The sequence below is a fragment of the Hyla sarda genome, chromosome 4 (assembly GCF_029499605.1).
Source record: "Hyla sarda isolate aHylSar1 chromosome 4, aHylSar1.hap1, whole genome shotgun sequence".
In the NCBI taxonomy this organism is placed as follows: domain Eukaryota; kingdom Metazoa; phylum Chordata; class Amphibia; order Anura; family Hylidae; genus Hyla; species Hyla sarda.
The window spans coordinates 258,794,045-258,866,133 of record NC_079192.1 but is presented as its reverse complement, the minus strand read 5'-3'; the positions used below and the strand labels follow the sequence as shown (position 1 = coordinate 258,866,133).

General features: G+C 41.3%; 1 protein-coding gene across 1 annotated transcript; it reads left to right on the top strand.

The window, feature by feature from the left end:
* Positions 1 to 21,333: 21,333 nt before the first annotated feature.
* Positions 21,334 to 57,125, top strand: LRIG3 (leucine rich repeats and immunoglobulin like domains 3). Its single transcript, XM_056574025.1, has 19 exons — positions 21,334 to 21,687; positions 39,195 to 39,266; positions 39,403 to 39,477; positions 43,838 to 43,972; positions 44,152 to 44,295; positions 44,608 to 44,751; positions 45,299 to 45,442; positions 45,703 to 45,846; positions 48,391 to 48,471; positions 49,093 to 49,164; positions 49,270 to 49,341; positions 49,517 to 49,680; positions 50,443 to 50,763; positions 50,870 to 51,151; positions 51,552 to 52,004; positions 52,362 to 52,517; positions 52,952 to 53,095; positions 53,184 to 53,411; positions 55,830 to 57,125. The coding sequence occupies exons 1-19, from the start codon at positions 21,512 to 21,514 to the stop codon at positions 56,057 to 56,059; spliced, it is 3,237 nt and encodes a 1,078-aa protein (XP_056430000.1). The 5' UTR covers positions 21,334 to 21,511; the 3' UTR covers positions 56,060 to 57,125.
* The last annotated feature ends 14,964 nt before the right edge of the window (positions 57,126 to 72,089 follow it).

The following is a 72,089-nucleotide window of genomic DNA, read 5'->3' as shown; positions in this document are numbered from 1 at the left end:
AAAACAACAACTCAACTTCAGAAGCTGATAATTATTGAAAGGATTAAGATTTTTTTATAGAAGTAATTTACAAATCTGTTTAACTTTCTGGAGCCAGTTGATATAAAAAAAAAATTTTTTTCCTGGAATGTCCCTTTAACTTCTTGGGGACGAAGGGTGTATGCATACGCCCTCGCGTCCCGTCACTTAAGGAAGGAGGGCGTATCCATACACCCTTGACATTTCCGATCACTGCAGCTCGCCGGGCGGTGATCGGACCGGGATGACTGCTGATATCTATCAGCAGGCATCCCGTGGCAATGCCTAGGGGGGTCATGAGACCCCCCATATCGGCGATCACAGCAAATCGCAGGTCAATTCAGACCTGCGATTTGCCGCGATCCGGGCAATCGGGTCACTGGTGACCCAATCTCCCGGAAAATAAGACTGATCGGAGCTGTCAGAGACAGCTCCGACCAGCCTAAATTATAGGAGCGAGGTGGCAGTGTTGCCACCCCCTCCTATCCCCTGCCATTGGTCAGTCAGGCGGACCACCAATGGCAGGAGGGGGGTGGGGGGTTTAGAGTTAATTTCCCCCGCTCTGGCCACCGATCGGAAGTCAGTTCAGAGCGGGGGAACACGGGCGGAGAGGGGGGGGCATGGCCCGGCTTACCCGGACCTTCGGAGGCAGCGGAGGAGGCATCAGGAACTAGCGGCGCAAGCAGGAAGAGCGACGGCCGGATAGTGCAGCTGAGAAGGCTGCAGTGAAGATTGCGATAAGTGATCTTCACTGTGGCCTTCTAAAAGCTGCAAAACTACAACTCCTAGCATGCCCACACAGCCAAAGGCTGTCTGGGCATGCTGGGAGTTGTAGTTTTGCAACATCTGGAAGGTCACAGTTTGGAGACCACTGTGTAGTGGTCTCTAAACTGTGGTCCTCCAGATGTTGCAAAACTACAATTTTCAGCATGCACTGACTGTCTGGGCATACTGGGAGTTGTAGTTTTGCAACATCTGAAGTGGCACAGTTTGGAGACCACTATAAGGTAGTCTCCAAACTGTAGCCCTCCAGATGTTGCAAAACTACAACTCTCAGCATGCCCAGACAGTCAGGGATGCTTGGTGTGTAGTTCTGCAATATCTGGCCCTTCAGATGTTGCAGAACTACAACTCCCAGCATGCCCAGACAGTCAGTGCATGCTGAAAGTTGTAGTTTTGCAACATCTGGAGGACCACAGTTTAGAGACCACTACACAGTGGTCTCCAAACTGTGACCCTCCAGATGTTGCAAAACTACAACTCCCAGCATGCCTGGAAAGTCTGGGCATGCTTGGAGTTGTAGTTTTGCAACATCTGGAGGGCTACAGTTTGGAGGCCACTGTTCTTCCCCAGTTGTTGCATAACTACAACTCCTAGCATGCCCAGACTGTCCAGGCATGCTGGGAGTTGTAGTTCTGCAACATCTGAAGGGCCAGATATTGCAGAACTACACGCCCAGCATCCCTGACTGTCTGGCCGTGCTGGGAATTGTAGTTTTGCAACAGCTGTAGGCACACTGGTTGGGAAACACTGAGCTAGAGTCTGTTTCCTAACTCAGTTATTCCAACCCGTGTGCCTCCAGCTGTTGCAGAACTACAACTCCCAGAGTGCACTGACAGACTGTACATGCCGGGAGTTGTAGTCTTGCAACAGCTGGAGGCACATGGGTTGGAATCACTGAGCTAGAGTCTGTTTTCTAACTCAGTGGTTCCCCACCAGTGTGCCTACAGCTGTTGTAAAACTACAACTCCCAGCATGTACGGTCCGTCAGTGCATTCTGGGAGTTGTCATTTTGCCACAGCTGAAGGTTTGGGGCGCCCCCCCCATGTGAATGTACAGGGTACATTCACACGGGCGGGTTTACAGTGGGTTTCCTTCAAGGAAACTTACTGTGAACCCCTGCCTGTGTGAATGTACCCTAAAAACACTACACTAACAAATAATAAAAAGTAAAACACTACACATGCACCTCCTTACAAGTCACCCCCCCCCCCCCCCGCAAATAAAAATGAAAAACGGCATACGGCAGTGTTTCCGAAACGGCGCCTCCAGCTGTTCCAAAACCACAAATCCCAGTGTTGCCGGACAGCCATAGACTGTCCTGGCAGGCTGGGAGTCTTGCAACAGCTGGAGGCACCCTGTTTGAGAAACACTGGTGTAGGGTTTTGGTGGAGACAAGCCCCATCCTTGTAACCGGGTCCACCCCTATTGCAAATTCCTTATTCAGGCCTCAAATGCGCATGGCGCTCTCTTACTTCAGAGCCCTGTCGTATTTCAAGGCAACAGTTTAGGGCCACATATGGGGTATCTCCGTATTCGGGAGAAATTGCGTTACAAATTTTGGGGGGATTTTTCTCCCATTACCCTTTGTAGAAATGGTAAATTTGGGGGGGGAAAACTGCACTTTAGTGAAAAAATTTTTTTTTTCATTTACACATCCGAATTTAACGAAAAGTCGTCAAACACCTGTGGGGTGTTAAGGCTCACTGGCCCCCTTCTTACGTGCCTTAAGGCATGTAGTTTCCAAAATAGTATGCCAGGTGTTTTTTTTTTTTTTGCTGTTCTGGCACCATAGGGGCTTCCTAAATGTGACATGCCCCCAAAAAACATTTAAGCAAAATTCACTCTCCAAAATCCCATTGTCGCTCCTTCCTTTCTGAGCCCTCTACTGCGCCTGCCGAACACTAGACATACACATATGACGTATTTCCATACTCGAGAGAAATTGGGTTACAAATTTTTGGGGGCTTTTTCTCCCATTACCCCTTGTAAAATTTCAAAAACTGGGTCTACAAGAACATGAGAGTGTAAAAAATTAAGATTTTGAATTTTCTCCTTCACTTTGCTGCTATTCCTGTGAAACACCTAAAGGGTTAACAAACTACTGAATGTAATTTTGAATACTTTGAGGGGTGCAGTTTTTATAATGGGGTAATTTATGGGGTATTTCTAATATGAAGGCCCTTCAAATCCACTTCAAAACTGAACTGGCCCCTGAAAAATTCAATTTTGTGAAAAATTGGAAAATTGCTTCTGAACTTTGAAGCCCTCTAATGTTTTCCAAAAGTAAAAACATGTCAACTTTATGATGCAAACATAAAGTAGACATATTGTATATGTGAATCAATATATCATTTATTTAGAATGTTTATTTTCCTTACAAGCAGAGAGCTTCAAAGTTAGAAAAATGCAAAATTTTAAATTTTTTCAGCAAATTTTGGAATTTTTCAGCAAGAAATTATGCAATTATCGACCAAAATTTACCACTATCATAAAGTAGAATATGTCACGAAAAAACTATCTCGGAATCAGAATGAAAAGTAAAAGCATTCCAGAGTTATTAATGCTTAAAGTGACAGTGGTCAGAATTGCAAAAAATGCTCTTGTCCTTACGGTTATAATGGGCTCCGTCCCCAAGGAGTTAATATAGCATACTCTCTTACTGTCAAAGTAATATGATTTCTAAATATTCAAGTCATCTGCCTATACCTGTTTTGTCACTATTCACCATACCTAAATACAGCAAAAAAACAAACGTACAAATGGCTGTGTTATTACTTTAATGAACTAAAATACCTTACCCTAATAGGAAAGACACTCTAACATCATATATCCCTAACTTTTTTTGGAATTATAACTACATGTTGAGTATCTTTTCTTTTAAAGTTTATCAGTATAATAAGTGGGATGTTCATCACTAGGACCTTCATCAATTAGGGGAACATAAGGACAGCAATGCTTACCTGAAGTACCTGATGTAGCCCTGTCTATACAAGCATCACTATGCTTTGTTTTTTAAAAACAGCTATGTACATTTAAATGTGGCAGTACCAGGGACTCACATGGACACAGATAAGCCAGCAAATACCACTGTCCATCGTTCTACATGGGCCCTGGGGGTGGAATCTACAAGGATATCGGTTGGCCAAACAAGCAACAGCCATACGATCACTATACCATAACAGCCACAGGACCCCCTTTGACATAAACAGTAGTGGAACCCTCAAATATAGTAACATCCACAGGATCTCAAGTATTAGAACATTTATAGGCTTCCCTAACAGTAACAGCTCAAAGCGAAAAAAATTGACATGAGCATATATATTACTATAATGGTAAATGCACACAATGTCCATAAATTTGTATGGCAAATTCAAAGCAGATTACAATAACAGACAAATAGATATGATTTTTTTAAATCTCTACACCTACACGCAGTAGAAAACATCTAGACTGAAACTGACCTGTGTTGTGGATTTTGAAATTTATGTTGCAGATTTGAACCATTTAAATCGACCAGAAAGGTAAAATGTGCATCAAATCTGCAGCATTTTAATAAGTGCCAATCTATGACTGCTCCTCTTACTTTTGATTTACTTATATATGTCCAATAGTTTTTTTTAACTTGTCTTATGTTTATTTCTTTTTTCATTTAACCTTATTTTTAATTTTTTTGCATAAATCCTCATTACATTTTCATGTAGAATTACAATCCCCTTTTTTCAAACCCTATTCCACTTACATACTTTGGCAAAAGAGAGAGAGAGAAAAAAAACCTTATATTTTAACTAATTAGATACAGTCATGGCCGTAAATGTTGGCACCCTTGACATTTTTCAAGAAAATGAAGTATTTCTCACAGAAAAGGATTGCAGTAACACATATTTTGCTATACACACGTTTATTCCCTTTGTGTGTATTGGAACTAAACCAAAAAAGGGAGGGGAAAAAAGCAAATTGGACATAATGTCCCCAAACTCCAAAAATGGGCTGGACAAAATTATTGGCACCCTTAACTTAATTTTTGGTTGCACAACCTTTGGAAAAAATAACTGAAATCAGTTGCTTCCTATAACCATCAATAAGCTTCTTACACCTCTCAGCCGGAATGTTGTACCACTCTTCCTTTGCAAACTGCTCCAGGTCTCTTATTGGAAGGCGCCTTTTCCCAACAGCAATTGTAAGATCTCTCCACAGATGTTCAATGGGATTTAGATCTGGACTCATTGCTGGCCACTTCCGAACTCTCCAGCGCTTTGTTGCCATCCATTTCTGGGTGCTTTTTGACGTATGTTTGGGGTCATTGTCCTGCTGGAAGACCCAAAATCTCGGACGCAAACCCAGCTTTCTGACACTGGTCTGTACAGCGCGACCCAAAATCTGTTGGTAATCCTCAGATTTTTTTTTTAGGAGAACCAATTTCTAATAATTAATAATCTAGCATTGCATAGTAATCTAATAATTTCTCTTTTTTTTTACTTGTTTTTCTAAGCTGCACCTTATTTCCCAGTACAGTAACTTACAGTAACAGGTGAATATTTAACATGCACCTTCATTCTACTCTTCAACTCAAAATAAATTTCCCTCCAAACACTTGAATACTTACACACTCCCAAATCATATGTAACATCTGTTCGAATGTGTTTATAGAACACTTTATTAGGAGTAAAGCACACTATGACCCCTTACTTTGTCAAACCTATTGGGGCATTACTATCTGTAAGAAGGGTGCAATTGTATTGATATGTTAACTTCCAGTATGTTTCGCTGGAAGAGGAAAATGAACAATCTTGACTTGGATAACATGGGTATATAGCATGGACACAAGCCCCTTGTGATTTCAGATTACTAATCAATAGATCAATATGGGTGGTCTAGGTAGCAGATATTGACTAAGGAGAGCATGTCGCAGCAGCAGTTATCCAAAAAAAGCCTTTCTATGAATGTAATTTTTTTTTGAAAGTGCATAAAGGACGTCAACACATTGGGAGACATTTATCGTGGTCTGTGTACCATAGGACATTTTTGCAATGGTCATCGATTTATCATTTGTGACTTTTGCAAAAAGTTGTTAATTTATGCACAATGGACCATTTTGATGCATTAAGTCACCCTAAGTCTGACCACACAGTAAAAAGTGTCTATACCATGCAATATTTTCTGTCTTTATTATCACTGATGCTTCTGCACACAATTCATGAAAGGCTGTGAATTTTTTTTTAATAAATTAGCCCAGCCACGTAAAATACACTGCAAGGAAAATTGTGTAAAAAAATATGGTCATCACACATCATGAAAATTTCCCCCCGAATATTTTGTATATTTTCCAGTGTGTTTACCCCAGAGGCAATCCAAAATTGCAGGTATAAAAATTTAAAAGATGGGTAAGATTTGGGTTTTTACCAAAGGGGGAGGTCAGATTTAATATCATGAAAGGGGGAAACTTCTTGTGTCGCTTTGCACTGCTGAACAGCCATTTGTGCAATGGTAGAATACCTCTGTTGCCAGGAATTAGGGACAGGGATTGAGGCATGTCCTAAAACAAGCATTAAGGCAAAATTATAATTTCATTCATTAAAGAGGAGAGCAACCGCTAGGGGTAGGGATCCCCAGGTCCAAAATGTATCTATGATACAAGTCCAAGGAGGTTAACGTGAATACCCAAGTACTTGAATCTGGTAACCACTAAGAGGCTACAAAGGACAGAAGGCCTAGTCCCTGGTACGAGATGTATAACTGAAGATTAGGTCCAGTTGATCAACAATCCTAAAAAGTGGCCAAACTTGTCTATAAGCTGTATCACATGGGAGAGGATAGTTGGAGTCTTATCCTATCCTCCCTATCCCCAAGACACCTGCCACTGTAAAGTGGATCTTGTCTTATGAGAAAGATGAGAGGTTCCACTGCTGGTGAAGAACCCTGTCCCAAGAAAAATTGTAAAAAGTCAATCCTATTAACATTACCTGTGCTTTAGACATCCATCTAATAAAGGCCTGAAACTGAACCAACAACCTCAACAAGGTAAACCCACTCTGCAGAGTCAAAAGCGGCCAAGCGCATCAAATCCAAGCAAGGCCCAGTCCCCATCAAGCGCCGCACCAACCAAGAGCAGTCTCGGACTTGGATTACAACCTATACTCTGATGTTGTCGGATGTTGTAGGAGGTTGATGAATCCAGACTAATCATGAGGAATGATAGAGAGAATAACCCGATTAAGCCTGTTGGCCAGGACCGTTGCAAGTATTTCATAATGCAAATTCACTAGAGATATGGGCCTATAAGACCCACATTCTTAAGATGTGTCTGGGAGAGTTTCCTCTCTGAAGGCAGCAGAGTACATAGCCTAAAAAGGTGGTGTAAGTTCCTCTAAATAATTCTAGGTAGGCCATCTGGGCCAGGAGATTTACAACCGCAATTTTAAAATGTGAGTGATTTTTTTTATTTATTTACTATAAATTTCCTGTAAGCAGTCTGTGGTCTGTTAGACCATGAAACTATTGGTTATCCTTAGCCTCTTTTTGAAACTCTTGATATTTATAAACTATACATATTTAACTGTAAACACTTAGTGCTAAATAAAGAAAGTATGTTTTGTGTTTACAAAGCTCATATGTAAAATACTGTATTACCATACCATATCTGAACGGGTATATTACTCTGACTACAAATATTAAAAAGATTTTCCTACTTCCTCTGGGATCTGTCAGTAAGTGACTATAAAAGAGAAAGCACAATACACTCTTCATTTATTTGTAAATAAGCTTTCTTTCTCCTTATTCTACATCAGAAAGACAATCCTATCATGCTGGGAACCTTACAAGAATCCTTTAACTCCATGAGGTCCATGTCCTGTGGAGTCTAAGGCAATCCTCTTTGCAAGCAGTAGGAACTCTTGGACCACCTACAAGAGTAGTTATAGTCAATGTGAAAGCCAAAAGACTCTCTGCATACTTTTACCTTCAGATAATCCACTTTATTAATACAGTGGTCCCTCAAGTTACAATATTAATTGGTTCTGGGACGACCATTGTATGTTGAAACCATTGTATGTTGAGACTATAACTCTATGGAAACCTGGTAATTGGTTCTAAAGGCACCAAAATGTCATCCAAAAATAGGAAAAAGTGAGAATTAAAGAAAAATAAGTAGATAACTAATGTATATAAAGCAAATCCTTACATATAAAAGTAATAAAGATCTGCTGGGAGCTGTAAATCACTGTCTATGTTAGTGTTTTCCAAGCAGGGAGCTCCAGCTGTTGCAAAACTACAACTCCCAGCATGCCTGGACAGCCAAAGGCTGTCCGGGCATGCTGGGAATTGTAGTTTTGCAACATCTGGGGCCACCCTGCTTGGGAAACACTATCTATGTAGAGGACAGGAGCTTCTTCGGGGTACACACAATGTCCTAAAAAAGTAATGGAGTCGCCCTCACCTGGTGTCCAAAGGAGCAGCTAACCCTGGTACAGGTAAAGTATACAGAGCATGTAATCCCTCCCTGTACTGTAGGGGGCACTACCAGACATCAGTCAGTGCATGCACTTCAGTAATGCAGGGGTTTTACCAGTGAATGCCCATTCTGATTGATCTGTTCTTCCAGCCATTGACACAGATCTGGACTGTCTGTAGCATTGTATGTTGAGTCTGGTTTCAACTTACGATTGTCCAGAAAAGACCATTGTATGTTGAAACTATTGTATGTTGAGGCCATTGTAAGTTGAGGGATCACTGTAATAATATTTAACATGCTTTGGAACAATATTTTCTCAACTTCTAGTAAATCAATTTTGTATTACTACATAAACTAACGTTACCTGCAGAGTATCAGAATGCTTAAAAGTTTTGCATCAGTATCATCTATCCTGCATTACCTGCATAAGATAATTTAACCTAAAATTCTAAGTTTATAAAACTGACACATTGTAATATAACAATATAGCTGCTCTGGAAGTAAATAATTAAATCAGGTAGAAATTGTTGTACATTGCAATAATGCATTTGATCATGCAGTTTATTAGCTATATGAAGGCATCTAAACATGAAGGAGGCATAAAAAGTAGCAACTACATCTAGCAATTATATAATCTTACATCTCAAACAACATTGGTCACATAGCTCATTAGATGTGGTTTTACAAGACCCTGCCATAGCTGTCAAGACCCAACCACTAACCATCTATTTATAGACTGCAACTCTACTAACCTTTATACACTGCAATGCTTAAAGGGGTACTCCGCCCCTAGACATCTAATCCCCTATCCAAAGGATAGGGGATAAGATGTCATATCGCCGCGGTCCCGCTGCTGGGGACCCCTGGGATCCCCGCTGCAGCACCGCGCTATCATTACAGCACAGAGCGAGTTCGCTCTGCACGTAATGATGGGCAGTACAGGGGCCGGAGCATTGTTACGTCACGGCCCGCCCCTTTCAATACAAGTCTATGGGAGGGGGCGCGGCGGTCGTCACGGCCCCTCCCATAGACTTGCATTAAGGGGACGGGCCGTGATGTCACGAGGGGCGGCGCCATGACGTCACGCTGCTCCGTCCCCCGTATCGCCCGTCATTACGCACAGAGCGAACTCGCTCTGTGCTGTAATGATAGCGTGGTGCCGCAGCGGGGATCCCGGGGATCCCCAGCAGCGGGACCGCGGCGATCTGACATCATATCCCCTATCCTTTGGATAGGGGATAAGATGTCTAGGGGCGGAGTACCCCTTTAAGCCCATTATCTCAGCCTGTAAAGCCATCCTAGGGACATGTCAACAGTTTTTATTGGTTGAGGTCAGTATGCTGAGACCCTAACCAATCCATTGAACAAGCTCGGAGGAGGAAAGTAATAAGGGAAGCAAGAGAAGTCTGTGAGGAAGGGGGATAGAAGCATGAAGACAAATTAGAAAGGAAGCTCAGCAACAGCCTGTATGTGAGGGCCATGAGTATTTCCCTGTATAGAGAGCCAAGAGCAGCAGTTTATGGGGCAGACATGGGAGCTTTAAGCAGCAGTCTTAACTAAAGGGAGTATGTGGAGTAGTATATTAAGTTATGAAGTTTTGGCCAATTTGGGGTCTAAATTAATTTTGTGGTTTAGTTGGGGCTGATCATTTTCTTGTTTTTCCCCTGATGTCATCTCGATTCTCATTATTAACATGGAGTATGGTAATTGGGGTATTAAGCAGCACTGTAGTAATGGGGATGCAAATGTACAAAAGCAGAAGTGAATCCGGCACCACTATCTGTAATCCACATTAGGCTTGCGGGGAGTACCATTGGCAATCAGCATGCGTGTACCTGTACCTATGATCAGCGCGGGTGGTGTTCACATCTGAAACAGGCAGCTCTATATGAAATCCAATCAATAATGATGAAGCAGACACCTGATGGATACTGTAAAAACTTCAGGCTTTATTCCAAAATGTCATAAAATGTACAGACAGGTGCAGGAATGGGGGCCGCTCAGAGGGGCGACGACATGTTTTATGCTTCCGACAGGCCAGACGAAGTGCTGTAGAGCGTGAAACATGTTGCTGCCCCTCTGAGTATAAAAGTGCTTCATCATTATTTCTCTTATTGATTGGATTTTGTAGTAATGAGGACACCTGGGGCAGCAGCAGATCGGCAATTGTGTTGCTATAGTGGATGAAAATGGGCTGTAGAATTGAGGAGCTAAAGATATTTTATTACAGTCTGTGAGTCAATGAATAGTTCTGTGTTCATGACTGCATCTGAACAGTTTAACATGGAGGTGAAGGCAAATAATTGCGATGGGGCCCAGCCTTTTCTAGATAGACCCTTGATATGTTAAAAATCAGACGTGACTAAAATATGTTCCATATATCTCAATCATATGTATCATACAGAAACTTCTGCTAAAACTACACCACATATAAACATAGTTTTTAGAAACCAGATCCATTATGGAATAAAAACTAGGTATAATGCAAGAGAAGGAAGGAATGTGGAAAAGAAAAAAAGAGGTAGAGTAAAGAGAGTGTTGATGCATCTGCACAACTGCAAGCCAACATTTTTTTCTATGTGGTCAGCTGATTCTTAGCCAGAAACTGAAATAAAACGCAAACCTTAATATTAAACAAATAACTTTGTGAGATCAGCCCCAACAGCTCAAGTCATACAGGAACCAGTTCAGCGGCCACCCAGTTTGAGGAGTTCAGTTAATATTTGTGTAAGTATGAAAAACTATTTTGGCATCACATGAACTTAATATTTCCATAGAGCTAATACATGCCTAATCAGCTGAGATTTCCTGAAATGTTTATCTAAACTCACAAAAGGAAGGTAAGCCTGCTTCTAGTTCAAACACATAACTCTGGATAAGGTTTCCATCTTTGTGTAAATTAATATGACACCTGCACAAAAGAATCCCATTAAAGGTGTCTGTGCTTTCGTTTAATGGCAGGTATGAGATACTTTTCCAATGATTTATTCCTGTTATGCTTCATTTCAAGCCATTGTCACTTTAGGAAGTGACGTCCTGAACAATAGAGGGGGAAATGTCAATGATCTTTGTCATTATTTTTATAAATACTAATGGTCAAGTGTTTTCTGATTGCTAAAGACAATTTTGAACTGATACAAATGTTGAGTTTGGAGTAAATATTTTACAGAGTTTCTCTGTTTGTTGGTATACTGTATACAAGTGAGTACTGTGGGTAGTGAGTACAGGTATAGGTCTTGAACTGCAATAATGGGTTAATAATGGGTTGGGTATGGGTTTGTCAAATTAAATTGGCCAGACAATGATGGTTTATTGTGACTATGTTAAAGGGGTTTTCTCACTATTACAGGCAATGGTACAACACTAGGATCGGCCACTAGGCATTGGTCACTCGTAATCCGACTTCCAGGAATCCCACTGAACCTCAAGATGAGGAAGCTGAAGCGCTACATTAGTTCTGCATCTCCTTTAATGTTTTCTTATCATATCACAGCAGTGCTTTCTTGAATGGAGTACTGTTGTAGTTTCTTGCATAGTGTGTGGGCAGTAGCATCTCTATGCAGGAATACATTTTGGTAGTAGTGAATGTCCAAGAGTTTGGACCCACACCAATCATTGTGTTAGGCGATTTATAACTTGTTATTATTGTTACAATTGAAGAAATGAATTCCCCTCTGTAAATGCAAAAATGCCAATATATTTATCTTTAATCTGACTGAAATTACTTATTTGCATTTACCAGGCAGAATTTATGTTTAATGTTTATTCTTACTCTTTATCATATGCAGGGGCGCAGCTATAGGGAGTACCGGGTTGGAAGTTGACCTGTTAGTCACACAGAAGGATATCAGTATTAAAAAAAGGATAATGACCAACATGCAATCGAAAGTTTTCGCTCTTAAAGTAAAGTACAACATGGGCATAGTTAGAGAAATATACAGAACACTTTATAGTATAAATAATAATAATATAAAATGTCCTACTTAAAAACAGTGGGTCTTTCCTTTTTAGCGAACAAGCATTGTCTGTCTGTAGCTCTACTGCTGAATCCATTCCTTTCTATCCCCTCACCTGGGCACTGCTTCTATCTTTTGTTCCGATCTACTAAAACTAAATGGTATTCATTTAACATTTCAATAAACTGACCTTTCACAGCTCACCCTCTTATTCAATCAGCACCATTTAATGGAAGAAACTACTTATGAATGAATTCTTCTACAGGAACTCGTTTTGGGCAACATGCTGATCCACTCATTTGCTTTATAAAAGTTTTCAAGCCTTTCTAGAAGACATATTACAGATAAATGGATTCAAGCTTGACAAGAGAATGGAGGGGATTTGCTTGCCACATACTAGGAGTCTGGTTCACTGAAACTCCATGCTTGCATCTATAAATCAAAGTAGAAATTTAATCAACGCTGTTACTTTTGTCTCTTTAAAATAGGCTTCTTTAAAACAAAATTTGCTAGGTTTCTACCATGATAGTAAGTCTTTTAAGATCCAATGATTGGCTTTGTGCATGATTAAACAGGTTACATTCTGGATAGACATGAATAGAAGATCATTGATCTCCAACTACCGACACTTCTGCCGATCAACCCTTTTAAGGGTCCACCTCTTCAATGTTTGCTCAAAATTATCATACTTTTAGAAGTGGCGATATAAAGAACAACAGCATTTCCCATTCACATTTTCACACTTACACCCAAGAAACATTAACCAGATAATGTTATATTCATATAGTCCTTTACTGCCACTGAAATGAATGAATGACTTAATCAATCAATCAATCCATCAATCAATAACATATGAACATATGTAGAAATATATATCTGCTGTTTTTTCATCCATTATCACCCGAAATTGTCAACATAAATAGTTTAAAAAGTAATTTTATAAATATAAAGATAGATAGATAGATAGATATAGAATACGAAGCAGTAAGTATGGCATTCTTAGTAATATTGGTAACATGTCTCAGTTTCAGTTATAAATCAACTGGACTCATGGATCAGAAAGTCAGTCCTTTGTTTACCACCCTTCTCTTTTAAACTAAAATGTGCATTTAGCTGAGCCAAGCATGCCTGTCAATGAGGGAGTTGGAACTGATCCAACAGATTGGCATATCTGATCTCAATTGTTAAAGCGTAATTGTCAGATCCCACAATAAAATAAATAAATATGTTACCTTATCCTGACAATGTACATCTACTTTTTATGCCTCTATAACATATACATATTATAAAAATACATTTTTTCATTAGCTCACAGTGTTAAAAATCCTCTCAGGGAAAGAAAGTGTGTCCATGAGTCATCTCTTGTCCATGACTCATGGACAAACCTGATGCTGCTGCAGGACTGGTTAGTGTCCCAGTCGGTATGGGGACCTCTAGTGGTGGAATTTTCTGGAGCCGTTTTCCTATAAAATATTCAAAAAAAATTTACAACCATACTACAAAAGGTCTTTAATTTTCATCAGTGACAACCTATAAAAAGTTTTTTGATCTGACAGTGCCCATTTAAAGCTGAAGCTTCATCTCGTTAGACACTGGTGTAAGTATATTTTTTAGCAACTCACTTGATCATGACTTCCTGACCTTTCTAGTTAAATTTGTGTGAAATGTTATTGGCATAATGGTTACACTATACCCTACATAGCATGTCTGTGTGTAAAGATGTGGATTATCTGTGCTGTTGTGGGGCCCTTAACACCTGAATATATGAAAGGGAAGTGCTAATTGGGAAGGCAATGACTGGACAGTGATAATTAATAGCAACTGGACCATCCATTGTGTGTGAGTGTTTGCCCCAATCTAATTTACACCTGTGATTGAATCAGTAATGCTCAGTGTTTATCAAACAATTATTACTACATTAGGGTCTTTTATTACGATATTGTAACACACTCACCTTCTAGAATAGATATGTTCCTTTAATTAAAAATGTGTTTGTGGAAAAAAAAAATAGAAGAAATTCCTCAACAGAGATTGAGAATGAACATATGGATCAGGGAGTATAGAGAGAATATGGAAGCCTCTAAATACTTTAAGCAACATAAAAAGATAGAAAATAACTCAGCAAAGACCGGCTCACCACCATCAACCAGTTCCCCATGGTAGATTAGGGTCTGTATCTTAAAAGTAAGAGCAATGGAATATAGTTAAAATCATAGATGCATCTGTTTTTAAAGATGAAGAAATTAATGTCTCATTTTAACTATATTCTGGAGCCAGGGGAATATCCCACTTTTCAAGAAATAAACGTATTTATCTAACGCTTTCAGCCCACATATTATTGTCAAGAATCATGGAAACATAGAATGTCGTTTCAGATAAGAACTGTTCGGCCCACCTATTTTGTCTATTATTCTGAATATTATAAATAGTCCCTGGTCCCATCTTATATGAAGGATAGCCTTCTGCCCATCCCATGCATGCTTAAACTCCTTTAAAAAAAATTATTATAGAATGGGGTTATATTTTTAAAAACTTTTTTTGCCTTTTTTTTTTTTTTTTTGTATACTTTTTGTCCCCCTAGGGGCCTATTATAAGCAATAAGTAATTTCCCTATAATAGATCATTGTAATGCTTTTGCATTACATTGATCTTTTTTGATTGGCACTATTGCTACAGCCTGTCATAAGGCAAGATGTAACAACTACGGAAGAAGCCGAGTCCAAGATTAGGCCAAGGCCGAGTCCAAGATCGGGATGCTAAACACTAGGGGTGTACAACATTTACTGTTTAAATGCTGCAGTCTCAATTGATTGCAACATCTAAACAGTCATGTGACATTGGCATGATCGCAGGTGCCCACCATTAACGGCAGGTGTCAGCTGCTGATAGCAGCAGCCATCTGCCGGATATGATGTTGACCCGGTTCCCGAGTTTTCTATAAAGGGAACAGCCTAATATTTTAATAATACTGTACATCTATAAAATAAATGGCATATGCATGGCTAGTGACTGCCTCACTATGTAGGATGGGGGTTGGGGAGACTCCTGTTCTAGAGATAGGTGATGGTCCCATATCCTGTGGATATGTCATGAATGTCTGTAATGACAATAAACCTTAACATGATCTGTATTCAGTAAGAGTTTGTAAAACAGTGACCTGTTGGACAAGTTTCTAATCACCCCCCTATAGTCCCGGGCCTGTCTCATTATCAACCTGTTCTTTCATTAGTCTATAGAATTTTACAGCTCAGAGAGTCTATTGTTCAGTGTTTCAAACCTTCTCTTGTGCATCAGAATATACAACTGCCTGGACAATAGGGTCTTGTTCAGTACTTTAAGATGTGCTAATCTGCAATACTCAAAAAGCATCAATCTGTTGATGCCTCTGAATATATATGTGGATGTCCAAAGCCAGAGGTAGTTCCATTATTTGGATGTTCATACACATCCTGGTGAACACTTGTGTGGTCACCAGTGGTCACGCATCTGTGATTAAACCTCAAATCTAGGCCATTTAACCGTTAAAATACCAAAATCACCACTCATTTGTATGTTTACATTATTACATGAAAATCCAATAGAAGTCAATACACAATTTAACCTGTTATGTATTTATTCTTTTACTATTATTATTATTAATATTATTAATAGTATTAACAACTTTATCTTCATTTCTGCAATTCCCAGTTTTTTCCTCTTGTGAGAATTACCATCTCTAGGAAGATTATGATAGTCTAAACATTTTAATTGCCCCTAGGGAGTCACGCTCAGTCACTGGAACATATTGCTCACAGCTGTGCAGAAATAGCCATCCCTGAGCCTCACAGTCCCGTAATTCTACTTCAATTAAATTGTTTAAGATAATTTAATTATTATTTACATGTCAGGGAGGGACTATTTACATTCTCTAATTATCCTGATTAATTAGTCAGGCAGTAAATTGGAGTTTTACGCAAACATGTTAATTCAGTTTATATTCATATAATGGAAAATGCTATATAAGTATGTAATTTGGGGAAATAAAATTAATATGGCAACAAATTAGCATATCAAAAGATGATCTTGAACTTATCATAAGTTATTATTCCAAAACGTATCTACAATTATGAATATATGGGTTCATGTGGATAGATGTTCCCCTAGATGTTCATATTATGGACCCATTATTACTCCTTATGCTGCTGTATTGTGAAGAACTTTATCCTTCAAAGCAATGCTTTATGGGAGAATTCCTCCATAATATGGCTCTGATTCATGTGGAATCATGTGGAACCATCTGTGTAAAATGAAAGGCATACAGAGGTAAAATATGGGCCCAAAGAATTTTATGGGTGCCATATTATGGATCTATACCGTACTGATAAGTAACACAGTTTTGTGCGTGAGGCCTAAATCTAATATTGCTTAGCTCTATTGAGAAGTATAAAGCTACTACAAATATAGATAAACTACACACAATAGTGAAAAATAAGTGAAATATAAAATAATTAAATTATTTTAATTTTATTAAACAACTACATATTTTAATGCTATGCATAAAAACACCTTTTTACGTAAAACATTTTTACCCCACGTTTCACTTTATTGTTTAAAAAAAAAAAAAAACTATTTCATTTACACATTCTAAATTAAATCGAGTTTTGCAATTGTTTATTATGTACTTTTTGCAATATCTGCAGTATGCCTGATTTAGGTTGCCTAAGGATAAGTAAGATTATTTTTTTTAAAAAAGTCAAAAGACAACAAAAAAAAAATACTTTTTTCTTGGCTGAATTCTTTAAAAGTGAAATACTTCAAGCCCTAGGCAACGTCTCCCAAACTGTTCATATGGTTGTGTTTGTTGTAATCAGTGCACCGAAATTATGCATAATTTGCTCTCCATGATTCCGAGTCTAAGATCACATAGAGTCAAGAATAATTACTGCCAAGTTAAGGATGTGTACATGCACCTTGGGATACCCAACATGTAGTTATAACACAAGAAAAAAAGATCTAAAATTACTGGGAAATTACTTAACTACACTTTGTTTGCCTTGGAGGCATATAGATTAACAATGACTAATAGCAGGAACTCCTATAAAGAGAGTACAGAGGCTTTTGTTTGAAAGGCAAATGGTATTGCCTAAAATAAGTTCTTTAAGAAACAATTCACATAGTTAGTTGTTATTTTGTGGTATCAGCCATGTTTTGACATTGCCATAGTAAACGTAGAAGATAGAGACAATACGACCTCCAGTTCTCAATTTACTGTTAAATACCTAAAATTAAAGAGCGTACCTATTATAAGCTGGGCAAAAAGGAAAGGAAACAGAAGATGTTTTTTTAAAAGGATATGTGTCCTCACTTTGTACAACCTATTAAAAATACCTTTCCCTGTGAAGAGGAATCAAAAACAAGGGTTCGACAAGCCTAAGGTCTTATTCACTGATACACAAGGCCAGATGAGGACCCTATACAATCTCTGAGCTGTATTATGGCATCTATCTACTTCTATGTGGCTGAACTGAACTTCCCGGCCTGTCATACAGAGGCACATCGAATCTTTCTATCAGCTTCTGCATGAAATAATAGTTTTATGCTATATCTAATGTAGTATTGTGCTGCATGGTTTAAATATATACCTAGTTTGCCTCTGTTCCCAACTGACTAGTCTGCTTTGAGGTCCTCAGGCTGAGTCCATCTGGACCACCTGGACGGAAGATCGTGACATCACGACTCTGCCCCCGTGTGATGTCACACCCCGCCCCTCAATGCAAGTCTATGGGAGGGGGCGTGACAGTGTCACGCCCCCTCCCATAGACTTGCATTGAGGGGCGGGGTGTGACATTACACGGGCGGAGTCATGACGTCACGATCTTCCGTCCAGGTGGTCCAGATGGACTCAGCCTGAGGACCTCCAGCGGTTCCGGAAGCCGCTACAGGTGGGTGCTGCATGGTAGATCCCGGGGGTCAACAGCAGCGGGACCTTGGCGATCTGACATCTTATCCCCTATCCTTTGGATAGGGGATAAGATGTCTAGGGGCGGAATACCCCTTTAAGTCTCCTAGAAAATTGCTGTCTTTTCCCCAACTGTACTTTCACTGCATGCAGCGCTGCACATGGATAGCTGCAGTGTTAGTGTACTGAACATTTTTCTCACTTGACAAGATGTTGAGAGAGGCGGCTTATCTGCTCTGTGTTATCTCTAAGTCACTTGCTCTTGCCAACACTTCAGATAAGACAGGTTCACACAACTACAAATTACACTTCCAGCACAAGGTAGAAATTGAGCTTCATATCAGACCTCAAAAATGCAAACAACCCCTCTGGGTAACCCTTTCTTAGTATTTCCTTGTGCATATACTCTCTCTCTCTCTCTCTCTCTCTCTCTCTCTCTCTCTCTCTCTCTCTCTCTATATATATATATATATATACTAACTCACTTGATCATATATTGTGAAGATGTCCACTTTCACAACTATCAGCTATGATGGAGGCGACTACATTTACATAATTGTGTGATAAGATAAGGCTCTTTGGAGAGATGTCAGCCCAAGCCCTTCACACTGTTGCCCCCCCATCATTACTACTCATGTTATGGACATTTGGCTGGCCATAGTCATGAGACATTTGGTGGTGGAACCATTGATCTGAGATAATATTTATAAGGGCACAATCACACTACTTTCCCGGTCCCGTTAATCATATCCGTTGGCATCCAGCCACCATTCAATTCTATGGCTGAACAGTCACCTAGTGACTCCATTAAGGACTTTTGGTCTTTAAAAGCGCAACATTTACGGTCAGGAGTCCGCTTAAAATAGTTGATACGTCACAAATTGAGTCACTGGGGGTGACTCTGTTCTGCCATAGAAGTGAAAAGGGTCTGCTGCTTCCATTAACAGTATAGGTCGGCATCCCGTCAAAAAAGCCATGTCATTAGGGGTTACTGTTTTTGGCTATAGAACTGAATGTGGTCCGCTGCGCCGGTTAACAGTAAATGTCGGCATTCCGCTTTCAGTGAGATGTTGACAGATACGATTAATGGGACCAGGAACGTAGTTTGATCATACCAAAACAGTGATCTAAGCTTTAATCTGCAGTCAGAAGATAGGCTCCATTCACAACTTGTTTATAGGATCCAATGCAACTAAACACTGGAATACTATCAAAAAGGGGGTGAAACATAGTCTCCATGAGGGAGATTTATCAAAACCTGTGCAGAGGAAAAGTTGCCCAGTTGCCCATAGCAACCAATCAGCTCGCTTCTTTCATTTTTAGGAAGGCCTGTGAAAAATGAAACAAGCAATCTGATTGGTTGTTATGGGCAACTGGACAACTTTTCCTCTGCACAAGTTTTGATAAATCTCCCCCCATGTAACTACGTTTGGACTCATGTACAGCAGTATACATTTTGTTTGAGGGATAGAAAAGAATGGTAGTCTACGCTTTTCTATTGATTGAATAAAACGTATATTGGCGCAAAACAGACTAATCATAGTCATAAGTAGTTACGTCTCGTTTGCCATGGTATACGCCTGTTTGAGGGTGCATTCACACGCTATTGGTTTTTGCATATTTGAAAGTGGGCGGGCTCTTCTCGGCTGTCCGCAGCAGATTTTCCACTGAGGAATTTACGATGTGGAAAATCCGCCGCAAGCCCCATTGAAGTCAGTAGGGACTGCGGCAGATTTTCCGCAGCGTAAATTCTGCCGTGGAAAATCTGCTACGGACAGCCAAGAAGAACCCGCCCACTTTCAACTACGCAGGGGAAAAACCCCAAGAACAAATAGCGTGTGAACGCACCCGTATGGCATTCCAACCTGTTGCGGAGACCATAAATGCGATGTAAATAGGAACTTAAAGGATTTTTCCCATGGACAACACTTAATACCTATCCACAGGATAAATGATAGTGTCTGATTAATGGGGGTCCGACCGCTAGTTGGCCACAAAATAATCCTTGCAGGTGAAGCATTTTATATTTCTCTACTGCAGTATTCCCCAACCAGGGTGCCTCCAGTTTTTTAGTAAAACTACATTTCCCAGCATGTCCGGACATGCCATGGATCACCGTGGAAGGTTCCGCTACAGAACTTCCTAGTACACACGGTGCAGCACGATCCCATTGAGATCAATGGGATTTGACTGGAATTGTTGTGCATGGGCCCTCATCCTCATGTTGGCAACAGCCAAAATAGCAGATTTGTGTCCATTTCATTTACCCATCATCTATAAATGATGCACAATTGCAGACAACGGGTTTATGTCTGCCAGTTTATGTGATCTTCCAGTTATTGTGGGCGCGATCATCCCTATGAACAACCCGATAGGCCACATGTGGTGGATCCAAGTCCTGTGTGTATGGCAAAGCCTCATGGTGGTGACTTTGGTGGGATCACATGAAGATGACGATGCCTACTGCAGCGTTTCCCAACCGGTGTGCCTCCAGCTGTTGCAAAACTGCAACTCCCAGCATGCTGGTTGGGAAACACTGATCTTATGACTGGCAATGTAGTCGCTATGCGACATAAAGGTGACCTCCCAACGGAGTCTCGCGTGACTGTGACCTACTTTTAACTTTTCCATAATTTATTTATTTATTTTAACAGTAAGTCATAAAAAAAAATCACCCAAAATTTTGGTTGCTTGACTACACTGAGAATTGTTTTTTCTCACGATCCCTGCTGCCATGTAACCCCATCCCGGTGTTTTCCAAACAGGGTGCCTCCAGCTGTTGCAAAACTACAATTCCCAGCACGCCCGGACAGCCTTTGGCTGTCCGGGCATGCTGGGAGTTGTAGTTTTGCAAGAGGCACATTGCAAGAGGCACATTGCTTGGAAGAGGCACATTGTTTGGAAAACTCTACCCCAGCCTAATACTGTCTCTTAAAAGACAAAATCACTTCACATGACTTTTATTCCCCAACTTGTGTCTCTCTGTCTCATAACTACAACTCCCAGCGTGTGAAGGCATGCTGGGAGGTGTAGTTTTGCCCCAGCACTACAGGGTTGTGGGAGGATAGCCCCGGAGCTGTGTAATCTGTGAGTGAGAGGTGTGAAGTGCAGGGCTGTGATTTCCCCTCCCCCACACATAGGACTTGTTGTCATCACGTGACAGGGGCCGCGCTGACCAATAGGAGGCGAGCCCCGCACCCTTCCTGGCCCGGCAGGGGGGACGCTAAGGGGAAAACTTTCCTCTCATAGTTGGAGTTTTGGTGCGCGGTCCGAGGCTCTGCACTGCGGGCACCGTACGCGTTATGCCAGTGTCCCGGCCTGGCGGAAGGAGTTCGTGCTAGACACCGGGCTGTCCCCTGGATTACCACCATGCGGAGGATGGCGCTCCCGCTCCTGCTCCTATTACTGGAATGTGCTCTAGGACTGGGGATGATTGATCGCGGGTCGTGCCCGCCGCCCTGCCGCTGTTTCGGGGATCTGCTGGATTGTAGCCGTGGGGATCTCCATACGGTGCCGGAGAACCTGCCGGGATGGGCGGTGCAGCTGTAAGTATCCAGCCGACGTGGATGCCTGGACAAGGGGCGCCCGAGGGGAGAGCTACTGGGGAGGGCACAAGCCCTAATCTGATGGGTATAGGAAGGAAGAAGCAGCCGCTGGCACGGGGCTGCTGGAAGATGCTTTACTCCAGTGTTGTCCTGGGGCTCTCCTGATGGGAGTTGTAGTTCTGCTTTATCTAGAGGGTAACAGGATGGGGAACACTGCTGGAAATGGAGGAACTGTTGGATTACCACTATGGAACTGTAACCTTCTACAATAGAAAAGCTTAAAATCTAGTTGCCTGAATAGACAGAGTTGCTCAAGTTTAGGGGGGTGCATTTTTACCACTGAGCCCCCAGATCTTCCCTGGTGCCCCTATCCGCAAATGCCCCCAATTCACATAGATCTTCCTTGGTGCCCCCCAAACCACATGTCTCTCCTGGTGCCCCTATCCACAAATACCACCAGTTAACATAGATCTCCCCTGGTACCCCCATACCCCATGTTTCCCCTGGTGCCCCTATCCGCAAATACCCCCACTCTCCCACCCCCAATTCACATAGTTCTTCCCTGGTGCCCCTATCCGCAAATACCACCAGTTAACATAGATCTCCCCTGGTGCCCCCAAACCCCATGTCTCTCCTGGTGCCCCTATCCAAAAATACCCCCAACTCTCCCTCTCCCAATTCACATAGATCTTCCTTGGTGCCCCCCAAACCCTGTCTCCCCAGGTGCCCCTATCCACAAATACCCCAACTCTCCCACCCCCAGTTTACATAGATCTCTTCTGGTGCCCCCCATACCCCTTGTTTCCCCTGGTGCCCCTATCCACAAACACTCCCAACTCTCCCACCCCCAGTTAACATAGACCTCTCCTGGTGCCCCTCATACCCCATGTTTCCCCTGGTGCCCCTATCCACAAATACTTCCAACTCTCCCAACTCCAGTTCATACAGATCTCCCCGGTTGCCCCCAACCAATCCACTCCCCTGTTGCCCCCTGTCTATACAGTTAAAGATGTAAAAGCTGTGTATCTGTGCAGGTAAAACCCCTAAATTGTTAGTAAAATGGGCAGTGTGTCAGTTGTGGGGCACATTTTCACAACAACTAAAGGCTTTGAGGGCATTCTGGGGGCTTTGTTTGCAGCAGCTGGAGGCACGCTGGTTGGGGAAACCCTGCTCTTGAGACAGGGCAATTCCTCCCCGGGGTATTTGTGCCATAGGTTGAATGCCTGGGCTAGTGTCTCCCATCCAAGGTGCTTTCAGCTTTTGCAAAACTACAACGCCTTTGGCTGTCCAGGCATGCTGGGGGGTTGTAGTTTTGCAACAGCTGGATGCACCTTGGTTGGGAAACTCTGACCCAAGCCTTACTCAACAGTTACATCACGTGGAAGTAGCTATGAGCATATTTTGTTGCATTTTGATAATATTGGTTAATATTTGTTCAAATATCTCTGTAGGACTTTCTTATATGTAAGGTTTTGGACAAAAGGCGCTGCCGATCAAAACGCGACAAATTATTTTGGGTCATGTTGTATATGCAGGAGCAGCTGAACAAATATATAGTTTTGTGGGAAAGATTTTAGTATAACCTGTATTTTATTCATTTACATCTGCTCATTCTGGGCTTAGGAGTCCCCTGGGGGTGGTCCTACTCTGTAATTGACAGCCTTACCTGTTTGTGCATACACAGATAGCTGTCAATCACTGTAGGACCACCCACTGGACTCCTAAGCCAAGAATAATTAGATTTTTATAGAATAAAAGACACGTTTTGTACTTTAAAAAAAAATTGTCTATATATGTATATATATGTATATATATGTATATATATGTATATATATATATATATATATATATATATATATATATATATATATATATATATATATATATAATTTAAAACGTCAAATATTTTTCTTTTATGTAAAGCTTTCTTTGTGAAGTGTTGTAGTTGGGTGTCTTGGCAGCTTTGGACTCTCTTACGCCAGTATTAAGGCTATCATATGTTGAGAAATCTGCCTTATGGTTTTCGCTGAGACTTCCTAGCCAAGGCTTTCAAAAATGTTAAAAAAAAATATATATATATATATATATTTTTTATTAACTCCTGAAGAGAGGGGGGGGGGGGGGAACCCAGGCCTAGCTGTCTAGTAATTTGTCAAGCAAATTCTTACCACACCTTACTAATGTAACCCAAGCTGGGAGCGTAGCTTTCCTGCTGCACACTTATACAGCTGTGTTTGTTGTTTTCGGGGACTGAAGTTACAGATTCAGAAAGCAGATGGTTTCCTTTCCATTTGATGCATTTTTGTTGTATTTACATTGCTTTCACACTGCACATTTTCCTCAATATTTAGTTATTTAAAAAAAATAAAATAAACTTCACAACTTCTCGTAAACCTCCTATTGATTCCTAAAGGCAGAATTTTTTTTTTTTTATTTTTTTTTTTTTTTATTTTTTTTTTCCTCTTGTGACAGGACCAAAGTTTGGCAATTTTTATGAGGGTATTTATTGTTGCTTAAACAGATGAATGTACTAGCAGGACATGTTTTTTTTTTGGTGTTTTTCGGCCATTTTTGTGGAAAATGGGCTGTTACTAGAGATGAGCGAACTTACAGTAAATTCGATTCGTCACGAACTTCTCGGATCGGCAGTTGCTGACTTTAGCCTGCATAAATTAGTTCAGCTTTCAGGTGCTCCGGTGGGCTGGAGACTCTTTCCTAGGACTGTATCCACCTTTTCCAGCCCACCGGAGCACCTGAAAGCTGAACTAATTTATGCAGGATAAGTCATCAACTGCCGAGCCGAGAAGTTTGTGACGAATCGAATTTACTGTAAGTTTGCTCATCTCTAGCTGTTACTATAGAAGGCAAAGTTCTGTGCCATCTGTCTTCTACGTGTGCCTACAGTGTCATATGTATAGTGAATGAGAATGGATGTGATTGCTTGATACCTCTGGTGCTCATCTTATCTGCTTTAAAGGGGGTTGTCTAGTATTACCAAAATGCTTTTTATTTGTGTTTTTAAAAACGGCACCACTCCATTCCACAGCATCTGTCTGGTATTGCAGCTCGCCTCCATTGAAGTGAGTGCTGTTCTTACTGAATTTATTTTTTTCTCTAGACAACCCTTTTTTCTAATACTGGACAAACTCTTTAATGAGGTTGTCCAAGAATAGAAAAACAGAGCTATTTTCTCCCCAAAAAATGACACCACACCTATTTTGCAGGTTGTGTGTGGTATTACAACTTGTCTCCATTTACTTCAGTGGAACTGACCTGCAATACCACACACAACCTGATGTGAAAGTGTGGTGGTGGTGGTGGTTTCCTTTTTTTTCTCAGCAGTTTTTCTCATTGTAGATAACTCCTTTTAAAGGGGTACTCCGGCACTAAGACATCTTATTCCCTATCCAAAGGATCGCCGCTGGGGACCCCGGTGATCTTGCATGCCGCCCCCGTTAAAATCAGTCCCCGGAGCATGTTTGCTCCGGGTCTGACTACTGTCGATCACGGGGCCGGAGCATTGTGACGAAATGTTTTGCTTTTTGGATTTCTCTGTCACGACCACAGTGCTCTCTGCTGACCTCTGCTGTCCATTTTAGGAACTGTCAAGAGCAGCATATGTTTTCTATGGGGATTTTCTCTTGCTATGGACTGTCTGTGTAGAGCAGGGTTTCCCAGCCAGGGTGCCTCCAGATGTTGCAGAACTACAACTCCCAGCATGGCTGTCCGGGCATGCTGGGAGTTGTAGTTTTGCAACAGCTAGAGGCACCCTGTTTGGGAAACACTGTTGTAGAGTATGGCCAATAATGTAAAATGTTGTAGCGGACTATGTGTAGTTTACCTATTGCTTCTAGTAGTAAAATATAGATAAGGCTTCAAATGGGTTGTGCCCAGTCCCATCATCTGGAGGCCATGCTGCCTTCATATGAGAGGGGCTCAGTTGGCAACATATGGAAGGGAGCATTCCAAGTCAATTGTATGATGAGGAGTAGAGATGAGCGAACTTACAGGGAATTCGATTCGTCACAAACTTCTCAGCTCGGTAGTTGATGACTTTTCCTGCATAAATGAGTTCAGCTTTCAGGTGCTCCAGTGGGCTGGAAAAGGTGGATACAGTCCAAGGAGACTCTTTCCTAGGAGACTCTTTCCTATTCTATCTACTTTTATTTTGTTATTTTCAAATATCTGTTTTAAAGAAAAATTATTTAATAAAAAAACAGTTACATACATACATACACACACTTTCCTGGCTGGGTGGTCAAGAACATGGCAGAGAAGGCATCTGACAGAGCCAAAAGTGTAGTCTGGTTTCCTGCCAATAAAGTTTGGTGGCAACTTGCCTGCAGGCTTTGGCCAAAACTCCCACAAACCCCAGTAGAGCCGCCAGAAAGCCTCTAGTTACTCCTGTCACCGTCTTTCCTTGGCCTCTGATGGACGGTTTTGTTCTGCGATCCACCTACCACTTAGAATTCATACTGTCCCATCCTCTCCTTATAGAATTAATCTATATAGATGAGTGGTCTCCAAACTGTGGACCTCCAGATGTTACAAAACTACAACTCCTAGCATGCTCGGACAGCCAATGTCTGGACATCCCCGGAGTTGTAGTCTCTGCAACATCTGGGGGTCCACGGTTTGTGTCACCTATCGGTGGTCTTCAATTTTTATATTTTTTTTCTTTCTTTCCCTCTTCCCCGGTGTGTGTTGCCAGTTTAAGGACACAGCAATGCATGGAGTCTGTATGTGTATGTATGAAGTCCAATGGAGGGATTTGTATGGATCTACACTGCTCAAAAAAATAAAGGGAACACTAAGATAACACATCCTAGATCTGAACTAATCGTATGAAATAATGTTGTCTTTACATAGTTAAATGTGCTGACAACAAAATGACACCAAAATTATCAATGGAAATCAAATTTATCAACCCATGGAGGTCTGGACATGGAGTTACACTCAAAATCAATGTGGAAAACCACACTACAGGCTGATCCAACTTTGGTGTAATGTCCTTAAAACAAGTCAGAATGAGGCTCAGTAGTGTGTATGGCCTCCACGTGCCTGTATGACCTCCCTTCAATGCCTGGGCATGCTCCTGAGGGATGTCCTCCCAGACCTGGACTAAAGCATCCGCCAACTCCTGGACAGTCTGTGGTGCAAGGTGGCGTTGGTGGATGGAGCGAGACATGATGTCCCAGATGTGCTCAATCGGATTCAGGTCTGGGGAATGAGCGGTCCAGTCCATAGCATCAATGTCTTCCTCTTGCAGGAACTGTGGACACTCTCCAGCCACATGAGGTCTAGCATTGTCTTGCATTAGGAGGAACCCAGGGCCAACCACACCAGCATATGGTCTCACAAGGGGTCTGAGGATCTCATCTCGGTACCTAATGGCAGTCAGGCTACCTCTGGCAAGCACATGGAGGGCTGTACGGCCTCCCAAATAAATGCCACCCCACACCATTACTGAACCACTGACAAACTGGTCACGCTGGAGGATGTTGCAGGCAGCAGAACGTTCTCCACGTTGTCTCCAGACTCTGTAATGTCTGTCACATGTGCTTAGTGTGAACCTGCTTTCATCTGTGAAGAGCACAGGGCGCCAGTGGCGAACTTGCCAATCTTGGTGTTCTCCGGCAAATGCCAAATGTCCTGCACGGTGTTGGGCTGTAAACACAACCCCCACCTGTGGATGACTCATACCACCCTCATGGAGTCTGTTTCTGACTGTTTGAGTGGACACATGTACATTTGTGGCCTGCTGGAGGTCATTTTGTAGGGCTCTGGCAGTGCTCCTCCTTGCACAAATGCGGAGGTAGTGGTCCTGCTGCTGGGTTGTTGCCTCCTATGGCCTCCTCAACATCTCCTGATGTACTGGCCTGTCTCCTGGTAGCGCCTCCATGCTCTGGACACTACGCTGACAGACACAGCAAACCTTCTTGCCACAGTTCACATCGATGTGCCATCCTGGATGAGCTGCACTACATGAGCCACTTGTGTGGGTTGTAGACTCCGTCTCATGCTACCACTAGAGTGAAAGAACCACCAGCATTCAAAAGTGACCAAAACGTCAGCCAGGAAGCATAGAAACTGAGAAGTGGTCTGTGGTCACCACCTGCAGAACCACTCCTTTATATGGGGTGTCTTGCTAATTGCCTATAATCTCCACCTGTTGTCTGTTCCATTTGCACAACAGCATGTGAAATTGATTGTCAATCAGTGTTGTTTCCTGAGTGGACAGTGTGATTTCACAGATGTGTGATTGACTTGGAGTTACATTGTGTTGTTTAAGTGTTCCCTTTACAGGGATGTGGAATTTCTATCGCCCGACGCCCCGGACTAGCAGTTTTGGGCGCCGGGCAGGTGAATTTGTCCGGCCCTTAGCCCGGCTTCGGGCAAGCAGGGCCGGACCTGACAAGTGCGGTGGCGATCTGCAGTCTGTATGGAGCGGGCACCCGACTTCTGCCCGCTCCATACTCTGCAGCCTGTGTAGCAGAGCAGGGGAGATGAGAAGCTGTGTATTGGTCTTCTCTCCCCTGCTCTGCAGACGTGCGGGGGGAGATGAAGGGGGCGTGGCTTATTTCTCCCCGTGCAGACCTGCGTCCTTTGCCTTCGCTCCCCGCACGTCTGCACGGGGAGACTGTATGCGGCGCTCTGCAGTATGTATGGAGCGGGCTCCGGATTCCTGCCTGCTCCATACTCTGCAGCCCCCGGCTGTTCTCAGTAGCCGGGGGCCGCCGCTAATAGCCAGCATGAGGCGATCGCCGCAGCTGGCTATTAACCCTTTAGATCGCCGCTGTCAAAGCTGACAGCGGCGTCTAAAGGGACATGTGAACGCTCCCTGGTGGGCTAGTGGGGTGGCTCGCCCCCCCCGCAGCGTGATCGCAGGGGGGCGATCCACTATGGAGGTAGCCGGAGGACTTACCTCTGCTTCCTCCTGTCCTAGCTCTCTCATTGATAGATCCTGGCTGGACCAGGCTCTATCAATGGATCACAGAGCACACAGATTAATAGAGTTCAATAGAATATATTCATCTGTCTGAGGAATCTAATGATTCCTCCTATAAGTGTAATAAAGTGTTTCAAAAAAAAAATCATAATAAATAAAAGTTTTAATAAAAGTTTGAAAGACACACATTAACCCAGTGGTCTTCAAACTGTGCCCCTCCAGATGTTACAAAACTACAATTCCCAGCATGCCAGGACAGCCGTTGGCTGTCCGGGCATTCTGGGAGTTGTAGTTTTGCAACATCTGGAGGGCCACAGTTTGAAGACCGCTGCATTAACCCCATCCATGTTAAAAGTTCAAATCACCCCCTTTACCTATATAAAAACATGTAAACATAATAAAAATAAACCTATTCGTTATCGCTTCGTGTGTAATTGTACAACCTATTAAAATATAACATTATGTATCCCGTACGGTAAATGTAAAAAAAAAATGTAAAAAAAAAAAAACCACAGATTTGAAATTTTTATAATATCCCATAAAAAAAGTAAAAAAGCGATTAAAAAGTCAGATCAATGCCAAAATGGTACCGATACAAAAAACAGATTATGGCGCCAAAAATGAGCCCTCCTACAGCCTGGTATGCGGGAAAAAAAAATAAAGCTACAGGGGTTAAAAAATGGCAATTAAAAAATTTTTTAAAAAGTCCAGAATTAGTAAAACATGACGTAAACGATACAAATCTGGTATCGCTGTAACCAGGAGACCTAAAGTATAAAACTAACATGTTACCTCAACCACAAGGTAAATGGCGCAGAAAAGAAAACCACCAAATCTGCAAAATTATCTTTTACTATTTCAATTTCACTTCCCTTAATATATATTTATATATTTTTTTGGTTCAGAGAATGTTATTGAAATATTAAAAGGTGTCATTATAGTAGGTAGTTATGGCTATTATAGGGCGAGGAGGAAAAAACGAGAGCGTAAAAGCGAAAATTGGCCGGACAAGTGGATCATCATCAGGGACAAGTAGATTTTGCTCCATTTTAGTCCCGTGGACAAGTAGTTTTTTTATAAAATTTCCACACCCCTGCTTTATTTTTTTGAGCAGTGTATATGAAATTGGAAGAGCATAGAAAGGGAAGTCACTGTAGAAATGGAAGCGTATAGATGCATAATAGAATCAGACACATAGAGAGGCGCAGTAGAAATGGAAGCATATAAAGGTGGTAGTAGTAGTGTGTAGTGCCATGGTAGGGGGCATTTTTGCTTCTATGAAGCCACATTACGCCTCCCTAAGGCAAGCGTGATTGTGTATTGGTTTCTGGTAGATAAGAGTGCCATTGCGCAGATTAAGGGCTCGCTGCCACATCTCTTACGTACATATTTTAGAAAAATGTTTTTTTGTTTGTTTTTTTTTCTGTCTGTGTGCGCTGTGGCATAGTAAATCCCCCTCGCTCTGTTAATATTCTCTCCACGTCTGAAGGGGGAAGTGCCTGCGGCCCACCATTTTCTCTCAGGAAATGACTTCTGATCACTTCCACATGTCCGTAAATAGGGGACTGGGTCCAGGTAATGCGAAATGCCTCCAAAAGGGAGAAGTGTCACTATGCAGTCTTATTGATTGAATGTGATTTTTATATTCCGATGATTGCTACATATTGTGCCAACGTTGTCCTGTATAGGTAATAGACTGGTTATGCTCCTCCATAATAAAACCATTGCAGTTGTCCACCTCCCCAGCAGCCGGATTGCATTAGTATTTCCGGTCTTTTTGGTTACTCTAGCACCGTTTCTCTTGCACCAGTTTAGTTACATGAGACCTTCCTTTATATTGTTTAAAAAGTGTGGGGGGGGGGGGGGGGGGGGAATCTTGTCTGAAGGATTTTGTCCTCTTTTGCTTTGTTTCCAGGAGACTCGGCCTACGCGTTTGCTGTTTACTTAGCTGCAAACTGGAATATGTGTCAAATAAACACACTTCTCACAAGGCAGATTCAGTTCTGTTGTTCTTTTCAAGTGAACATTCCTAAGATTCATTCAGGAACATTGCATCTGTGTAAATATGGCTGCAGCTGAAGACAGACACCCCACTGTGTTTACTCCATTAACAGCTGTGACATTTGGCCCTGGAGTCACGGGGCTACATCTCTGTAGGTGTGAGGGACACATGTGGTCAAGCGGCTCTGCAAACAGCCTTCACTTTGTGCTAAGGAATGAATCTGGAAATGTAGACGTAACATTACTATGTCGTGCCATACTGTCCCAAGGCAACACTCCTAGTACATCAATCGTTTTCACCAGACACTAGATGCCAGTGTGTTTTATCAAGTGCACACATTTCTTGATGGGATTTATGTTTGTTGTATAATTGATTTATTAAAAGTAGATACCTTGTTGCATAGTTAGTTCCTTATAAATTTAGGATGGGATACAATAATACAGGAATTTAGGTGCACTATTGTGGGAGATGTATACAGTGACATATGACTAACCCTCAAAACTGATGTTAAAATTGAGACATTAGCCAGTATATCCTTATATGAAGGACATACCAGAGCCCGCACACCATCGCCAAGGTTTCTCAAGTGGCGCGGGACCTAACGCTAAACCTACCTGTGCCATATGGGCAAAACCAGGGGCCAGTGGGCAATTACGGCAGCATTAGGTCCGACTCACAGCCTGCTCCAAGTTACCTCCAGTGTGGCTGGGCACACATACAATGGGAGGAGGAAGGCAGACTATAAGCACTACCCAAGTTGGCTGATGTGTTGCCGGCCTCACAAGTGGACCTTAATGCTGCCTTAATAGTGATCAAGGCGCATTACATGTGGAGTTTATACACCTCCAAGTATAAGATTTAATCAACAACAACAAAGACGTGGTCTCAAATGGCAGGTGGTGCTCAACCCCAAATGCAGTTGTGCATTTATGCTGGGGAGCAGATCCTGCGTTTGTGGTCTGTTTCTAGGGGCAATCCTCAGCATACAATGGGGGATGCCTTCAGCAGACTACAAGTGCCACAATGGCCTCCTACACCAGATAAATGGTGTGGATGTGTAACATAATACAGGAATTTCGGTTCACTACTATGGTAGATGTAAACAATGATATTGGCTAACCCTCAACTGATGTTAGAATTGAGACATTAGCCAGTATATCCTTATAAGAAGGACATACCTGAGTCTGCCTCCCATTGTATGTGTGCCCAGCCACACTGGAGGTAACCTGGGAGCAGACTGTTAGTTGGACATAATGCTGCTGTAATTGCCCACTGGCCCCTGGCAGTGCCCATATGGCACAGGTAGGTTTAGTGTTAGGTCCGGTTCCACTTGAGAAACCTTGGCGTTGGGGTGTGGGCTCAGGTATGTCCTTTATATAAGGATATACTGGCTAATGTTTCAATTTTACATCAGTTTGAGGGTTACTGTTTACATCTACCACAGTAGTGCACCTTAATTCCTGTTTTGTAGTATTCTATATGTTACACATCCGCACCTTTCATCGGGTGTAGGATGCCATTGTGGCACTTGTAGTCTGCTGCAGGCATCCCCCATTGTATGCATTTTATGCTGGGGATTGCCCCTAGCAAGGAACCACAAGCGCAGGATCTGCTCCCCCAGTATAAATGCACTACAGCATTTGGGGTTGAGCACCTCCAACCATTTGAGACCACTTCTTTGTTGTTGTTTAAAATTTAGGAAGGGGTTAGTCATTTTTGATCCTATTGTATTAATGCTTGGCTGTATGACCAAAAATGTGTATTGCGGTATTTTTAAAACTTATGGCGGTTCCACGGTATTTGACTGTTTTTTTTTTTTTCCCTTAACACCATACTCTTTTCCCCCCCCCCCCCCCGTTTCGATTGAATTATCAGCTGCAGTGCGCTGGGGAACTAATCGTGTATGACCTGCGGGTCCTTACAGCTAGTCCATCCCAACAAGAGGTGCAGCACTTCACGTAAATCCAAAGCGCAAAAAATATTTATTTACTTCATGTCAGCAGCAACATTTCAGATCACACAAGATCCCTTTTCAAGCTTGATCCTGTGTGATCTGAAATGTTGCTGCTGACATGAAGCAAATAAATATTTTTTGCGCTTTGGATTTACGTGAAGTGCTGCACCTCTTGTTGTGATGGGTGTGTATGTGTGTATATATACACAGCAGCACAAAGATATAGATAAAACATGAGTATATAGATAGAATATGAAAAGCTATACAGCTGTAGTGCAATAAATGAAAATATGAGGTACTTAGCTTGCAAATTTGGCGGCCAAATAGCGTGGACCGTCCCACCACGGTAAGGTGACCTCATTCTGGGACGGACCTTACACTGTGAATATGCCTCTGTGTGAACAGTTCAACAGGCATTGCAAGGTCTGAAACATCCAAGGCACCTTATATACACCTAATATAGGTGGGTGGGGTGTATATATACAGATATATATGCACTACTTATCCCAGTCTATATCAGGTGCAAGTGCATTAGACTTGGTCACAGTCCACAGGATACAAAATAGTAAAAAAAAAAAAAAAAAAAAAAAAAAAGGCGCAGCACTCCTCCAGATAGTGTAGAAGAAAAGGTGAATTAATTTGCTCACATATATGGACATTTATCAATGGGTTTAGTCAGGTTTTCTTTACTATAATTGTCGCAACTGCGACTACACGATTTTTCGTGCGACATTTTGACTGGAAAGCGAGAAAAGCAAACTTTCCTAAAATTTACTATGTAGTAATTTTAAAATGGACTACGGGTAGTCAGGTATTTATTAAGTGCGACAGTCGCAACTGCGCAAAAAAAAGTCGCAACTGCGTTAAAAATTGACTAAATTTACTCCAGCTCAAACATGGAGCCGAAAAAGCTACTACCAAAGTAAAAAAGGAAAAATTGCTTACGTGAAAGAAAATTATCAACAGGCTGAAACCAGTTGATAAATACGTCGCACATAAGCAAAAAAAAGTAAGGAAAAAATTACTAAAAAAAAAAATACATAAGCAAACATTGATAAATGTCCCTCATAGTGAATATATATAAAGGGGGTGTTCATGGAAAGTTAAATCAGTTTATTTTCAATGTGTGTAAATTCCATCTGCTGTCTAAGGGCATTTTCTCCACCCCCGCCACCCCCCCCCCCCCCCCCACTCCGCTTTATCTCACTTTTCAGAAAAACCTTTTCCCCTTGTACTGCCATTCGCCTTGCATTTATAGCTGACAGATTGTGGTTACAGCTGCCAGTGTATTTGGAGGAATATGGCTTAAAAATTAAAGTTGCAAAAACATGTGCGTGCGAGACCACCTCTGTAGGAGTCTTTTCAAATAATGACTTTTACAGATCCAGGTGCATTGTGAAAAGGGGGGTCTGCTTTTTGCACAATTTAGCAGCCATGCCCATGGATAAAAGGGACTCAGTGGTGCGTGTTTTCACGTCCTGTAAAGATTTGGGTTGTTTTCTGTCTTGGTGTCCGCAGCAGAAGGTTTATTTTAGCTCCCCAATTATACATGGCTGTAAAACCTTTCTAGTGATCCTCTTTGTACATGCTTGATAAATGTAAAAAAAACTAAAGCCGGCCATATTTTCAGTGTTTAAAATAACGTAGTCTGTTTGATTCATGGTGGAAGTTGTTACGCTTGTGGCTGCGGTGATGGAATCCAGATGGATGGGGGTTTGAGCTAGGAGTGAAAGTGTCTGGCTCCACTGTGGTCCATCATGCAGTACTTTAATAGTTTCTCTTTTGTGCTTGGGCCTAATCCCACGAGAACAGATTTTCTCACCTCTTCATGTGCTATGTGAATAGGAAAAGGTGTTTATTATTAGTATGGTCTTTTTTTCTTTAAGACTGTGCATGCAATGTAGTTTTCCAACACTGGATGGTTTTGCTTTTTTCTATACTATTTTTTATTTTTCTTTCATTTCTTTTTAAGAGTTTGCATTTTAAAGGAGTATTTAGTCCCATGCAGGTTTAGGAGTAAATTCATATGGAGCGGAAACCTGTAGATTTGCAAAGATAAAATCCACACCAAATTTCCATACCAGAGAATTGCTTAAAGAGGTACTCCACCCCTAGACATCTTATCCCCTATCCAAAGGATGGGGGATAAGATGTCTGATCGCGGGGGTTCCTCCGCCCGCTGGGGACCCCCGCAATATAGCTTGCGGCACCCACCTGTTTCTGCTCCGGAAGTGCTGGAGGGTCTGGGTCCACCGGAACGGAAGTCCATGACGTCATTCCTCGTCCCCTCAATGCAAGTCTATGGGAGGGGGCGTGACGGTCGGGACTAGGGATCAACCGATTATCGGTATGGCCGATATTATCGGCCGATAATCACGATTTTGGGCATTATCGGTATCAGCAATTACCTTGCCGATAATGCCCCGATAACGCCCCGCACCACCGCACTGCGACCGCCAGCCCCCCCCCCCCCGACCCGCCGCAACGCGAGCACCCCCCCCACCCAATCCCTCCCCTCGCCGGCGCACCCCCCACCGTAGTACTGGGCGTTATACCGGTATCAATTTTTGCCCATACCGCTATACCGGTCGGGCCCCTCCCCCACCCTCCAAGTCAATAAAAAAATTTAAACTTACCCGGAATGGGGGTGGTTCGGGCCATCCATCCTTCCTGTAGTGTCCGGCGGCATTCTGGGTGGAGGGTGAACCGGTCCGGGCTGTCCTTCTCCGGGTGTCCTCTTCTCCACTCCGGGCAGGCAGCGGCGTCTATGCTGCGTTACTAGGCCGGAGCCTGCCCGGAGTGGAGAAGATGACCCCCGGAGAAGGACAGCCCGGACCGGTTCACCCTCCACGCGGAATGCCGCCGGACATTACAGGAAGGAAGGATGGCCCGGACCACCCTGACAGGTAGGGGTAGAGAAGCGGGTGGTGGCGGCGGCGGCCTATGGCACCGCAAAAGCCACTGCAGTGCATTGATTTAAAGCGCCCGCTTTAAATCAATGATCTGCAGCGGTGTCGCGGGGGGATAAATAGCCGATAACTTATACCAGAATATCGTTATAAGTTATCGGCTATCTGCCCTAACCTCCACCAATTATCGGTATCGGCCCTAAAAAAACGATATCGGTCGATCCCTAGTCGGGACCCAGACCCTTCAGCACTTCCGGAGCAGAAACAGGTGGGTGCCGCATGCTATATTGCTGGGGACCCCCGCGATCAGACATCTTATCCACTATCCTTTTGGATAGGGGATAAGATGTCTAGGGGTGGAGTACGACTTTAAGATTTTATGCATGGCTAATGTATGGTAATTGGCATGCTGCACTGCTCTTAAAGGGAACCTGTCACGTTTAAAAATGCACTTCAGTCTGCCAGCATTGTATAAATATATCTGCTCAGCTCCTCCTATAGTATATGTGGGAAATGTTCTATTATAACTTGTCATTTATTTATGTAAACTGATTCTGGGCTGAGTAGTCATGTAGGCGGTCCTACTCGGTGATTGCCAGTTCTCCACATTTATAAAGAGTACCACCCATGTGACTGTTTAGCCCAAAATGAGTACAGATTTACATGAATAATAGAAAAATAACCTCTTCCCACAAAATGATGTATTCCTGTGCTCCTCCTGCTCTATAACATGCTGCCTGCAGTCTGGATTGCTTTTTCAATGTGACAGATTGCCTTTGAAATTGACAGCATTTCTATTTCAGTTGCAGATTTCACACTATTCAATGTTGCAAGGGTAAAAACAATTGTGAAAGTGTAGCCAAATCTCATGCGTATGTTGCAGCAAATTTGTTGTAGAAAAAAAACTTGCTGCTTCTGCTTATTTTCCTACCCATTGACTTCAATGGGAAAATAAAATACGCAGCAGCAAATACGCCAGATGGGAACGTTCTTTAAAGGTTCTTTGCTGAGCCTGCCGATGACCAGATCAGCATCCTTCTGCCTATATGTGGGTCAGATGGTCATACATTCTAAATCATTGGCTCATTGACTGTCTCCTCCATCTGGATATTATTAATAGCCAGCAAGAATGATTATACAATGGAAAAAGGCAAGGAGTAGGGCTGAAAAAGAACCTTAAAGTTCAGTCCATACTATGATGTAATGAGAACAAAGGTTTTTCTTAATCCACTTTTTTATTTAATATATGCGATGTGGCTATTTATGATCTCCCACCCCTCTACCAGTTTGGACACTACTGGTTTCGCACACAGTCCTTTTATCTGTCCCATTCCTTTTTTGTATCCAATATTTTGACATTTGCTTAACGAAAAACTAGAATCAGTGTTACCTGCACTAACCTGTTTTTACAGGTGTGTAGAGCAGGTGACACTGATGACAACCATACTTACCTTACCTCTGTGGTCCCATTCTCCATCTTCCTCCATATCTTACTTGCCGGAGCCGGCTTGGGGCTAGGGCTGGGCGGTATGACCAAATATGTGTATCACGGTATTTTTGTAACTTTTGGCGGTTCCACGGTATATAACGGTATTTCCTCCTCCTCCTCTGCCCCCACCCCAAAATGTAATTATCAGCCCAGCGCTGCCCCCATCGGGGTAAATACTCACGTCACCCGCAAGCGCTCTTCTGCTCTTCCTGTTTGTTGCAGCCGCTGGCCCTGACACTCTCTATACTGTGCGGTATCCCTATGCCCGGGCTGCAAAAGCTAAACCGAATAAATGAACGCATGTTCCAACATTTCCAACATCGGCCTTATGCTGGGGACGAGAACGTCGGAGAGCCATCAGCCTATCACCGGCCGCAGCGATGTTCCGCCTTGGCCGGTGATGGGCTGAGCCCACTGTCATGTAAGAAGCCTGCTTCTGGAGCAACATCTGGAGGTCCGCAGGTTGAAGACCACTGCTCTATACGGTGCGGTATCCCTATGCCCGGGCTGCAAAAAAAACAAAACAAAATAAACTTTCTCACCTCCCGTTGGTCCGGTACCGGCCTCATCTGCTTCCTGGGGATGGGAACGTCGAGCAGCCGTCAGCCTATCACCGGCCGCAGCGATGTTCCGCCTTGGCCGGTGATAGGCTGAGCGCACTGTCATGTGTCACTTTGGCTGTCCGGGCATGCTGAGAGTTGTAGTTTTGCAACATCCGGAGGTCCGCAGGTTGAACACCACTGATATAGAGTGTCAGCGCCGGCGGCTGCAACAAACAGGAGGACGAGGAGGGCATGTGGGTGACATATGTGAGTAGTTACTCTGTTGGGGACAGCGCTGGGCTGATAATTAATTGGGGGGGGGGGGGGCGCAGAACAGCGCTCGCAGGTGACATGTGAGTAGTTCCCCGATGGGGACAGCGCAGCGCAGCGCTGGGCTGATAATTCATTTATTCCCGAGGGGGAGGGGCCAAACCGGTATTGTGGTATGGGGAAAAATTCATATAGTGTAGCACAAAAATGCTGGTATTCGGTATGAACCGGTATACCGCCCAGCCCTACTTGGGGCACGAGCAGAGCTTCCTGGCATAACCGCTGCTGTTTCACCAGGCCTGCTTGCAGGGGGGGACCAGCAGCTGTGACGTCAGATACTGGGGAATAGTGGGACAACCGCGCTACTAATAATAAACTGCATCAAAAACAGCAGTCAGCACAGAAATGCCACACACAGATAAGAGGGGAACAAAAACTTTGAAAATGTGTGTCTCCTTTTGTTTGTTTAAACAATATGTATGAGCCTCAAAAATTCACTCTGTGAACATAGGATTATAGTGCTGGTTTCATATTCTGTTTATACTAATTGGACATGTAATGCCATATACAGGCAGTAGGGTTACATAAGCCAGTGTTCCTTATACGTTATCATTCTCACTGAACTGGTGATATACCTAGTTATCTATTCTGCAGCTTCATAATGGCACACATTTTCTCAGCTTATGTTTTAACTTCTAAAAAAACAATTTCTTATTTTTTATGTAAATGAATGAAAAAACGGTGATAGATAAGGGGCGCAAACTATGGCTCCTTTCACACTATATGTTGCTCCATTTTAAAGACTTGTTACAATTTCCCGTTAAGAAAACCCTTAAAAATGGCTGTTGAACGGCCATTACAAAATCCCATTCAAGTCTATGGGATTTTGGGATTTGCCATTATCACCCGTTATAGCCTGTTATGAATAATGGACGTTATTTGTCACGGGAGAAAAAATTGTACATGTAACGTAACGTTTTTTTTTTCTCCCATCACAAATAACATCCATTATTCATAACGGGCTATAACGGGTGATAACGGATAATCAAAAAAAACCATAGACTTACATGGGAGTTTTTAATGGCCATTTCTTAATGGGACATTGTAACGGGTCTTTAAAACGGCACAACATATAGTTTCAAAGGAGCCTAACTCTGAAAACTGTTTTGGGGGTACGGCCCTGTTGCTCACATTACAAAATAGCATAAACTGTAAAACATATAACAGTTTATATATGACCCTTTCCCAATTTTCCAGTGACAAAAATCTGTATGCTTTTTAGTACTTTTTATGTTTTTATATTTAGCTGTTCGAAATTTCCTATTCTAGTTCTCAGCATGGCTATAACCATAAATAAATAAATTTTTTCTTATAATTTTTTTTTTTTTTCAGGGATTTAAGCCAGAACAGACTTTCTTCAATCAAAGCTAGCTCAATGAGTCACCTCCATAATTTACGTGAACTGTAAGTTTTGTTGCTCATATGGTCAAGCATTGGCCTTTTGAAGGTTTTGCACGTGTCTGCATTATGTTGTTCGTGTGGATTTCTTGTACTGTTAAATGGAAGCTTTAAACTATTCATTGTGTTTTCTTTTAAACAGGAGGTTAAATAGAAATGACTTGAAGATGATACCCAATCTTGGCCCTTTGTCAGTAAACATTACTCTTCTTTCCTTGTAAGTACTTATATATTCATTTATTTTTTACTTTGTACAAGAAGCACATAAGTGGTCATTCACTTTTTTGACGTTTTTGTAATAGCTTGATACAGAGCTGAGCATGGTATTGGACAAGTGTAGTACTCGTTAACCCTTTGAGCATTTTTTGTGAAGTAAGGTCAGATTTTGTATGTCATGGCTGTAGACTACTACTAGACCTAAAAACAACATAAGGTTGTGTGACAAGTTTGCTTTGCAGTTCCGTCCATCGTAAGCTCATGGCCCGTTTACCTAGTTTTAAGGTGGCCATATACTTTAATATTCATCAGATATTCCTTCCAAGTGCCCCCAACCCTTAAAGAGGCACTGTCATTGTTAAAAACTTTTCATATACTGCAGGACTCAATATAATATGACGTTTCACAATATAGACCAGTTAAAAAATATTAAAATTTTCACCTGAAATTCAAGCTCAAAATAGCCACCACTAGGGGTCGCCTGTCTTTTAGCCAGACAGACTAGTCTACTGGATACCGGCCGTAAAGCATACCGGTATCCAGTATAGGAGATTTCTATTGTGTATGCAAAACTACAGATAAAGGATGTGTGGACATGCTGGGAGCTGTAGTTTTAAAACAGCTGGGGGCAACACTGCTCTAACACAGTTATTTACAAACATTGCAGCTTCAGTTGTTACTAAACTACAACTCCCATGCTGAAATAGTCAAATTTTTCTCGGACTCCTGAATGACAAAGAAGTTGATCATTCAGGAGTCTGTGAAAGATGAATGACACACATAGTGACAGCTATGCTGATTAGCATCCAGCTTTACTAGGATAAGATAAAACAGATAGAACATGTATTCATAAAAATGCTGTACTTTTATCTCAAAAATCCTTGCACTAATTTTATAAAGATCTATTCTTATATTTATGCATTTTATCCTGTTATGAATTCACCATAATGTCTTCTGATTACTGCAGGCAAGCTCCAAGTATCTTTCTCTTGACACATGACACAGCATAAAACCAGAGAGGAAAGGGTTACAGAGTAGAGAGTACTGATTGGCTGACTGCACAGGCTTGCTGCTGTGAGGGAGACAGACTGACACGCCCCCTCCAGCCTGCACAATGAAAAAGCAACTCACCAGCAGATAAATGCTTATATCTCTGGATATATAGGTCCAAGACACCTAAAAATGATATGCACATGATCAGGATTGGGTCCCGAGTAACATATATTTTCTTTTTTTTGCACTATGACAGGAACGCTTTAAACACATGTACACCTGATAGTGGCATAAGCCTTGCAGTAGCTTTTCACCTGGGAGAACAAAAGTATTGGTCATGTTGGAATTTGCCATGCCGCACACCCTTCCTTGATCTCCTCCTGTTAAGGAAGAGGCATGACATCTTCATAAACATTAGATGGTCAAAGGGTCTTTCTGAAATCAGTTGTTTTGACTGAAATGTATCTAATGTGTATGGCTAGCTCTGGTTTTACGGCGATAGTTTTATTTACGCTAATATAAAATAGACCATGTAAATTTTTACTTTTGATGTTTTAAGATGGACAGGTAATAAAACTATTTGGCTATATTTGTGAGAAACATATTTAGCTACAGTGGAACACTTGAAGCGCTTATCAGCTGTTTGCTCTTAAAATGCTAAAAACCTCAGATTGAGGAAGGTCAGTGCTAGGGATCGACCGATTATCGGTTTGGCTGATATTTACGATTTTGGACGTTATCGGTATCGGCAATTACCTTGCCGATAATCCGATAATGCCCTGCCCCAGCCATAGACCGCCGCTGCCCCATTGCCTCCCCCATCCCCAGTTTTATAATTACCTGTTCCTGGGGCCTGGGCCCGCGCTACTTCTGGTACCAGTGGCGTCCTGTGTTACGCTGCGCAATGACGAGTGATGTCCGCAACGTCCTCGTTAGTGCGCACAGTGACAGCTCAGGAGGACGCTGCCGGAGCCAGAAGTAGCACGGACCCTGGGAACAGGTAATTATAAAACCAGGGATGGGAGAGGCAATGGGGCAGCGGCGTCGACTGTCTCGGGGCGGTGCGGTGGTCGGTGTTGCGGTGGGGGTGGCGGTGGTAGGACTCAGGAGGACCCCAGGACAGGCAGGGGGAGAGAAGCGGGTGGCGACGGTGGTCTCTGGCACTGCAAAAGCCGCTGCAGTTCATTGATTTAAAGTGCCCGCTTTAAATCAATGATCTGCAGCAGCTTCTTGTGGGGGGGGGGGGGGGGGGGGTGGAGAAAGCCGATAACTTATACCGGGATATCGGTGTAAGTTATCCTAACCTCCACAGATTATCGGCATCAGTATCGGCCCTAAAAAATCGATATCGGTCCATCCCTAGTCAGTGCATAAAGAAACCAAATAGTAGTATCTTCATTTTACATTGCATTCTGTCCTGCAAGCTTATAGAATAGTACATTTCCTAGACACTATGTAAAGATAATGAAGGAAAGAGGCTGTAACTTGTTCTGAATTATTTACAAAGGAAAGCATACGCAGGTATAAAGCCCTTTTGTATTATAAGACATTCAGCGTGTAGAAGAAATACAGTAAATGACTTCTGAATGGAATGGAGATGACCAGCACATGATCTCTGAGTGCACTAGACTGCTTTTACTTTCCACCTGTGTAGAATGTGCTTTTTCTTTTTTCCACATTAATGCACTTTACAGCTATTTTTGAGTTTTAAAGCAGTTTCTATAGGTTTAACTAGCCAGGTGCTCTTTCTTTATTAAACTCTGAGGGTTGAGAACATTCGTCCATCTCAGACTATGGTTGCTGGCGGAGATAACTGCAGAGACTAAGGCCTGCATTAATAATGGTCATTCAGCCTAAGCTACCTAGCCTGCATGTTAACATATATAGATATATACGTACACACAGATGTATAGGCTACATATCATTGTGACTGCCAAGAAGGCAAAAAAAATATATATATTATATATATATATATATATATATATATATATATATATATATATATATATATATATATAATTTATTATTATTTTTATTATTATTTTATTATATATATAATTTTTTTATTATTATTTTATTGTATATATAATTTTTTTTTTTTTTAAAGAAATCTAAACCATTCTGATTTTAATTTGAGCACATTAGGCCATGTAAATGTTTTGTGATACAGAATCCATTATTCACTCAGCCATAAGAAATATCTGTGTTTATAATGAGCGCCGCTCACAAAGGCGTCACTGTGCACCAGCCTGGATTACAGCTGAACACTTTCAGGCTGCAATTTAGAGGGTGTGCAGTTCAGGAAATTGCTGGCCCCTGCCGTAACAAGCCGTACTGCAAAGCAGACTTTATCACTCAAATAATTTATGGGTTTAACGCCCTGTCAGTAATTACCTTCTTAATAAGCCACTATTGTGCCCTGCTGCTTTTGCACATAATTTTTTTGAGAAGCTACACCTGTATCATTTATTACAGTCCTGGAAGCCAATATTGATCTTAATTATAGTATTAAAATAGCAATACACCATCTGTATCATTGTGCTTTTTCCTAAACTCCATGCAGAATTTAAGTGAAGGTTTAGGAGAAATGAAGTCACAGTTAAACATTTCCATTCCAAATAAAAATGATTCGATGCACAGCTGCTTCAACCAGATGTGCACCTTTAATAAGAAGAACCCTATTGTAATTTATTCTTGGCCTCATCCTTAAAGGGGTACTCCGCCCCTAGACATCTTATCCCCTATCCAAAGGATAGGGGATAAGATATTAGATCGCTGGGGTCCCCCGCAATATAGCAAGCAGCACCCACCTGTAACTGTTTCCGGAAGCGCTGGAGGCTCTCAGGCTAATTTCTCCCGACCACGGGGACAGAAGATCGTGACGTCCCGACTCTGCCCCCGCCCTCCTCCCAACCACGGGGACGGAAGATCATGACGTCACAACTCCGCCCCCCGTGTGACATCACGCCCCGCCCCCTCAATGCAAGTCTATGGGAGGGGGCGTGAAGGCTGTCACGCCCCCTCCTATAGACTTGCATTGAGGGGGCGGGACGTGATGTCACACAGGGGCGGAGTCGTGATGTCACGATCTTCCGTCTCCGTGGTTGGGAGGAATTGGCCTGAGAGCCTCCAGCGCTTCCGGAAACAGTTACAGGTGGGTGCTGCTTGCTATATTGTGCGGGTCCCCAGCGATCTTATCCCCTATTCTTTGGATAGGGGTGGAGTACCCTTTTAAAGTGATAGAAGTGTGTTTTCTTGGGCTTTCTTTTTCTTGTTTGTGCAATATGTAAAGGGAGAGGGGTTGTAATGATACCCTAAACAAGTTTCTGGAACTTATTTTCTAATTTACTTTTTTATTTTTGTTTCAGAACAAACAACAAGATTGATTCTGTGTTGCCCGAGCACCTGGAACCTTACCAATCATTGGAAACCTTAGATCTAAGTAACAATCTTATTACTGAGCTGAAAACGCCATCTTTTCCTGTACTGAGACTCAAATACCTGTAAGTTATTATAACCGACAACAAAATTCAATTCAATTTTGTATGTTTAGAATTGTTATAAATATGTGAAAAAAAAAAATAACCAAGCAGTGTGTCCTAGTAGTGAATTATTTGCTTTCATAATAAGACTAATAGCAGCTCATATATTAAGAGTCATTTGATGTCCATTTTCCCAATAGGTACATCAATAAGAACCTAATAACATCAATGGAATCTGGTGCATTTGATAACTTGTCTGCCACGTTACAAGTGCTGAAACTCAATAAGAACCGGATTGGTTACATACCTCCAAAAATGTTCAAGCTTTCCAATCTCCAGCATCTGTAAGTATAAATCCAAGTCTTTATAGAGCCCTCTTTTATGTGGATGCTTGAAATCTCACATAAAACGTTCACCTTTATCTACAAACTGCTTCATCTAAGCTCATAAATATCTTTTTTTCACTTTTTAAATACATAGCACCATCTTTGTTCTTTTTTTTTGGGCACAAATATATTCTCTTTAGATGTTAAGTTAAATCACAAATAAAAAAAGAGACCTAATATTCACTAGTAATGTCTTATGCAGTTCCCTGGACCAAAGCATTACTGTTCCGGAATAGTATTGTAACAGTCACTTATTGTTTTGTGTTACAGGGAGCTGAAGCGCAACCGGATAAAGCATGTAGATGGACTTACTTTCCAGGGTCTTGACGTCTTGAAATATCTGAATATTCAGAGAAATGGGATCACACGGCTTATGGATGGAGCCTTCTGGGGATTAAGTGACATGGAAGTTTTGTAAGTCTTTAGAATATTCTATTTCAGTGGTACGTTATGGTGGTGTGCCCAGAATCCTTAATTATCTGTGGCTAAAGAAATGTGGTTGGCTTAAAAGTTGCATATGACAATTAGAACAGGGCTCCTGTCTGCCTGGCAAGATATCTCTTTCCCCACCCCCCTAGAAAAAATAAATAAATTTATAAATGAAAGCAGCGTTCCACTGTTATGACAGGATATAATATGTCAATACTTTAACATAGAGGGTATGCAGCGCTGGTGTAGCACCACATATTTCCCCTGAACAGTGCTGCTCCTGCTCAGTCAGTTTTGCATGAAACTGCAGCCTGCCCCATTGACTTAAATGGGTCTAGTTTCCAATTCCCTACATGGCCAGGGCACAGCGCTGTATGGCATGTGTTCCAGTGTTGTGTGTTTTTATTTAATTTTTATTTTTTTTCAAACATGCCATGACAAAGTCTTGTATTTATTGCATTTTTGTATTCTTTTTAAATCTTTCACTGTGTGTTTGTTTACATTAGGATTTCTCAATTTTTTTTAATTTTAGGCTGTTGGATCATAACAATCTCACAGAGATTAGTCGAGGCTGGTTGTATGGTTTGCTTATGTTGCAGCACCTCCATCTCAGCCAGAACGCCATCAGCAGGATCAGCCCCGATGCCTGGGAGTTTTGCCAAAAACTCGGCGAGCTGTAAGTTGCTTTTATTTAGTTCCAATTTTTAGTACAGTTTCTATGCCAAAGCATGAGTTTCTTACCACAGATTTGTACTTTTTTCAGAACAGCGTTACTAAAGCATTTTTTCTTCTTGACTTCAAGTAGTCTTATTTGTTATTCAGCCTTCTCTTAATGGCACATGTTGTTTCCATTAGGACTGTCTTGCATTAAAATACTCCTCAAATTCTGAGTGCAATTTCAATTTTCAAACTTTTTTTTTTTCTTTTATTTTACAGAGATTTAACCTTCAATGAATTAACAAGATTAGATGAGTCAAGTTTTATGGGATTAAGCCTGCTTGGTAGACTGTTTATAGGCAACAACCACATAAGTAATATTGCTGATGGTGCATTTCACGGACTGTCCAGTTTGAGCACTTTGTAAGTAACCATGTATATCTCTTTATAAAACCTATATTGACACCTTTCTGTTTCCCCAGTTGTGGATTACTGGTTACTCATTCTTGTTGGAATGCAGCTCAGTAACTTTGTGTGCCTTAAAGAGGTACTCCGGTGGGAAAACTTTTATTTTTTATTTTTATCAACTGGTACCAGAAAGTTAAACAGATTGGTAAATTACTTCTATTAAAAAATCTTAATCCTTCCAGTACTTATTAGCTGTTGAATACTATAGAGGAAATGGTTTTCTTTTTGGAACACAGAGCTCTCTGCTGACATCTCTGTCCATTTTAGGAACTGTCCAGAGTAGGAGAAAATCCCCATAGAAAACATATGCTGCTCTGGACAGTTCCTAAATTGGACAGAGATGTCAGCAGAGAGCACTGTGTTCCGAACAAAAAAAGAATTTCCTCTGTAGTATTCAGCAGCTAATAAGTACTGGAGGGATTAAGATTTTTTTAATAGAAGTCATTTACAAATCTGTTTAACTTTCTGGCACCAGTTGATAAAAATTTATAATTTCCACCCCTTCAATAGCGTGGAATAGTTTTTGCTCAAAACAATAGTTTGCTTAGAAATGGATCCAGAGATCAATGAAAAACTCCTGGGGACCACTTTTCTTCTAAAGTGTACCTATCATATCCCTCCCCCCCAAAAAAATAAAACCTGTTGTGTTACTCAGTAACTCACCCTGATTGTGTACATCTAAGTTTTATGTGTTTAGCCCCTATATTTCTAATAAAAACAGCTTAGATCAGTTGCAGTCTGGATTCTCATCTTCACTCAGGCAGGGGCCGGTCCCTCACCGGCCTTCACTCTACGTGACTAAACTTCCGCCCTCCCTGTGTGTCACTGAACCTCGGGAGCGAGCCTGGCAGTCAGCCTAGATATAGATACTCCTACACAATGCACGACTGGCTGGGATTTGTAGTCCCCTACACACAAAATCTTATGCAATATGTAAGAGGATCAGAGGATAATATATATAATCCTCGTTTCCTCTTACATATTGTATAATGGGACTACAAATCCCAGCCAGTCGTGTACTCAGACTGGGATAGCGCTATAGCCCCAGGCAGTACCTATGACAGACGAGCAGCTGCAGCACGGCGCGGGGATACTTGCCTTCCTCTGTTTCTCCTTATGCTGTGTGACAGGACGGGAGCGCGCACAGAGCCTTCTAAAGCCCGCGCTCACTTCCTGTATTCCGACGGGCCAGAAGTGTTGCCACTGTCTGTTTTCATATAGTGAAGGGCAGAGATCGGAGTGGGCCTCTTATGTAGGGACCCTTAGTGCCCACTTTTATACAGGCGATTTTAAAAAGGTAAATCAATGAAGAAAAATTATTGTAAATTATTTACAAATGTACATATTTTTATGGTGCTCTATTGTATTTAACAAAAAACAGAAATTTTGTGACAGTGGCCATTTAAAGAACTATATAGCGGGAGATTTATCAAAACCTTTATCAAAATCTGTGCAGAGGAAAAGTTGCCCAGTTGCCCATAGCAACCAATCGGCTTGCTTCTTTCATTTTCATGAAGGCCTGTGAAAAATGAAAGCAGCGATCTGATTGGTTGCTACGGGCAACTGGGCAACTTTTCCTCTGCACAGGTTTTGATAAATCTTCCCCAATGTCCTTATTTAGGTCTAAATCTATATGGACACCCACCTGTTTCCCTTTTATGTAAATGTTAACTAGGTAGAAAGTATTTACAGTCAGTGTATGTGTTTCAGATTGTTGTTCTCACAGTTTCTACCTTTTGTACCACACTTTGTGACCCACTCTTGGGTTTTGTCATGTCTATTGTGGTATTATTAGACATTTGGCCCCTTCTATCCCAACATTAGCCTGTTTGAGTTGCTATAGATATTTCCATAAAGGACTAAATACATTGATACAGTGATATCACTACAAGTAATCTATTATTTGCGACCAGTAATACGCATGAAAGGTATTTGTTGTGTGTGATTACTGTAGATTTCAGCCTGAGCCTCATATAAAGCCTTTACCCTTTTATAGGGAAACATTCTAGATCACTTGTCGGATCAGAGATGTGGCTTCAACTTACCGAATACCTTTTTAGCCTAAAACCTTTGCTTAAAAAAAATACTTTTCCCCATTCTCTCAATGGTGCCAGGTTTTAATAGCCATTTAGAATTTCTAGGATGTTCAAAGCTGGTTGATCCTGCATTCAGTTCTTCAGAGGAGCTGATAAAGTTGAGGAGGTATGCTAAATACTAGAACATCGTCATTGTCTCAAACCCCCAAGAACTCACCAGGGAAGAAAGCCATCAACAATTCCAATTGTTATGAATAGCAGGTCATCTGAGGGCTAATGCCGGCCTTTCCTAGGGCTTGCTGATTGTTATCAGTGCTTTAGGTTATGTAACTCCTCTCTCCTAGAAGAAGGGGAACAATACCTGAATGGGTAAAGAGATGCTTTACTGCCTATTTCTGCAGTTTTAAATTTTGAATCTGCGAGCTATACTTAAAATTTATTTATAAATGCATTTATTTTACAGGGATCTGAAGAATAATGAAATTTCTTGGACTATTGAAGATATGAATGGAGCTTTCTCTGGGCTTGAAAAACTAAAAAGGCTGTAAGTAAAGGTTTTTTTTTTTTTTCTCCCCTAGTGCAATTACTGGTATTCTTAAATGGGTACTCCCATGGAAAACCTTTATTTATTTATTTATTTATTTATTTTTAAATCAACTGGTGCCAGAAAGTTAAAAATATTTGTATATTACTTCTATTAAAAAAATCTTTCCAGTACTTTTTAGGGTCTGTATACTACCGAGGAAATGGTTTTCTTTTTGGAACACAGAGCTGTCTGCTGACATCTGTCCATTTTAGGAACTGTCCAGAGCAGCATATGTTTGCTATGGGGATTTTCTCCTACTCTGGACAGTTCCTAAAATGGACAGAGATGTCAGCAGAGAGCACTGTGGTCATGATGTAAGCAGAGAGCTCGGTGTTCCAAAAAGAAAAGAATTTCCTCTGTAGTATTCAGCAGCTAATAAGTACAGGAAGGATTAAGATTTTTTTAATAGAAGTAATTTACAAATCGGTTTAACTTTCTGGCACCATTTGATTTAAAAAATAAAAATAAAAAAATTTCCACCGGAGTACCCCTTTAAAAGGTGTGTAAATATACCAAACGTTCTCAACAGCAGCATTTACCAATCGCTGTCCTCAGTTCACACTGATCTTTATCTTGTAGGATGCTTCAGGGCAATCGGATAGGATCCATAACAAAAAAGGCCTTTTCATGGCTGGAAGCACTTGAGTTCTTGTAAGTACATTGTATTTATTTATCATTTTTATATTTTTTACATTTGTATAGGAGTATTTTAGAACACAATATTTATTCTCTCCTATCTTCTCTCCTTCAATTCAGGGATCTAAGTAACAATGCCATTGTTTCAATGCAAGGTAATGCATTCTCACAGATGAAGAGGCTTCAACAGCTGTAAGTATATATATATATATCCCTTCTAAAAATATTCTATTACTGTATGTTGCTTGTCACTGGTAGGATTCCTGCATCAAGATTCACTGGCTGCCATTCTTATGTCACTTTTAGCCCAAAGCGGCTTAGTGGTTTGAATGTATCTCTGTAACTTTACTGTTCTTTTGTCACACAGGCATCTAAACACGTCAAGCCTTTTATGCGATTGTCAGCTAAAGTGGCTACCTCAGTGGTTAACCGAAAATAAGCTGCAGACATTTGTGAATGCAAACTGTGCACATCCCCAAAGTCTAAAAGGCAAAAGTATCTTTTCTGTGAGCGCAGACGGATTTGTGTGTGGTAAGTTTGTGGAGTGCATTTGTCTTTTTATTTCTTTGTTTTTTTGTTTATTTTAAAGAAATACATCAAGTGAGGTACATACAACAACCAAGAGTTGTCTAGTATTAGAAAAAAAGCTGATTTCTTCAAAATAAACAGCACACTTGTCCTCAGGTTGAGTGTTGTTTTTTCAACTCTGTTCCATTGAATTTAATGCAACCAAGTTGTAATACCACCCACAACCTACGGACAGGTGTGGTGCTGGTTTTGGAAGAAATTAACTCTGTTTTTACTGAATAACTCTCTAAAACTGAAAATCTGTCAAGCACTTTTATACCAATTTCTTGTATCCAAACATGATCTTGGCCTAAATGGGGTTTTCAAAGATATCTCTATTGATGACCTATTCCCTGGATGCATATCCACATGAGCTCATACACTGGCATGCCGTACTGTTTGTACACAGTTTATTCAAGCCTCATTCCATTCTGAGTGTACATGTATATGGGCCATCCAAACAATGAGGAGGCAGTAGTGTGTGTGTGTGTGTGTGTGTGTGTGTGTGCGTGCGCGCACCCTGATCAGAGAAGGTTGTGCAGATAGTTGGCCCCTACCTGAGGGAATTCCATCCATACTAGGGTTCCAGGGAAAACAAAATCTCTATTTTGGGGTAAAAGTCATATGTAAAATCAATGTTTTATGTTTAGACTTTGTGTGCAGTGGTCTTGTCTATTTCATTCAGACAGTTGTATAATAACCTACTTTCCCTTTTATTGTATATAGATGATTTTCCAAAACCTCAGATTACCGTGCAACCTGAAACACAGTCTGCAATAAAAGGTTCCAATGTCACCTTTATATGCTCGGCAGCAAGCAGCAGTGACTCCCCTATGACTTTTTCTTGGAAAAAAGATAATGAAATTCTGCATGATGCAGAGATGGAAAGTTATGGCCACCAGAGAATACAAGGTGGGGATGTGATGGAGTACACCACTATTCTCAGGCTACGCAACGTGGAGTTCATCAGTGAAGGAAAATACCAATGTGTCATCTCCAATCATTTTGGGACTACGTATTCTGTCAAGGCCAGGTTAACTGTTAACAGTATGTATGACTTCATTTTATTGTGTACTTTTTCTGATAAATGGGTGTTTATAAACCTAATGAGGCTTAAAACAATCTTATCTTGCGTTTTTTTTTTTTTTCTCAGTGCTTCCTTCATTCACAAAGATGCCCATAGACCTCACTATTCGTGCCGGATCTACTGCTCGACTTGAGTGTGCTGCAGTTGGTCACCCAACACCACAGATAGCTTGGCAAAAAAATGGTGGCACAGATTTTCCTGCTGCTCGTGAAAGACGAATGCATGTAATGCCAGAAGATGATGTGTTCTTTATTGTGAATGCAAAAATTGGAGACACTGGTGTATACAGCTGTACAGCACAGAATAGTGCAGGCAGCATTTCAGCTAATGCTACACTAACAGTACTGGGTAAGCATCTTTTACAGTTTATCATGATCAAGGGTTAAAGAAAACTGTATTCAGTCAAAAAAAATGTGATCTCTTCTATCCTAATGATATGAAATACTGTAGTTTTTGCATCTTTTTTTGGACTGTTTAAATATTAAGAGGACATTTTTGTTAAGACATTCATCTTGTGGAGAACCATTCCAGAGTCCATTGGTCTCTCCTGGGCCAGGCTGTAGAAATTGTGATAGAGGAAACAAAATACTGTCTTTGGTAGAAAATAATTTTAGTGTATGTAGAACCTGTTTAGTGGTATTAAGGCTATTTTCAGAAGAGATGGCTCTACCGTGCCGTTGAAATGTGTTGTCTTACTAGCAGAGGGTTGGATTTGGTAAATTAAAATTATTTTCTTTCTCAACAACAGAAACTCCATCATTTCTGCGACCTTTAGTAGATCGAACTGTGTCAAAAGGAGAAACCACAGTCCTACAATGCATAGCAGGAGGAAATCCCACACCAAAAGTAAATTGGACAAAAGATGACAAACCATTGGTTGTAACAGAGAGACATTTTTTCGCTGCTGGGAATCAACTTCTTATTCTTGTGGACACAGACTTTGAAGATGCAGGAAAATACACTTGTGAGATGTCCAATATTCTTGGAACTGAGAGGGGCAATATACATCTTTCTGTAATTCCTAACCCAACATGCGATTCTCCTGCTAATGCCACCCCATCGTTGGAGGATGACGGATGGGCCACAGTCGGTGTTGTGATTATAGCGGTGGTTTGCTGTGTGGTAGGAACCTCCCTTGTGTGGGTGGTCATCATATACCACACACGAAGAAGGAATGAGGAGTGCAGTGTTACTAACACAGGTGGGTATGACTGTAGAGCAAGTCAGGAAATAAAAGCTGTTATCTTTCAATTTTGGTCAATCAAATTGGTATTCAGTGGTTAGAGGGACACACAAGTCTGAAGAACATATGTAACGCAGTGCACATCATCTGGCGGAAAAACTCTATGGTTTCTGAAAGTAGTTATATTTCTTAACCTCAGAATATTCCAAACATATATCTTTTAGCATATTTATACTTGTTATATCCGCAATGAAACTTTGATTATTTGAATTCCATTATTCCATACACTGACTTATATGAACGGAAATATTGTCATCTTTTAAATGAGGTTGGTCTATTTTAAGTTGTAGATAATTTAACCCTATAATTTTACAGATGAGACAAACCTACCGGTGGATACTCCCAGCTACTTGTCTTCCCAAGGAACTCTTGCTGAGAGGCAAGAAGGATACATCTCCTCTGAAAATGGAAGCCATCATTTCATAACCACCTCCATGAGTGGATATTTTCTGCAACAGAGAGACACTAATGGTATATATATATATATTTTTTTATAAATGTAGTTTCTGTTCTTTAAATCATGTTAGTATATTAGGGTTGTTTGGTGTGTATAGTTTACTTAAGTTTTAGCCACATATATGACTGCACTAATGAGGGACAATATAATGAATGCACCACAAAAATGTCTTAGCTAATTAGAAGTAACCATTTATTAAAGGTACAGTCTCGTGTAGTGGGCAGAAATTACATTGAACCTCTAATTTGTTAATGTACATGTGATTTTTGGCAGTAAAGATTTTTGCCAGTTTGTTAACAAACAGTATGACTATATGGTTTTAGGCTGTACAGTGGCTAGTGGATGAAACCGTACCCAAAGTCATATGTAACCAATCATTTATATAATTTCCTCTCTTTCCATTAACATGCTCAAACTAAATAAGAGTAATCCTTTATTTTCTCTATAGGCATTTGCCATTTGGATAATGGAAGTGAAGCTGACTTAGAAACAGGAAACGACCCACTACACTATCCCTACATGGGGCAGCAGAGCTCACTGTATTTGAAAGGAAGCCTGTACAACCCTGATGGATGTGAAGTCTATCATGCAGGTTGGTGAAAATATCATCAAACCCACCCTTTCCTTTAAAATAGTATTTAATGCAAACATTAAGGAATGTATTCATTTCTCTTTTATAGGTTACAGTTCCGATCAACAGTCTACAAATCTCAATGCTTATGAACCAGATTATTCAACACAAAGAGATGATAATTTTATCAGTAATTCGGATGTTCATGGAACTTTTCCTGTGATTTATGCGTTTCCTGGCTCAGTCTGTGACCAAAGCCAAGATAACAGGATTAAAACTGATTCAGAGATGGAATTTTGTGAATTCAAAAACAACTCTGATAAAATATTGCACATGGGTAAGATTTAGTTTTTATCAAAACCCCTTTTTCTTAAAGGGTTACTGCATTTTAAAAAACTTTCAAAGTAAAGCTAAAAGCGAAGATGGTTGTGGTCTCATTGGTGACTGGTATCCATAACTGGGAAAAGCATGCAGCAGTGCGCTTCACTCTGTCCTGATGTGTATTGCGACTAATAACTGGAGATTGGCTCTGTTCTAGTCTTTGGAGCCCATCTCCTGCATTGAGTGCCACTGCCACATGCTTCACCCAACTTTAAATAAATTCCGGAGGGGAAATTTTATTTATTTTTTAAATCAACTGTTGCCAGAAAGTTAAAGATTTGTAAATTACTTGTATTTAAAAATCCAAAGCCTTCCAATACTTATCAGCTGTTGTATACTACAGAGGAAGTTGTGTAGTTCCTTCCAGTCTAACCATAGTGCTCTCTGCTGAGGCCTTTGTCTGTGTCAGGAACTGTCCAGAGCATGAGCAAATTCCCATAGCAAACCTCTCCTGCTCAGGATAGCGTCTTACACAGGTAGTGCTTTCTACTGCCACCTCTATCGTCAGACTGGAAAGAACTAAACAACTTCCTCTGGAGCAGTTAATACGTTTTGGAAGGATTAAGATTTTTAAATTAGAAGTAATTAACAAATCTGTATAACTTTCTGGCACCAGTTGATTTGATAACTTTTTTTTTTTCCTCCAGAGTACCCCTTTAGTAATCAAAGAAGCACTGAGACCCTGACCAATACTAAATGATCAATTGGTTAGATCATCAAAATGTCTTTAACCCCTTAACGACAATGGATGTAAATGTACGTCATGGTGCCGTGGTACTTAACGCACCATGACGTACATTTACGCGCCGCCTTGACCGCAAACACCAGACCGTTGCTCGCATCATGCATGGCAGGTCCCTGCTACTATCAGCAGCCAGGGACCCGCCGGTAATGTCGGACATCCGCAATTGCGCGGATGTCCGCCATTTACCCCTCAGATGCCGTGATCCATACAGATCACGGCATCTGCGGCAGTGCGATACTTTGAATGGATGATCGGATCGCCCGCGGCGCTGCCGCGGGGATCCGATCATCCAGCATGGCAGCCCAGAGGTCCTCTCAGCTGGCTTCGGCCGTCTCCCGGGATCTTCTGCTCTGGTCTGAGATCGAACAGACCAGAGCAGAAGATCACCGATAACACTGATCAGTGCTATGCTCTATGTATAGCACTGAACAGTATTAGCAATCAAATGATGGACTATTAAAGTGTAAAAAAATTTAAAAAATCCCCCTCCCCAATAAAGTTAAACGTCCGTTTTTCCCATTTTACCCCCCAAAAAAGCATTAAAAAAATTAATACACACATTTGGTATCGCCGTAAAAGTCTGAACTATTAAAATATATTGCTAATTATCCCGTACGGTGAACGGAGTAAACTTAAAAAAAAGATTAAAAAAAATTTAAAACATTTAATTCCCCCAAAAAATTTTTAAAACTTTATAAAGAGTAAAACCTAAGCAAAAGTGGTACTGATAAAATAAAAACCACAGATCATGGTGCAAAAAAATGAGCCCTCATACCGCCCCATATACAGAAAAATTTGAAAGTTATAGGTGGTCAAAATAGGGCAATTTCAAACATACTAATTTTGTTGAAATGGTTTGAGATTTTAAGTGGTACAATTATAGAAAAGAATATAATCATGGGTATCATTTTAATTGTATTGACCCACAGAATAAAGAAAACCTGTCATTTTTACCAGAAAGTGTACAGCGTGAAAACAAAACCTTCCAAAATTTGCTAAATTGCGGTTTTCTTTTCAATGTTCCAACATAAATATTTGTTTGGTTGCACCGTACATTTTATGGTAAAATAAGTGATGTCATTGCATAGTAAAATTGGTGACTCAGAAAACAAGCCCTCATATGGGTCTGTGGATGGAAATATAAAAGTTATGAATTTTAAGGCGAGGAGGGAAAAAAAACGAAAATGCAAAAATTTTATTGGTCTGGTCCTTAAAGGGGTACTCCGTCCCTAGCATCTTATCCCCTATCCATAGGATAGGGGATAAGATGTCAGATTGCCGGGGTCCCGCTGCTGGGGACCCCTGGGATCTCCTCTGATGCACCCTGCTTTCAAAGTGGGCCTGGTCCTTAAGGGGTAAAAAAAAAAACAACAACCCTATAATAACTTCAGAAATAGATGAATGCATATGCACCATTATTGCAATACCTATCTGCAGTGTATTTTAATTTTTAATATATATTTATTATTATTTTTTTTTTTTTATTATAATGTATTTTTATTTTATGAACACTCATTCAGCTGATAATCTGTGGCATTAAGCCATGGTGAAGTAAATTTCATACCTGCAGGTTGTTGTCTTAGATTTTTGGTGATCTGACTTTAAAAAAATTTTTATTTTTATTTCCAGGCACATTTGGGAAGTCTGTATGGAAACCCCCTTATGAACCCTTTCCTAAGACAATAGGATATGTGACCTCACATAGTAATACCTCCTCATTGGATATACATTTAGATTATGATAAAGAACAGTCATCAAAAATTGCTTTTAAAGAAGAGACTGGAAATGAATTCTTGAAGCAAAATATTTCTGATGATCACAGGACTCCTATGTTTTATTGCTATGATATAGACACATAGCAGCTTAACAGTATTTCCACTTTATAATCCAAAGACTTTTTAACGCTCTACCTCAACTTTAAACTTTACCCAAAGGAAAAAACTAATGAACTAATGGGAGAATGCAAAGATACCAGAAATGGCTTTCAGAAAAACAAACTGAAGAAAAAAAACTTTGCTTAAAGTATCTACTTATTTTAGAGCTTTGTTTTTATATAAAGAAAAAATCTGCCATAATTTAAAAACTGTAAATATTGACTTTATAAATATTTTTGTATTTTTATGAGATTTTCTATGGAAAATGAATAGTAATGTATTTTAAAAAGTTGCCAAATCTTTTTGGTTTTTGGCTCTTTGAACGTATTGTACATTTGCACAGTATGGAAAATAAATAAATAAAAAATAATAATAATAAAATACTCTGTCATTAACAGTTGAGAAAGGTGACCTCCTTTACCAATTTTACTGTTGATAACCAGAATTTGTGTATGTTCACACTAAGCAGGCTGACCAGAGATTGTGTGCCCTGATACATGAGCTATGTGGGAGTGGAGGATGGAAAGTTAAAATCTTACTTTATTAGGCAGGCTGGGGACAATGGGAAAATTATTTTACCTTACAAATCCTTTTTAAATCTGTGCTCTAGTATAGCCTGCCTGAGGAAAGCTGTACAAACAGATCCACCATAGCAGGCACAGGGAACCTCCAAATGCCATAATAGTTGATCAGCGACCCTTGATTGTGTAGCAGTGGTGCCTTTCCTGAGACCTGACATGGTGGACACGGGTGAGACAACCTCCCAAATGCTATGATCGCTAAACATTGTGGCAGATTAAATGACAGTCTTTAGCATGATCGATGATGCTAGTCATTAATGGCGGTTGTCAGCTGTAGATAGCAGCCAGCACAAACAGTATGTGAAGCAGAGGCGGCTCCTAAACTTGCTCCATACAGCTTCTTGACCTCTCCCGTTATTTATATTGGGACAGGCGAGAAAGGGCTAGATAACGAGTTAATTGATTTTGCACCTTTTTATTAAATGATTGGCATAAGGGAAAAAACTCTTCCCTAATGGCAGTTATTTTGGTCACCACCTTGATCTTTTGATCCCTAGTTCTGTGAAAATGCATATGACTCCAAGCTCCACCGACCAAGGATCAAACGTGTGCTGCCTCACCACAGAGAGAGGATACAGTACAGGACAAATGGGTTAATTCTCTTAAAAGTAATAACATGCACAATACGTTTCAAAGCCGAACCGGCTTCTTTTTCAAGTACAACCGTGCACTTGAAAAAAGCAGTTCGGCTTTGAAACACGTTGTGCATGTTATTACTTTTAAGAGAATAAACCCGTTTCAAAGCCGAACTGCTTTTTTCAAGTGCAAGGTTGTACTTGAAAAAGAAGCCGGTTCGGCTTTGAAACTTATTGTGCATATTATTACTTTTAAGAGAATTAACCCATTTGTCCAGTACGGTTTCCTCTCTTTGTGATGAGGCAGCACACGTTGTATCCTCTTTGTCGGTGGAGCTTGGAGGAGTCAAATGCATTTTCCCATGCCTGAAGCGTGGTGAGGAATTTGCTGCAGCCTCTTGTCTCTTTTTGTACGTATTGTGCCGGTAATTGCACATCCTTTCCAGGTGGGTCAGTGCTTGGCTCACCTACCTTTCTTCTCTCCACACCGGAAGCGTATTTTGCTTGTTTTATATTTTAGTCCTGTGAAAAGGCATTTATTGTTGTTGCCAGTAATTATCCAGGGAAGAGAAAAAATTTACAAATAAGGACAAGTGACTTAGTTGTTCCTTACATGAATAGATGTTGTTTTACGTTTTCTAATTTTCTGATGACTGCTTCTGTAATACCATGTTTTGTTTCTTGAGTGACAGACATAATAATGGTAAGACAGCTGAAATTTAAAAGAATTAGGAGCAAAACACCATTTGAGAGAGAACATCTTTGTCCCTATTATTTTCTTAAAGTTTTATAACAATTGAATTGAAAACTACCTGTCTTATGTGCCATTCCTGCCATATGATCAATACTGTTTTAAGCTTCTTAAAGATCCAGTAAAAAAAAAAAAAACTCTATTACATAGCTATTCATCCAATATATATAATTTCAGCTATTATCTTATTTAGTTATTAGGTATGAAAATTCCTGGAGTACTTGTGACCCCCTGGAAATTACTTGTCTTTCTATTCCCATAAGAGGGTCAGAATCTTGGGCTCCTTTAACACTATAGTTTATCCGTTATTAAACATCCGTTTTATGTATTGTAGAATCAAAAAGCGGATGTATAATAACGGATGAATTAATGGCTGAATAAGGGTTCAAAGTCCCGTTATTGAAACGGATAATTGTTTATCCGTAATCCGTAATTATCTTTTTTTTTTTTTCTTTTTAAACCCTTTCTTGACCACCTACCTGTCACACCTTGCAACACCTGAAGCTCTGCCTCCTACTCCAAAGGAAGGGTATGAAAGGGTTCTACAATGATCTGGCTGCAGTCTGACTTTCAGCATTGAGAGGGAGAGTACTGTTGCTTGGATTGCTTGCTGTCGGACTTTACCATTGCGAGTTTCAGCAAGTTCCCACCCACCTTTCCTGCAGATTCGATGTGCTGCTGTGGGGTGCCCAAAGAAGAAGATCCGAAGATGATGAGGAGTCGCTGGCAAATATATTGGATCCATCCCATAACGGCAGCACAGATGATCCATGGGGTGCACAGTACTTTGTGCATGGAGCTGCGTCAGCACCCCGGGAAGTTCGAAAGCTACCTATGGATGACTGTAGATACATTTGATGACCTTCGCCAATGCATCAGTGAAAGGATCTGGCGCCAAGACACCCACCTCAGAAGGAGCATCTTGACATCGTAACGCCTCATCGTAACCCTCAGGTATGTAGTCAAAATCCAAATTTTATTTATTTTTATTTTTGTGTTCATCCAATGTGTTTTGCAAAATACTAAAACCCTTTTTTTTAAACTGTTACTTTCAGGTTCCTGGCATCCGGTGAGGGACTTTCGTCGCTCCACTTCCAGTTTCGCCTGGGAATTTCCACTATAACTGGGATTGACCAGACCACCTGCGAGGCCCTTTGGGATTGCCTTCTAGTAGACTTTGTTCCACAACCTTCAGCAGAACATTGGCTTGGCATCCAATAGCATGTTGGTGGTATACTTTGCTTGCAGGATATGGGAGGGGCAGGATATGGGAGGGGGTAGATTGTACACCTAGTGTCAGTCACACTGGGTGGGGCGTTCAATCTACCCCCTTCCCTATCCTATTAGCGAAGTATTTTTTCTGTTATTATAAAGTTTGCCTTGGAAAATAAAAACTTAATTCAGAATTTTTTTTTTATGGGCTTTTGACCTATAACTCAGTAAATATGGGCTGGGTAAGGGGGCTTGGGAAGGGTCTTGCAAGCTGGGGGCTGCAAGGAGTCTATTCTTCTTTCTGAATAGAATCTGGGAATAGGGGTTTCCATGGAGTAGGAATGGGTTTTGGAAAATGAAAATTATTGGGAATGGGGTGGGAATATTAGGGGGCAGAGGGAAATTGGGAGGTGTGAAGGAAGGGGTGGAATGGACAGAAGGTTCTCCCTGGGACAGCATTTGGACCATGCTACTTGAAGGGGTGGATACTGGTAAAGGCTCTTTGGAAGGCCTATCCTGGGGGGCCGACACATGCAGGACTACTCATTTGAAATGATAACATCTTCAGACTATAAAAGCAAAAAAAAAAAAAAATTTACAAAAATTATTTCTGATAATTACTCATAAAGTCTTCTGGAACATCCTAAATTTGTTTGGGGACTTTTTGATACATCCTCTGAGGACATTGAATCTTCTACATGCTGCTGCTTTTCCCCCTTTTCTGCTTGAGGAATACTGTGTCTAGAAAAAAACAAAAAATTAAGTTTAATAAAATCCTTTAAAAAAAAGACAAAGTGGTGCAACACTGTCCAAAATTGTTCTGTGCACTTCAATAGCAATTATCCTACTGGAATAAAAAAAAATTTAATCTAGATAAAATATGGAAACATAAATATAATTTCTCAAAAAAAATAATACTCACACTGGGGGTTGGAGAATGTCTGCTCCAAAAATCAGGGTCCTCATCCTCGGATGAGGATTCCATTGGGACTAGCTTCTGAAAAATACAAATTATCCAAAAAGATTTTCAGAAATAGCAATTATATAAAGTCAAAATAATTAAATAATTCCAAAATGTGAAAACTCACCTTTTTTTTTTTGTGCCTTTTGGGCTTTTGTGTTCTTTTTTGTTTCTTAGGCATTATGTCTATAATAAAAAAAAAAAAAAATTCCAAAAAAATAAGTAAACAGGCAGAGTTGCGCCACACGGTCCAAAATCAATCCTGCACACTACCTCAGCCAAAGCATTCATGCCCCCATACAAACTGCAGGCAAAAATGCCCGCAGCCACAAGCACATGTTCCCAAATACACTGAAAAAGTCACAAAACATACTGCATAGCAGCCATCCATGTACCCACCTTCAGTCAAAGGTGATTTTTCACAGAAAAATGGCTGCTTTTGGCGGATGGAAGCAGATATAGCGGCAAAGCTCCTCCACTGCAATGCTGCCTCCTCGCAGAGTCCAGAAAGAAGACAGGTGGTGTGAGCATTACACCCCATGCCCATGTGACTTCAGGGGTGTAAAGGCTTTACTGAGCATGCTCAGTAAAAATAACGGATGTTATAATAATTGGCATTAACGGGTGTATTTGCTAACGTCCGTCAGCCATAGACTTCAATGTTAAAAATAATGGCCGTTAATTTACCCGTTTCTTGTCATGGAAGAAAAATTAGTGCATGTGCCGTTTTTTCTTCCGTCACAAATAACTTCCGTTATTCATGATGGGCTATAACAGGTCTTAACGTTTAAAGGAAAACTGTCACTTGTTTGCTCCTGCACTATCCACAGGTGTTGGTGGATAGTGCAGGAGACGCTGATTAAAATGAGCCCTACCTTGTCCGGATCTGCGCCACCGTTCTCCTGCAATTGTAGATTTCAACAGATAATAAAACTACAATTGCGGGAGAACGGCGGCGCAGATCCGGGTAAGGTAGGGCTCATTTTAATCAGCGTCTCCCGCACTATCCACCAGGACCTGTGGATAGTGCAGGAAAAAACAAGTGACAGTTTTCCTTTAATCAAAAAATCCCATAGACTTTAATGGGATTTTGTAACTGCCATTTTAACATCCGTTTTTAAGGTTTTTCTAATGGAAGTTTATAACAGGTCTTTTAACGGAACAACTTTATAGTGTGAAAGGGGCCTTCGTCACCTGGACTTTCTGTATGGTAAAATTGCAGAGACAGACACTATCACAGTCACTGAAGATGATTACACAGTTCTGGTCACACAGTTATATTGTAACAGATTGCAGTGAGGTACTATGGTTGAATATGAGCTGAGGTTGAAAAATGAACAGTCGCTATGTGCGGGATGCTGGGCTGGCAGTGATTTTGCTTGTGACACCAAGAGTGTGGTGGTGGTGTGGATCTGCGGTGATAATGGTGGTTGTAGTACTATTTGAACTCCCCTCACCACCACTCCAATGAAGCAGTAACATACAATAGACAATTACAAACTTGAGCTAAAAGTTACACAGGAGCAGGTGAACTTGAACAGCCACTGTCTCAGACTTTAAAGGGGTACTCCGCTGCCCTGCTTCGGAAGCTCCGCTCCCCAGCGTCCGGAAGTTTATTGGTCCGAGCGCTGTGTGCGGGCTTCCGTGTTCAGGGCCGCCCCTCGTGACGTCACGCCCGCCCCCTCAACGAAAGTCTATGGGAAGGGGGCACGCACGCAGTGCTCAGACCAATAAACTTCCGGACGCTGGGGAGCGGAGCTTCCGAAGGAGGGCAGCGGAGTACCCCTTTAACCTCTTAAGGACTTAGAGCATACCTGTATGCTCTAAGCCCGGTCCCGGTGTGAAAAACGAGGTCACGCCGTGACCCCGCATCACACCGGGTCGGTCCCGGCTGCTAACGATAGCCGGGACCCTGGGCTAACAGCGTGCGTCACCGATCATTGTGCTGCGCTCTGTTAACCCTTCAAACGTGGCGATCAACTATGAAAACGAAAGTAAATGGTTCCCGGCAGCTCAGTTGGGCTGATCGGGACATTGTGATAAAATCGCGATGTTCCGATCAGCTGGGACGCAGGCGGAGGTCTCCTTACCTCTCTTCGCGGCGTCCGATCGGGATTTGATTGCTCCAAGCCTGAGCTACAGGCTTGAGCAATCGAGCCCCTATCTGACTGCTCCCTGCAAAGCTATGGCTTTGCAGGGATCTGCATAAGAGATCAGTGTGTGCAGTGCTATAGGTCCCTATGGGAGCTATAACACTGCAAAAAAAAAGTTAACAAAGGTCATTTAACCCCTTCCCTATTACAAGTTTGAATCGTCCCCCTTTTCCCATAAAAAAAACTGTGTAAATAAAAATAAACATATGTGGTATCGCCGCGTACGAAAATGTCGGAACTATAAAAATATATCGTTAATGAAATTGCACGGTCAATGGCGTGCGCGCAAAAAAATTCCAACGTCCAAAACAGTGTATTTTTGGTCACTTTTTATATCATGAAAAAATGAATAAATAGCGATCAAAAAGTCAGATCAATACAAAAATGGTACCGATAAAAACTTCAGAACACGGCGCAAAAAAATGAGTTTTCATACCAGCCCGTACGCAGAAAAATAAAAAAGTTATAGCGGTTAGAAGATGAGAGTTTTTAACATATAAATTTTCCTGCATGTAGTTATGATTTTTTTTAGAAGTACGACAAAATCAAACCTATATAAGTAGGGTATCATTTTAAACGTATGGACCTACAGAATAAAGATAAGGTGTTATTTTTACCGAAAAATGCACTGCGTAGAAACAGAAGCCCCCAAAAGTTACAAAAGTTGAAATTTTTTCTTCAATTTTGTCGCACAATGATTTTTTTTTCCATTTTGCCGTGGATTTTTTGGTAAAATGACTAATGTCACTGCAAAGTACAATTGGTGGCGCAAAAAATAAGATATGATTTTTAGAAGGTGATGAGGAAAAAATGAAAATGGAAAAACGCTGCGTCCTTAAGGGGTTAAGGCAATTGTGGGACTTTTAGTAGACTTGTTACTTTACTATAGACTTGAGACTGACTTTGTTACAGACTTGACTTGTCTTATGTTGAAGATTTTAGACTGGATTTTAACTGATTATTGGTTACTGGGAAATTCAGACTCTAGCCATGGCTTTATCTGGCGAGGTTTCAATTTAAGGGTGGGGTTACACACTGCATATACTCTTATAAGCAAACACACACTGCATATTCTCTTATAAGCAAACACAGGGCTAGCCCTGTGTGAGCAGTGAGGTTTGGGCCCTCGTGTCGCAGTCAAGTTGGCACACTGGCCCCCACCTCCAAACCTTACTAAACACACGGTTGCAGCGGGAAAGTGATGTGTTTATGCTCATGGTAAAATACACAGAATACTTCCTGCTGCATATACACAATGGGGGAGATTATCAAAACCTGTGCAGAGGAAGAGATGTGCAGTTGCCCATCAGCTGTCCATCACAGGGATAGGTGCGTTTTAGAGAATAACCTGTACATTCCTCCAAAAACAAAAGGGCTTGTCAGCAATGCTTTGTGTCCCTAGAAACGCCACTTGAGTTGTGGTACTATCAAGCCAGCGGAATCTGACAGAAATGACATCAGCTTGGTCTAGATAAGCAATGGTGGGGTTGGGGGCCTATCCTTATTTAAGGTATGAGAACAGAGTGTGGAAATACAAACCCCTCAGAGAAGTAAAGAGAGAGGGACACAGGAGCTGTTCCATCTTTACTGGCCAGATTCAGACTTAAAGGGGATGTGCGCTGCCCTAACTTTCGGAGCTCCGCTCACAGCGTCCGGAAGTTCATTACTCCGAACGCTGTGTGCGGGCTTCCTTGTTCGCGGCTGCTGGGCATGATGTCACGAGGGGCCGGGCGTGACATCACGACCGGCAGCCGCGAACACGGAAGCCCGCACACAGCGTTCGAAGTAAGGAACTTCCGGACGCTGTGAGTGGAGCTCCGAAAGTCAGGGCAGCGCACAACCCCTTTAACACTGACTCTTTGGACTTATTCCCTATCTCAGAGGTGTAGTAGGGGGGCAACAAAGATGGCTTCACAAAACATATGACTGACAGTTGGGATTTTCTTTCCTATCCCAGAGATTGGGGTGGCAACAAAAACAACTTCTCTGATTGGCTCCGATTAAAGTCACAATATGCTGAGAACACTGAAAAATATAATAAAATACATTTTTATATCAGAACTACTTTAGGGTTTAGACCTATAATGGAATCAGGCACCTTGGGGAACTCCAACCAAAAATTTTCAATTTGCATTTATGCTACACCAAACTATTGACTATAAGAGATATATTTGTTATACTGTATCAACAGTATTCCTTGTGTTACTGCAAATATTAACCCACTTCGATCTGCAGCTAATTTTAAGTTTTAATTTTTTCATCCTTCTCTTATAGAGATGAGGGACATTACAGTGATTTGATTGGTCATGAACCTCTCGGCAATTGCTGACTTTAGCCTGCATAAATTAGTTCAGCTTTCAGGTGCTCCCATGGGCTGGAAAAGGTGTATACAGTCCTTGGAGAATCCACCTGTATCCACCTTTTCCAGCCCACCGGAGCACCTGAAAGCTGAACTAATTTATGCAGGCTAAAGTCACCAACTGCCGAGTTGCGAGTTTTGTGACTAATCAAATTACTGTAACTTCACTCATCTCTATTACAATGGATTAAACTTTCATTTTTCCATTGACACAGACATGACGATGATATACAGTTTAATGTGACCATTAACCCTTTAAGGACCAAGCCCATTTTCACCTTACGGACCAGAGCGTTTTTGCACATCTGGTCGACTTTAAGCAATAATAACTCTGGGATGCTTTTACTTTTCATTCTGATTCCGAGAGAGTTTTTTCGTGACATATTCTACTTTATGTTAGTGGTAAATTTTTACTTGCATCATTTCTAAAATTTGATGAAAAATTTGAAAATGTAGCATTTTTTGTTTTTTTACTTTGAAACTCTCTGCTTATAAGGAAAATGGACATCCCAAATACATTATATATTGATTCACATATATTATTTGTCTACTTTATGTTGCATTATAAGGTTGACATGTTTTTACTTTTGGAAGACATCAGAGGGCTTCAAAGTTCAGCAGCCATTTTCCAAGTTTTCACAATTTTTTAAATCAGAATTTTTCAGGGACCAGTTCAGTTTTGAAGTGGATTTGGAGGGCCTTCATATTAGAAATACCCCATAAATGACCCCATTATAAAAACTGCACCCCTCAAAGTATTCAAAATGACATTCAGAAAGTGTTTTAACCCTTTAGGTGTTTCACAGGAATAGCAGGAAAGTGAAGGAGAAAATTCAAAATCTTCATATTTTTTACACTCGCATGTTCTTGTAGACCCAGTTTTTGAAATTTTACAAAGGGTAAAAGGAGAAAAGCCCCCCAAAATTTGTAACCCAATATATCTCGAGTAAGGAAATACCTGTGGCTGTAAAGTGCTCAATGGGTGCACTAGAGGGCTCAATGGGATTTTGAAGAGTGAATTTTACTGAAATGGTTTTTGGGGGGCATGGTGCATTTAGGAAGCCCCCATGGTGCCAGAACAGCAAAAAAAATCACCCCTCAAGGAACGTAACAAGGTGTACAGTGAGCCTAAGCACCCCACAGGTGTTTGATGACTTTTTGGTAAAGTCGGATGTGTAAATGTTTTTTTTTTCCCTACTAAAATGAATTTTTCCCCCAAAATGTTACCAATTTTACATTTTGTAACCCCATTTCTTCCGAGTATGGAAATACCCCATGTGTGGATGTAAAATGCTCTGTAGGCGGACTACAATGCTCAGAAGAGAAGGAGCGCCATTGAGCTTTTTGAAAGCAAATTTTGCTGAAATGTTTTTTTGGGGGCATGTCACATTTAGGAATCCCCTATGGTGCCAGAACAGCAAAAAAAAAAAAAAACACATGGCACACTATTTTGGAAACTACACCCCTCAAGGCACGTAACAAGGGGTACAGTGAGCCTTTACACCCCACAGGTGTTTGACGTGAAATGGATGGATGTGAAAATGAAAAATTAGATTTTTTTTCACTAAAATGCTGGTGTTACTCCAAATTTTTAACTTTTTTTTTACAAGGGGTAATAGGAGAAAAAGCCTCCCAGAATGTGTAATCCCATTTCTTCTGAGTATGGAAATACCCTATATGTGGATGTAAAGTGACCCGCACCCCTTACAGAATTTAATAAGGGGTGCAGTAGGCATTTACACCCCACTGGCATTTGACAGATCTTTTAAAGAGTGGGCTGTGCAAATGAAAAATAAAATTTTTCATTTTCACGGACCACTGTTCCAAAAATCTGTGGGGTGTAAATGCTCACTGCACTCCTTATTACATTCCGTGAGGGGTGTAGTTTCAAATGGGGTCACATGTGGGGGGGGGTCCACTTTTCTGGCACCATGGGGGCTTTGTAACCACACATGGCCTTCAATTTCAAACACATTCTCTCTCCAAAAGCCCAATGGCGCTGCTTCTCTTCTGACATTGTAGTGCGCCTGCAGAGCACTTTATCCACATATGGGGTATTTCCATACTCAGAAGAAATGGGGCTACAAATTTTGGGGGGCTTTTTTTTTTCCTATTTTCCCTTGTGAAAATTAAAAATGTAGGGTAACACCAGCATTTTAGTGAAAAACATTTATTTTTATTTTTTACATCCAAATTTAACGAAAATTCGTCAAATACCTGTGGGGTGTTTAAGGCTCACTATACCTCTTGTTACGTTCCATGAGGGGTGTAGTTTCCAAAATGGGGTACATGCGGGTATTTATTGTTTTGCGTTAATGTCAGAACCACTGTAAAAACAGCCACCCATGTGCAAATCACCAATTTAGACCTCAGATGTATATGGTCCGCTCTCACTTCTGAGCCATGTTGTGAGCCTGCAGAGCACTTTGCGTCCACATATGAGGTATTTCCGTACAAATTTTGGGGGTCTTTTTTTCTTTTTACCGCTTGTGAAAATTAAAAGTATGGGGCAACACCAGCAACTTTACCTTTTCATAAGGTGAAAAAGGAGAAAAAGCCTCCCAAAATTTGTAACGCAATTTCTCCCGAGTACGGAAATACCCCATATGTGGCACTAAACTATTGCCTTGAAATACGACATGGCTCCAAAGCGAGAGAGCGCCATGTGCATTTGAGGCCTAAATTGGGGATTTGCATCTGTCACCAAAATGTCCTATGGCAGTGTTTCCCAAACAGGGTGTATCCAGCTGTTGCAATACTGGGAGTTGGCTGTTCAGCAATACTGAGAGTTGTAGTTTTTCAACAGTTGGAGGCACACTGCTACAACTCCCAGCATGCCCTTCGGCTGTCCGTGCATGCTGGGAGTTGTAGTTTTGCAACAGCTGGAGGCACACTTTTTCATGGAAAAAATGTACCTCCACCTGTTGCATAACTACAACCCCCAGCATGCACAGACTACCAAAGGGAATGCTGGGAGTTGTAGTTGTAACTCCCAGCATGCCCTTTGGCTGTGCATGCTGAGAGTTGTTGCTAAGCAACAGCAGGAGGTGAACAGGCCTGCTGTATCCGGCCGCCACTGCTGCCACCACTCCTGCTGCTCCTGTCCTGACCACCGCACCTGTGGGGATCCCCGGCCGCCCCGATTGCCGCCTCAATCACCGCCCAGCAGGGTAGTGATTGGTCAGTCATTCCGACCGATCAATCACGTGATCGTGTGGTGGCACCTCACCCCTGCTGGGTAAGGGTGAATGGTTCTGTCTCGGCCCGCCCCATTCACCCTTTTTTTTCCGAACTACAAGACGTGCCGACCTTCCTGGTGGGCATAGCGCCTTGAAGCATTACATCACTACGCCGGTAAGCAGACCTCTTTCTCCCCTGGCTCACCTGCGCTGATGACTCGCCGTGCCAGGAAGTGACCAGGAGTTCGATTCAGAAGCCGCAGCGGGTAAGTAGCGAGAGCACCGTGGGACCACGTCAGGACAGGTGAGCAACACTGTCCTGCAACCATCAATCATTGTACATTCTCACAACTACTGCATAAGACTTTCAAATCTCTGATTACTTCATTCACGGACCCTACCCACTGGACTACAGAGTGTATATTACACTCACAACGGCTGCCTATTATCAAGATTGCACAATACGGACTTTCTTTAAGCTATCTATACCAGTATATGCAAGTTTTATTTTATTTGGATTTTATTAATTTTATATATCATATATCTACTGGCACTGCTGCAAGGGCCCTGCAGGCAGATGCCATAGACATTATACACCAATAAATAAATATATCATTGTTTAATTTATATTGCATCCTACTTCTCTACCCAACTGTGTACACAATATACAAGATCCACAAATGCTTTCATCCATGAGCACATAAAAGACCAGATTCGAGGAAAGTGCTTTCCCCCTTTTTTTCATACAATCGTAATTTCAGGCCGTATAGGGTACACGGCCTTACACATTAGCACTCATCTGGCACAATAGAGGTTTCAAACTGCTTTTGTGGTTTGGGCTACCTCCCCTTTTGTATTGCTTCACAAAAAATATAATTATATATGATTTTTCAGATCACAGGGCAAACCTTTCACTTTCACCCTTTTTCTGTGGCGTGGGATTGATTCTAAAAGGTATTTCATTTGTAACTGGTTTTGTGTAAAAATTTTAATTCTTTTATCTCTTAAAATGAAGGGGGAAAAAAAGGATAATTTTCTCACTCCAAGTTAAATTCTTACATGAGTCTTGGCTCACTCTAATAAATCCACATTTGCCCAAGATGAATGGTTCAGCAATTCAGCAATGCGTGTGTTAAATCAAAGAATTATTTCGAAGAGTTAATGTACGTGAAATGTTCCTGCATTCAAGGTGTAAATTTATAGCTGTCGCTGTTCTTCTGACCAGTAAATGAGAAACAGCTGTCTGAAGAGCTATAGGTGGTGGACATAGTTTCTGATGATGGAATGAGAGCTAAAGGTTTTCTTGTGTAAGTAAAGGCCCTTTGTTTATAGTTAGAGGGCTTGTGCCCAGAATCCAGTATAATTTTCCCCTTCATTTTGGCGCCACTGGCTAATGTGTGCAGGTGATTAATGTTATATACAAATCCATACATTTAATAGTTTAATTACTTTATCAACAAAATACACAATAAACGCATAGCTATTACATAAGGACATGTTAACCCCTTGCCACAAATGGACATTCATTAACGTCCATCTGCGGCTCCCGAGGTATGACGCGCGCTCAGCAGGTGAGCGCGCATCATACCCAGTGGGTCCTGGCTGCTATAAGCAACCAGGACCCACGGCTAATGCCAGACATCGCCGATCGACTGATGCCCAGCATTAACCCTTTAGAAAACGAAAGTAAATAATGGCAGTTAGCTCAGTTGTGCTGTTCAGGATTGCCACGGTGAAATTGCGGCATCCCAAACAGCTTGCAGGACACGAGGAGGGTCCCTACCTGCCTTCTGCGTTTCCGATCGCCGAATAACTGCTTCGTGCCTGAGATCCAGGCAGGAGCAGTCAAGCGGCGATAACACTGATCCCCCTATGGGAGCTATAACATTGCAAAAAAAGTGTAAAACAAAGTTAATAAAGATCATTTAACCCCTCCCCTAATGAAAGTTTGAATCAACCCCCTTTTCCCATTTAAAAAAAAAAATGTTGTAAATAAAAATAAACATATGTGGTATCGCCGCATGCGTAAATGTCCAAACTATAAAAATATATCATTAATTAAACTGCACAGTCAATGGCGTACACGTAAAAAAAATCCAAAGTCCAAAATAGCGTATTTTTGGTCACTTTTTATACCATAAAAAAATGAATAAAAAGTGATCAAAAAGTAATGGAAAAAAGACCCTGGGTCAGACTTAAAGGGGGTATTCCCATCATCAAACTCAAGAATTCAGAAACCCTGTAGAGTGTAAATATAGTGCTAGGCACACAGGCGTAATGCTGCCTAATTCATTTAGAAAACAATTGGCCTCCCAGTTGGACCCCCACAATCCGCTTGTTATCCCTTATCCTGCGGATAGAAAGTAACTTTTGGAGGTAACTGTGGATAGAAGGTAACTTTCGATGTTGGGAATTGTTTCCTGAATGCAAAATGAAGCAACTTTCTAAATAGTCTTTAGACTATTTTGCACACCAGCTCAAATTTTGGACCGAGGGAGAGAATACATGAAGGACAGCTCACCCAGGCTGTAGATAGAGATGAGGGCACATAGAAGGTAGTTAACAGTGGATAATCACATAGACTGTGTACAAGTGTAGACAGCAAAACTTAGGCTGTAGAAGAGAAACTATGCAAAACGTTTTTTTTTTTAACAATAAATACAAAGCAAAAGTTTAAAAAATACTTCAAAGGGAGTCCATAACCTTTAACTACATACTAAATTAAAAAAAGGGATCAAAATAATATGTAAGATAAAATGTAAAAAATGATGAATAATATTCCAAATGTAAATTGCTAAATTAAAGAAAGGCAAAATTATTTTGTTAATTTTGGGAAGAGGTAAAAAGACACATTTTTAAACTCTCAGGCTATTTGGCGAATAATGATGCATAGATGGTACTATATATCTTCACCATTATGATTTGGGAAGGATGAGTATGGTATGTTATTGGATGATAATAAAGCTAGTTTATTTTAGCAGTTATACCCCTCAACATTGAAATTGCAACACAAAGAAGAACAAGCCATAAAGTTATGCAAATCAAGGAAGTAGCAGGTGTCGCTAAGATCTACAAATGATAACATTTTCTAGCACCTAGCTCCAATCTGTGTCATGGGGCGGGGGGTCAATTTTTTCTGCCAAACCGTCAGAAATAGGATCCAGTCAGTGCAGTATGATTGCTTGATGCCTCCTGTCCATCCTGTTCTTAACCCCTTAAGGACTAAGCCCATTTTCACCTTAAAGAGTACCTATCATAAACTAATCTTTCCCTAATCCCCCCCCAGCTGTCTCTGACACTATCCCTGTTTCTATTTTCCCTCCAAACTGCTTAAAAATACCTTATCTCCTTTGAGCTCTTTTGCTCATGCTGCCAGCAGTCTGTGTGAGAGGAAGTGGGCGTGGTCCGACAGGCCTAACGTCACATGAATCCACACTGGGCTAACTTCCGCCCTTCCTCCTCTATGCTCTATGCGCTGAATCTCCTCCTCCCTGTTATGAGCTGCACGTGCCATATGCAGAGGAGAGAGATCGGAGAACAGAGCTGCTGTGCCCTGCAGCTATAAATCAATACAAGCAATGGGGGGTGCATTATCCAAATGTTTATTTATATATAAGAAAATCCAATTTTCATCACTCACTACATAAGTTACAAAATAGAAGGGGTGCAATATATAAAAGCAGCCCAGTATAAATGTGTATATAATAGAAACACAGCTCTCTGTCTGGCTGATCCCACTGCACTGGGGTTGCACGTAGCAGGATGGAGAAGAAGGGTAAAGGGGGAGATGCAGGGGCGGGCATATTTAAATTAGGTGTGCGCTACTCGCAAGCTCTCTGCCTGTTTCTTATAAAGGCAGAGAGCGAGCAGCAACGTGGACATGATTTCCTCTGATCGGACCACTGGCCAGCCCAGCAGTGGTCCAAAAGTGCTGTACATGAGGGGTCCAAAAGGCATCCTGGACCCAGAAGGGAGACACCTAGTGGCCAGGATTTTACAGGTGAAAAAAAGCGTTAGAACTAAATTTTTTATTAAACAAATATATTAGAAACATTTTTAGTTTTTAGTAAACTATAACATATAAAAAGTTTACTATATACAAAAGAGTGCCCATTAAAAGACCAGAGGTTTTTTTGCAAATCTGACCACTGTCACTTTAAGCATTAACCCCTTAATGACGCAGGGTATTTTCTGTTTCTGCTTTCAATTTTCAACGCTTTCAATTTTGCACCTAAAAATCCATA

Coding starts and splice junctions, on each gene's coding strand:
- LRIG3 (XM_056574025.1), top strand. CDS start 21,512: ATGCGGAGGATGGCGCTCCCGCTCCTGCTCCTATTACTGGAATGTGCT. Junction 44,296..44,607: donor CTTTCCAATCTCCAGCATCT/GTAAGTATAAAT, acceptor TTTGTGTTACAG/GGAGCTGAAGCGCAACCGGA. Junction 48,472..49,092: donor CTTGAAAAACTAAAAAGGCT/GTAAGTAAAGGT, acceptor TTTATCTTGTAG/GATGCTTCAGGGCAATCGGA.